The sequence below is a fragment of the Salvia hispanica genome, chromosome 3 (assembly GCF_029641045.1).
Source record: "Salvia hispanica isolate PSC_SH4W2 chromosome 3, Shi_PSC_v1, whole genome shotgun sequence".
Classification (NCBI taxonomy): domain Eukaryota; kingdom Viridiplantae; phylum Streptophyta; class Magnoliopsida; order Lamiales; family Lamiaceae; genus Salvia; species Salvia hispanica.
Genome location: NC_142694.1, coordinates 25,886,667 through 25,957,002, shown reverse-complemented (window position 1 = coordinate 25,957,002; position 70,336 = coordinate 25,886,667). Strand labels below are relative to the sequence as shown.

Below are 70,336 nucleotides of genomic sequence, written 5' to 3'. Positions count from 1 at the left end.
TTGGTGTGCTCCAGTCTCGATGGGCGGCAATTAAGGGTCCAACGCGTTTGTGGGATGTCGGATGCGTTTCCCAAATAATGTACGCCTGCATTATCATGCACAACACGATCGTCGAAGACGAAGGCGTACAACTGACTAGTTGGGCCAATGACGATGAAGTCGGTCCAAGCCACGGAACTGCCACCCCTAGCGTACGACGTGGGGTACCTCTCGATGAAGCCGGCCGCCTCAAGGAATATGCCGACATGCGCCAAGTGGAAGCTCATATTCAACTCCAAAAGGATATAATTGAAGAGTTGTGGGCACGGAGGACTGCACGCCGATAGTTTTTTTTCTTTATTATGTAATTTTTTTTTATCTATGTACTGTTTTTTTAATGCAATTAATGAATTTTCCCGTATATGTCTCGTAAATTTAATTCCGTAATTTAATCGTAATTTTAATTCCGCAAATGTAGTATATTTTGAATTATTTTTATTGCGGCTGGCCTATGGATGGCCTAAATCTGATGTGGCAGGTGGATATTTAGTGCTGCTGACGTGGCAGGGAGAGAGAGTGGCTGGCCTATTTGCATTGGAGATCTCCTAGAAAATTGAGAGTTTATGGGATAAGTGTTATGAGACGATGGTAATGCAAAATAATATTAGAGGTGGTAATTTGGAAAGGTTTGTTACCTTATTGTTGGTAGTTTTGCTAAATGAATTAGCAGTAATTACAGTGCTAATTTAATTATTAACTCCATTCACCAAACCAGATACATGCAACACCTTTTTAGGAACGTCAGATTGTTTCCAAATTGTTTAATGGATGCACATGTTTGGATATTGTGAACTCAATGCAATGATACCAATTTGTTTGAGAGTGGTTTTGTATAACTACTTTGTTATGCAACTTTTCACAAAACTGTGAAAGCATTACAAATTTAAAAAAACAAAGATGATTGCAAAACTACCCTTGAAGCCTACCAAACCTTAAACATCCCTATTTGTAAGGTTTATGACTTGAGCCTTAACGGCAGTTTTGCCATCACATTTATAAAACTATAAAAGAGTTATAATTCCTCAGATAGCAAATCATCATCGCTCATGGAATAGATACCTCCAATATTGTGCTCTTCCCAGTCGATGATTTCCCGGGCGTACCTGAACGCCTCGTCCACAGACTGTTGCTCGCGTCCCTTCACTTGCCGTACGTACAGCTTCCTGCCCGTGATGGAGGCGTAGAGCTCCTTGAATCTCGCAGCGATGTAGTGAAACGCCTGGTGTCCCAGCGACGTATTCTTGCCGTGAGTCTTCAAAGGATTGAAGTCCTTGAACCACTCGCAGACAGTTAGAGGAACCTGCTCGATTTCATCCTTGAACACGTCGTATTTGGTCAGGAGCAGGAGGAAGGGTGTGTACTCAAAACAAGAACGCTTAGCTACACTCTCGAAGAAATCCCGGCTCGCCACCATTTTGTTCTGTTGTATGACAGTCCATTGCCGGTTATAGTCAGTCAAGGAAACGCACAAGAGGCCGGTGCTCATGCCTTCGAACATGTCCAACCACTTCGGAGAGCTCAGCAGAATCAGTTCATACCTGCAAATGGAATAGAAAGAAGCTGGTTTAGCAGTGTCTTTAGATAGAGAAGATGACGAATAACTCAACAGCAAGAGTCTCTTACTTTGGCAGAGGTTGTTGATTCTTCGAGTCTTCATTGTATAACTCAGAAACTGCGCTGTGATCACCAAACGAGAACTCGATGTGTGCTATCCCGTTGGTGGGAGTAACCCCTTCAGCAAATATAATGTCATTCTCTGATGGTTCATACTCGCTGCTCGATATCTCCATCACCTGAGCAAATCAGCAACTGCATTAGATTGCATATGGAAAGAGATGCATGCTAAAGATGCAAGGATGTGACTTCGATTTTAGAATTAAAGTGACATTGCTTCCCTTCATACCCGGTCTAAGAAATATGCAGCAACATCGGGAAAATATGGCAGTTCCTCCCGTCTCTTGTACGTTTCCTGTATGGCAGGATCCTTCCAAATTTCATCAGCTACAGAAGCATGTTCGCGTGCAGCAGCAGGAAAGACAGTGTCGAAATCCCCGGAAGCCATTAGATCCAACAACCAGTCACAGAAATTACTAATTTTCTGGTTAACCGAATAGATACATTGCCTGCTTCCATCACATTCCGTTTCTCCTGACAATATCAACACCAGAAAACCATCAGCAACATGATGCTTCAACTGAGTTACTCTAGTCTACAAAATCAAGAGATTTATCTCATCCTATAGACAAGCACAATGAGCTAATTATAGTTTCTCGGGGAAAATGGAGACGAGCCTAGTTAAGTAATCAGTGGAATCTGGGCAACTACCTGGTACAGACCTGTCAGCAGCCAGACCAGAACAAGCGTCTTTCATCAAGGTCTCCTCTTGAAAATGCTCCCTCCCCTCCAGTAAAATACCGAGATATCTGTACATCTTACTTTGAATTATAAGCTTAATGTTCAGCAATTCTTCAGGGGTATATTTGTTTGCATATAAAAACTTGGCCTGTTACAATAAAGATATAAGCAAGGGAATGAGTTCATGAAATGGTGCTAAATCACAGTACATCGTCCAGCAGTCTGAGTTCAACCCAAATTACGAGTTTTGTAATTGACTCTTAATACGAAAACATAAAAACATCAGAAAGCCAGGATTACCTGCTTGAAGATGGTACTTGTCCCAGATCCATCCAATCCAAGAAGAAGAAGTTTCTGGACCTTATGCTCCTCCAGATTCTTGGAGAACGATCTAGCTGACAACAAAGCGGGTTCTTCCTTCGTTCTTTGAGCACGTTCAGAAGGTATGGCCAGTGAAAACAACGAACAAATGAAACGAACAGAAGCCTGCCTAACAAAAGTTCCAACTCAAACTCTTCAATAGGACATAACATTAGACACCAAAGCAAAATTCAAAACTGAAATGATACGGATTCTCTTTATATTATCAAACAACCTTTTCCCATATATTTCCTTTGATGTTATTCTGGCCTTCCTCCTCATATGATCCATCGTCATATAGCCAAAAGTGTGTATCCGGAAGGCACTGGACCTTGGCCAGCTAAACAGAAAGGAAAGACAAGAATTTTGTCACCTGGTTAGTTACAACTAATGATGATCAAGGTTTTAGCCCTAGTATGAAGCAAACAAAGAGATACTACGCATTGTAGAGAAGAAAGTTATGTAAATGAAATAGGTGATACAAAACAACATATTATAAACTAAACAATGGCTTCCACAAGAAGGAAATACTATTCTTCAGAGTATAGATTGTTAACATGCTAGTTCTTTTGGAGCATGTTTCAAGTGCGATCTAAGTGGCTCGAGCAAGCTCCTTGAATACCATCCATTTTCTTTCTTTTCAGTCAGGTACATCCATAAGTGTTACAGTTATACAGAATTCAAATACGAATAAGCTATATTGCTGAAACTAGCTAGAAACTTTGGAAATCTTTCAGGTACAACAAGAGTATCGCCACGAATTTCCTGATCTACGACAAAATTTTGTATTACCTTCAAGACGCGGAGCTCGACTCTAGTGATCTCACGGCCGTTCATGTAAACCCTCGTATCACCATTGCTCGCTCCAATCTGCAACTTGCCTCCCACATTCAGTTTCGAACTAATGATCCTCTCCGGCTTTGCTCCCTCCTTCAGATAACATCCAAACAAGAGATTAAGAACCTTAACAAAAACCAGTATAAAAAAAACCAAGATTTCAACAAAAAATAATCCAAACCTTCCCCCAGAGCCCAGAATCCTTATCATACCAATATCTCCCCGGCCTCAAGTCCCGGGGAGGCACGAGACAGCCCAACAACTCATCCAATTCCTCCTCCCTCAGCTGCTCCCCATTCACAACAACCTGCTCCGGCCTCGCCTGATTAGCCCTGCACTCCCTCTCCACCTGCATTATCGCCCGAACCTCCACACGACCGCAGAGCTTCACCAACACCTTCGAAACCTTCCCCAGCCGCCTCCTGTTCGCCTCATTAATCGGCCTCCCAATGCACCCCACGCACTTCCTCCCCTCCGGCATCGCCCCCATCGCCCTCAACACACATTTCTTGCAATACTCTGCCCCACACACAATGCACCTCTCCCGCCCTCGCCACACCTCCTTCCCCCCCTTCTTCCCACACCTCCCACACCCCATAACCCTAACCCCACCCCCACCCTCACCAATAACGGTCGAATTAGAATTAGAATTAGAATTGGCAAATTCATGATGATCACTGGTATTTCCAGATTCGGATTCCAATTCGGATTCAATTCCATCGTCGAAAGTGAGGCTGAGTGGTCGGTTTTCGGAGCTGGTGGTGTCGGAGCTAGACCGTGACTTGATCCAGGAAGGATTCGTCGGGGTGAGAGAAGGGGCGCGTTTGGGGAAAGCGGTGAATCTGGATTTGGGAATGACGGGATTTGCGTCGGGGGGCTTGAAGAAGGGAGAAGGGCCGACGTAGTCGACGGAGATGGAGTAATCGAGCTGGTCCTCGTCGGGCAACGGGGCGCCCTCCGGCAGCATCTTGCGCAGCAGCTCCTCCCACGAATTGGGCGCCGCCATTGTTGCGTGACAAGGAAGAGTGAATCACATGGAGAGCGAACAGAACACTGACTGCGTCGTTGTCTCTCTGATTTTAACGTCCATCGATAAAGCTTCGATCTTTTTTATAAAGATTGCATTTTTCAGTGATGTGAAATGTGGGATCCTCAATTCTGCATTAAATAATCGTACTTATTGAAAATGGTGGCACCTTCACATTAGGCGTTACGATGTTGTATTTCAATGCTAACAAAGTCTAGAAAATATAGGTAATTACTAATTACCAAATTTACTTCTTCATTTATCATATCTAAACTTCTCTGTTTTGTTGCTTTACCAAAGATAAATGCTAGTAAATTTTATTTTGCTTGCAACTCCGTGAAAAAAGTTTTACATTTAATTAAAAATTAGTAAAAAAAAGATTAGTGAAAAGTAGACTCATTTCATTAGAAAAAAAACTTATAAATATGGATAGTGATTAATTTTAGTAGATATCCCAAAATGAATAGAACTATTTTTTGTGGTCAGAGTTAGTAGGAATTCTTTATGAGATTTCCGTTTTTGAGCAAATTTTCAGAAGTTTATTGAATGCAATACATTTCATGATTGAATCACAGATTCACATTCGGAATATAACTTAATTGGTGCCTAAATAAATCACGTTTGAGGCAATTAGCTCTTTTGCTAACAAGTCGCTTCAGTAATTACTAGTAATTTCCATGAAACTACACAATAATGAATAATGAAAGGATTGAAGCAACAGTTTAGTGATAATATGGAATAATATTATAAATTCAAACGAAGGATAACATATATATTTCAGTTTCTTAAAAGGGCTAATAGTGAATTAAGAGGCGTGAACGTGTTCTCATTATGTATTTAATCTATATTCGACCGTTGAGCTTTTTGTTTGCCAAATAATTTAAAACGTCAAGGCTCATAAAGTTTAATAAAACTAAATGGCAATTATAAGCACTAGAAGATTAATTATCCCAAAAAGATAGAAATTAAAAACTCTACTGATCTGTAATTGCTTTGTTTGGTTATTTCTTTTTTTCCCCCTCTTTAGTAAAAATGAGCGAAAAATAACATCTTTTATTATTATAGTGAACCTAAACGCACTCATATTTGTTCATTCACATGCACACCTCAAGAAATGGACAAAACATATTGTTAGATAGAACTTACAAATACAAATATATTAATTAGACTCCAATTTTATAATCTACTTGGTTCATCGCCATTGGAAATATTTTTCTTCATGTTTCTTTTTATTTTTTTTAATTTGTTAAAATGCCATAAATGTGGTGTAAACTAAAATATGTAGTAGATCTTTCACCCAAAGTCTTTGAGAAATTGATACATTACCAAACACTCAACAGAAAGTGACTAGTTCTCTCCCTCTCTGTCTCTCTTTTCCTGATTTTTGAATTGCATGCCTATTTTTATTTTTTTATTTTTAATTATACAGTCACATGCATTACAAATCCATAATTTAGTGTATACTATTATATCTTATCTTGGTGACTAATTTCCATAGTTAACTAATTTGATAAGAGGTTATACCAAACTCATTGATTAAGCAACACAATTTAACCGGAACAAATATGTCAAAACATTTGGGAAGATGACAAGAGGTAAGCATCAAGAATCCATTAATGATTTAAATGTCTTATCCTTCCATACATTACATTTGGCCATCATACCACAAAAACACGTCACTAACATAACAAATAAACATAACAATTGTGTTAATAATTTCCCTTTCTAATTAACTTTAACAAATACCTTGAAGAAGACATGACACTACGACATTCTCAATGGGAAATATTCGTAAATGCTAATTCAGGTTCCCCTTAAATCGAACACGGTATATACCAAGTTAGTAAATTCAATGGTAATTGATTTTCTAACAGTACATGATTATATATTGATTGGTCGATTTTTTTGAATGTATTTTCTTGATGGACAAATATAGGGGAAGTACTCCTTCCGTTCGCCATTAGGAGTTCCATTTGAGTTCGATACGGGTTTTATGAATTATAAAGAAAAGTGTGTGAGAAAAGATAGTATATGTATGACCCATTTTTATATATTAATTTTATAATAGAATGTGAGTAGAATGAGTTAGTGGAAAGTGAAGTGTACCTACTATTTATAGTAAAGTGAACCAGGGCTCCTAATGGCTGACGGATTAAAATGATAAACCGGGACTCCTAATTATGGACGGAAGGAGTATCATTTTGTTGTCCTATAAATTGTATTTTGTGTTGTATTTATGTCTCATGCGCATTTAATGTTGTGTATATAGTGTAATAAATTAGTAATTATATGCATGAATGATGGTGAAATATACTCACTACGTCCCTTTGTAGTAGATCTAGATGTTTCTTTTCGGCACGAGATTTAAGAAATTGTGTTAGAAGTGAGTTAAGTAAAGAGAGAATAAAGTAGGAAAAGAAAAAGGTGGAGAGAGGAAGAAATAATAAAGTAAGAGAGAGAGTAAAGTAAGAGATAAGAAAAGTTAATTGGTGTTTTTTGTCAAAATAGGAAATGACTCAACTACAATAGGACTAGGCCTGTAAATTCGGGTACCCGTGGGTATCCAAACCCGAAAATTCAGGTACCCTAATAACCGATGAGTACCCGAACCCAACTAATCGGGTACCCATAAACCCGAAGTTATTATATTTCTAATTTACTCTTCTATATAAATTATATTTTAACGCAAGTAGAAATTATTAAAAATAACACAATACTACTATTTATTGACTATTATTAAAAGTCTAAACTTTAATTATAAATTTCTAATATTTTTGCTTTCTCTAAATTATGATTCTATATATATAAAATAGACATTAGACAAATAGGCACTGCTTAATCTTAAAATAAAAATTATTTTGGCATAAAATTGCAACATAAAAGAGATTAAAATAATATTTTAAGACATTAAATGAGCATGTAAATAAAATGGAGAAAGCATAACAATATATTTTCAAAAGATAACAACTAAAAACATAAATATTTATCACAAATACCTAATTAATTGAGTTTAATCGGGTATTAGTCGGGTACCATAATACGGATTTCGGGTACCCTAAACCCGAAAAATCCTAACATTAACTATCCAAATCCGTACCCGAACCCATAATTTTGGACTTCGGGTACCCAAAACCCATCGGGTATTGAGTCGGGGTCGGGTATACCCTAAACCTACGGATTGAATTTCCAGACCTAAATAGGACACCAAAAGAGGAATATGACTTAGCTACATCTAACATATACATATTTAATAAAAAAATCCAACAAAAGAAATCGACCACTAAATTAATATGGCTTCCCCTAAATTAGGTGGAGTATTCAACTAACAAAACAATGACAATTTAAACTAATTCAGTCCCAAAAAATAATTTCGAAAAGTGCACAATTTGGCAAACCAACTATGCTTCTAGAAGGATAATTCTTTCGCTAGCAGAGATAATAGCACGGGTTCACATTTAACTTAATAAATTATTGTTTAATGTTGATATCAACCTGACAACCTTTACCCAATCCGTTGAATTGAGAACTGCCATTTTATTACCTATATATTTTATTTAAAATCTGCAATTTTATTCGTGCACTCCCAAATTCAATTTCTATCAGTTAATTAACAACATTATTTATCACAATAATCCCAAAATTTGAATTCAAAAAGCGTTTCAACAAATAATGTTCTTTAATTGCTCTTTCTTTATCTCTGCAAAATATAATTCAATTTCTATCAGTTAATTAACAACATTATTTATCACAATAATCCCAAAATTTGAATTCAAAAAGCGTTTCAACAAATAATGTTCTTTAATTGCTCTTTCTTTATCTCTGCAAAATATAATAAGTGAAGACTGAAGAGTGAAGACGGTGTGTGTGAGCATATCAATGCGAGATTTGACTTGTAAAAATACAAGTGTACGTAGGATGATATATAAAAATAAACAGTTATATATTGTGTGGACTGTGAACACATAAAATAGAAATTACTCTATATTTTGGTTAAAAGAGGAAGTAATATATTTATAAATACTATGATAGGGTTGTTTTATATATTAAACGTTAAACACCAAATACATCATTATAAAGAGGTAGTAATATATTTATAAATACTATGATAGGGTTGTTTTATATATTAAACGTTAAACACCAAATATATCATTATAAAATAACGCAGAGTTCATTACAACTTTATTTGTAGTTCATTATAGAAAATTACGAGATTTAAAAACAATGACATCATCATGCATAATTTAGAAATCTGAAGTTCATTATAAGTTTATTATTAGTTCATTATAATGAACTCCAGGTTATCATATAATGATGTTGTTCGGCGTTTAAGCTTTTAAAGTGGTTTGGTATTGATCACAGTCCTACTATGGCATATGGGGCTTGATTTATGTTTAGATAATACTCCATTCGTCCGTGATTAAATGTCTCATATTTGACCGGTACGATATTAAAAAATTGTTTGACTTTACGTAGGAAAGTGGATAGAAAAGTTAGTTGAATGTGGGTCATACTTTTATATATTGGTTTTATAATAAAATGTGAATGGAATGGGTTAGTAGAAAGTAGATACTCCATCCGTCTCATGCTACTTGCATATTTCATTTTCGGGCTGTCTCAAACTATTTGCACTATTTCTATTGTAGATAAAAATTATGTTATTTAATTAAGATATTAGATTTAGTTCATATTTTCTTTATCAAATGTTGCTTTATTGCACTTAAAATTTTAATTTAAGTATACTAATTACTCATGTTCAAATTTACATTGTTAAAGTGGAAAGTACGAGTAATATGGAACAAAGAGAATATTTAATAATGAATTAAAGAAAAAAATATTCAATTGCGTACGGAGGAAGTACAGTAAGTACTGTTAGTATTGTCACTGATGAATAGTCGTAGATTGTGGTACAGAAGAAAGTAGGTCATACATAAGTTATCCGTACAGTGGGTTGTTTTCGTGATTTGGGCTTCCAGATCTGAGGATACATAGCCCACTAAAAAAAGATTTTATAAATATAGTGATTGTTTTGTTACATAAAATAATCATGATATATAATTAAATTGAATTGGTAATTATAATTAATTATCATATAATTAGTAACTTCAACTCTTCAAGCCTCGATGTTAAATAGCTAAAGAACAATTTATCATTTCATTTTTTGGTTACTTATTTGTCAAATTCGTTTCTGTATTTTTTTCCCATATGTTTTAAAACTGAAGGTGCATTATTGATTCAGATGCATACTACTCCATCCGTCTATAAAAAATAATTTTTTTTTTTTCTATTTTGTACTATCTAAACACAAATAATCTCATAACTAAAAATAGCAAATTTCTCATCTAATGCTTTTCACTTTTTCCTCATTTTCGTACATTACTTAATTTTTCTCTCCTTTACCAACTTTTTTTACTCATCTCTCTTACTTTCCCAATTTCTTGTTAAAACTCGTACCGTTCACAAATAAAAATAGTATTTTTTATAGACATAGTGTTACTATTATATATATAAATTTTGTAGTCCTATGTAAAGTGGCAATACAAAATAGAATTTTTCTTTTATGAAAACCTCTATACGTGTCTGAGATTTAGAAAAGCGATTGGATCGAACATATATATTTATTTTTTACTATATTTCTTAAAATTTATGTCCAATCAAATTTGGACTTGTATTAGTGGACGGATGGAGTAAAAAAGTATGATCCATATAAATGCAGATATAAAACATACAACTTATATTCCAAGATGTCAATTGGGTTTCAATAGTCTCTATTGGGGGAAAGAAAAAAAAATTGAACGCCTTGCATAATTTTTGTTCGAGTTCAATTTCAATCATAGAGAAGTTCTTATTCATTCGAGCGTGATTCGAAATTCAATATTATTCGACGTTTATAAATTAATCATGATAGCTGGAAAAGGTTTTCTTCCAAAATTCAATGATATACAACCATAAAAAATTAATTATGTTAGCTGAAAAGGGTTGGCTCTTGATTTCATGATGCTAGGTTGGAACAGTTATTTTTCTAGTTGAAATGTTCGAATTTTGAAAGATTATGCTGTGTTTTAGTCGAAATGAAATTCATTTCCCACCCTTTAAAAACTGTTAAAATATTGCACTTCATTATAAAGTAGTCTCACATATGTTATTTTAATGATTCTTTCTTATTTATAATTTTCACTTAAATTGAATAATCACTAAAATTTCAGTAAAACAACAAAAGTTATAAAAAAAAATTAAATAAATACATATAATAAATAAAATAATTGAAAAATAACTAGAATGTCATATAGGAGTATGGAGAATGAAGTGAGGATTGCAACGAGCTTTAATTGGACAAAGCTGAGCATCAGTGTGTTCAACGTAAATGTAAGAGCACGGCGTGTTCAACATAAATGTAAAAGCACAACGTGCTCAACGGCCAGACACCACTAACATAATCATGATCGCAGATGCCTTTATAGATTTGGAATATAGTAAAGGTCAATTTTGTGATGGGGTTTGAATCCCCTTGCACGACGAAAGACTTGTACAAAACAAATAAATTAAACATAGGATCTATTTGACAGATTATAAGATTAATCAATTCACATATTAACACAGAATTGCATGCTAGAACACAATAATAGTACATAATGCTATGTGGATGTTTCAAATCCAGTTTCAGAACCTTAATATGCATTTCAACATTGTTGGAATTCAAGGACTTACATTCAAGATTCAAAATTCAAAAATCTAAATTCAAAATCGAAATTCAATTGCATCGTCGGAATCGGCAACCGAGGTTGACGGTGACGGCTTCGTCTCGTCAATGGGCCGCCGTTGCACCGGAACTCCTACAACACCGCGACCTCTTCACATCCGACGAGTTCGACGGGTTTTGGACCAAGTTGCAGAGAAAGAAAATTAGGTTCTTGGTGCTGTGGAGAAGAAGAAAATGGAAGAGAAGGAGAATAAAAAATTTTGATTTTAATTCATGTTCTATTTCAAAAAAAATTTAAAAATAAATAATTAGCTACAGTAATAAATGACTAATCCGGTCAACAAAACACTAATTAACGGTTGATCATCGAAAATTGATGGAACCGTAAAAGAAGACCAGATTGACACGAATTTCATTTATTATGGACCCGTTTTTCAAAAAATGTATTTTAGGCCAAATTTATATATGGGTCATATGTTTAGTCATTGAAATGGATAGGGGTGGGAATATGGATATCGGATATTGGGTTTATCTGTACCCGACCCGATATCCACCGGATATTGGATACCCAATATCCAATTTTATGGGATTGGATATTGAAATTTAAGATAAATTGGGTAACCCGAATGAGTATCGGATATTACCCGAATATCCAATTTATTATTTAAAACAATTTTTAAATTAAGTTTAGCCATTTTAGGCTTCAAGAGCTGAGCCAATTTATTTACTAATTACAATTTACTAGGTTAACTTTCTCTAAACTTATATAAATAAGTCGATCTTTCGTACTCTAGGTCACGGCTTCTCCAAACTCTCAAGTTTTACGTATTGCATAATCAACTCATGTGGTTTTTATATTTTACTAGTTAATTATTTTGACGTATTGGTTGCTTATAGTTTAATTAAATGCATAACCAATCCCCATAAATATAATCATATACTTTAAAATAAAAACAACCAATTTTTTTATAGTTTTATACTACAAAATAAATGCAACATTAAAGATATTAGTCAATTTAAATATTTCTATATTTATAATAAAATTTGAATTTTTTTTATTAGTTATTAACATATGTAAAGAATCGGGTATTTGGATACCCAGGTATGGATACCCGGGGCGGGTATTGAAGTACCCGAAAATATATCGGGTCGGGTTTTGAATAGATATTTAGATGATTTTTGGGTTTGGGTACCCGATTTTTTCGGGTTGGATATCCACGGATACCCGTATTCCCACCGCTAGAAATGCAGTACTATATTTCCGCGTCCGCAATCATAGAAACTCACTTAATATTTCGAATTTCATTTCAATAGCCTTTTATCATGATGATCGATCGACGCCCACATTTTTTTCATTTCATCAACTCCAGGCTCCAGCCCTCTTTATCGCAGCTGCATTCATACTCTGAAAATTAGTTTTTGGTATTCTGAGAAGATCATCGAGTACGAGAAATTAATTTTCGGTTTGTGTGAATAATGAATCAAAACTCTGCAATTTGGGAGAAAATGAGAAACCGTTGCTTCAAATCCTGTGTATTGACGCCTTCTTCAGGTATTGTTGCTTGTTTCCGAGACCCAATTCGTTTTTCTAATTCGAAGTTTACTTGTTGATCTAATTCGGGGATGGTTTGATTACAATTATTTCGATGCAATGTTGACTTAGGTAAACTTGAGCAGTATGCTTCTGTGGTAGTAACATATTTGCTGAAGTATGTGCGATACCGACTTAAGTGAACCTGAAAAAGGTTGTTATAGGTAAATAAGAATCATGATATTATCATAAGATCAAACATGAGAGAGATTTTGAGATTAGAAGGTGATCTACTTGAATCATTCATCCGTGTAAGCCTTTTGGTTTATGAATTTGACAAGCCAAATGCTCTGTTTGAGTGTCTTTATGGTTAGACTTCGTGGGTATTCTGGTTAGGGTGATTACAAAAATAATTTGACATATAACTGAAATATAAGACTATGTAAGCAAGAAATGTACATACTGGCTAAGATAGCAATCTGTTTGGGTTTTGTTCAATGCTTTACACAGGCAAAATTACCAAGCATTTTCCTTTCCAATGGTGGTAACTCTATCATGTACTATTTGAGAATATCTTTGCAATGGCATTGTCGCTTTATTAGTCAGGTTTGTGATTCGTTGTTTTTCCTTGCCTTCGAGTAATATTGTTGAATTATCCATTGTGCAATTTCCATATATATGCATCTTTTTTATATTATAGAACCGGAATATGCTGAGTTGCTATTTGATAATAATTCATTGTTGGTACAAAAAACTAAATTCCTAAAACAAATGGAAAATGAATTTGAAACTATGAGCAGAGCATCTATGATGGATTTCACTCTGTCTTAGATTTCAACTTGACTATGTTTTCATATAAAATGGAATGCCTCTCCTTGCATAGTATCTTCTGATGTGAGCTGTTTCATTTATGAATGTTTTTCCTACTTTGGAAAATCATGTTATGCAATCATCCAACTAAGTGGATCAGAATTCAGCATCACTAGGCAATCTTTGGCATGTTATATGCATCGGACCTGACCAAGAGTTCTGAGTGAAAGTGGTGAATGTATTAGATTAAATAGAGTAAATGAAACTAATTTTTGCTGGACTATAGTTGACCTTTGGTGTAACAAAATGTAAGCGAAAATAGAGGCTTTTATTGGAATTATAATGATATTTATCTGAGTGGTTCTTTGCTGCTGTCCATGAAATTTTAAAAATTCAAGTCAAAGTAAGGGATTGAGACGATCCTTGAAGATATAAAGTAATATGCTCTACATTTATTGCTTAAAATAATTTCTCCAGAGAGCTAATTATTAGTATTTCTCTGAGTAACAATCTGTGCTCAGTAAAGGATCAGCTATTACATAACAAGCATGATGGTAGTCTTTAGAGGCGTGGTAAGTTCGGAAGAAAAACAATTATTTTGATCTTGAAAGCAGATACAGTATGATGTGGGTAACAACGGTGGTGGAGAAAGGGAAGGGGAATGCCACCAAGATTTACTAAAACAGCTATGACCACATCCATTTGTAATTTTGTACAATTAAGGCCACAATCTTAGGGAAAAATTGTAAAACTTGTGTTAATATAGTGTCAATTGTACAATTAAGGCCACAATCTTCATTGACAATCGTATGTGTTAGTGTCAATTGTACAATTAAGGACACAGTCTTCAGTGATTACTGTAGGTGTTACTCGTGAAATCATTTAAGAGACACTTAGGATCATATGAATATGGTGTCAAAACATCTCGTTGCATTTATTACTTGTTGCCATTGTTTTCTCTTTCTTCAGGATTTTACTTACTGGTCTCTGAGAAACTCCAAAATAATAATCAGCAGAAAAAGTTACTTGTAACGCCAGTTTACTTTACGGAAAGGAATCTGAACTTTCATTCTAAATAACTCCGCCGCAGAACATATAGATTCAGAATTCATTTTAAAGTTCATACACTCAGAGTCTCTCTCTCAGGGTAAGTACCCATTCCCTCCCTCCATCTCACTTAAGGCTAGTTATATAAAAAATGAATAGAGATCAAATCATGCAAAATCTATTTGGCTATCCATCCGAAGAGGAGTCTGCATCAAGCCATGAAATGAACCACCAGCCTGAATTTAACTCTGTAAGATTTGTTCGTCTTATTTTCCTTTTTAGCTAATAGCATGTCTTTAATGAGTCTGTACGGCCCAATTCAGAAGATCTAACAAAAATTTTCCGATTAGAATGCATTTATTTAGTTTTCTGCTTGGGACTTGTCAAAATGGCAACAAAAAAATTAAAGAATTTTTGGGGGGATAAATTTACTCAACACATGCATAAAAAATTCTGAATGTACGATTATACAGAATATCTGAGTAAACCTTTTATTTTATATCATTCATATATGTTCTAGACAGCTTTTTGCCTGCAATCCAACATCAGGAAGGTGATTGGCATGCGGGCACAACTTAAATGTAATGATGGCTTCCTTATGGTCTATCATTCTTGCCAATATTGTTTTGCTCTGGGTTGTAATCTCTAATGTTTTTGTGCACGTGGAATTAAAAAAATATCTGAAAACTGAATGTCCTATGTTTGAAATCATAATCATTACTTTGTGTATGCGTAGATGGTGACTGTCATCCACAGATAGTTTTTCCTTTTTGGATTGACATTGAAATAGGAACCTAGGGTTTAGTTATTTTCCTTGTGCTATTTTAATTTAAATATTTTGGAGAATGGTTCTCTGGTTTTATGAGTAGCTCTTAAATGAAAATTCAGTGGCCTCAGGCCCTCAATGAAACGTGTTGAATATTTTTATGTCTAAAATTACTCATTTAGTAGTATGAATATCTCTTTGTGATTGCTGAACTAAGTACTAGTTGGATTGAGTTCCTTCCTCATCAAGGTCCAACTCTTGCATGATCTGGTCCAGTTGGGAAACGTAATAGATGATGCATATGGATTTCATAATTTATAGGAAGAGTACAGGTAATGAAGGAAATGAGCCATAATTATTTTATGCTTAATGCTTCTTGGTTAACGTAAAAACCTGTTGGAAGATTGATTGACATCAGAACAAACTAGGGAAGCAAATGAAGTATAGATGATTCTCCTGGTTTTTCATATGTTTGTTGCTTCTACACCTTGTTAAATTTTCAGATACTTTTTCAAACACTTTTATCACCATATTGTGCACTTGTGCTTTATTTATAAACTTTCCTTATTGTCCTTTTTCTCCTGTAATAGTTTTATAGTTTCTCCTTCATTTGTTTAATTTACGTGTTTGACATTTCACTTCAGGATGAAAGGGACGGAGGAACTGAACATGCTAATGATGCCACATCCAGTCAACTGGTTGAAATTGATGGTGGTTTTCAGTTAAATGAGGATGCCGTATGCTCAAGGTCTAGCGATGGAGGGTTTGAGCACCATACGCAAACAGCACCAAAAGAAGAGATCAAAATTGGACGTGGTGCAGAGTTACATCATGAGGGCGGAAGCACATGTAACTGTGATGAAGGAGGGCCTATGTGTGATAATAAAAGCACATTCAGGCATAGGGTCAAAACTGAAGTTGGAGCTGAGTTTAATGATGAGGCTGGAGGGATCGATAAAGAGAGTAGTAGCTCAATGTATTTTGCTCAAACCCTCCACTTTTGAATAGTTTGTCTTTCTTGTGACTGTTTCTATTATTTGGTGTGACTTTATTAGTTTGAACTTGAATATATAGTTATTCGATTAATTATCTTTTAGTACCATGAAGTATTTTGTATCCTCCCAGTTTCCTTGAATTTCAGTTTGTTTCTGATGCTTTTGAATTTTGGCGAAGATCCTGCTAATGTTATTGTTTTTTACCTACAATTGGTCAATATAGTTATCAATCCCTAAATTAGTGTATCTAGGAAAGTAAACACCCATTAATTCTTGGCTGGATATATTGTAAGCCCAGTTCAGCTGGCTAGCCCACCTAAGACATGATGACTCTCAATTAGTTTGTCATAGTTCTGAACCCAAGTTTTCCAAATTAGTGGAGATGTGCTTTACATATTGAAGTATTTGTTTGATAGGCTGGCAAACAATAAGTATTCTGAGACCCTTTCTGAGAGCACTTATGCCTTCTATTTGAGTTGTTGATGTATCACCGACTTGATAATTTTACAGGGTTGTAGATTGCAATTTATCATTGTAACATTTTCTCTTATTCACATTTTAGTGTTTTCTTCTGCATTTTTTTTGCTTAACCATCTCTGAGAATTTATGTTATGACAGGCTATTAAAGACTGAGAATGGAAAGGATCGAGCTCGAATTGCAGATGTAATGCGTGCTCTTTTTGGGGATTCAGATGAGGAACCAGGACAATATGAAGCTGAGTATGGCACTGATCAAGGGAAAAACAATTCCGTGAGAACTGAGACATTATAATGATTATTTAGTTTTCTGGTTGTTGGCCACCCAGTGATTCAGAATGTACTTATAATGTTTCTTGTGCCAACATAGATATCTCCAGAACACAAGTTAAGTTATGGGGAAGATCTGGAGTCTAAAGGTACTGAATCAAGTGAATACACACAATTTGGACCCGAAGAAGTAGAAGAAAAGGCCGGGGATAAACTAGAGGGGGAGTCAAAGGATAAACTGGAGGAGCAGTCAATCGGTAGGTTGCTGGTGGTGGAGTTTCCAAACCGCACTCCACGTGCTGACCCATCTCAGGTTACCTCCCTTGTTGCTTTTGCCAGACCATATGCATTTTTTTTTAATATTTTAGCTGTTGATACATATATTCTTTATTCAATTATTAGCTAGATGCCACTAATAAATAGAAGGTTTTTTGGACACACTTAAGAAATTAGCATTTTTGAGCTTCATTTGTTGATGAAAACAAAGATGAAATATATCTTTACAATGTGACGATTGATTGATGTCTTGTTGCATTTTAGTGTAAACATGATTACTTGCAAAGTCATTTTATATGCTTGTTCTCAAATTTTAGTAGTTTCCTTGATTTGTAAAGCTGGTTATTTAGAGTATGATGGTTTTGGTTTCGGTCATAATGCAAATAATGCTTGTGATGGTGTCCTGAATACAATCTTCAGGAGCTGAATTGAGATGCACACTGATGTTGCCTTTCATGATTTTTTCTATGGACTACTTTATCGCCTAATCATTATTTTCTTATTTTGTTGAGACCTGTTTGTTATCCTGCATCTGTTTCTTCGAATTCTTCAAAATATACTCAGGTGCTTGATTCAGATTAGTTTCTTATATTGGTTTCACGTGGTTTTGGATGTAGATTAATCGCCTCTAATTCCTCGTGATGTTCACACTTCTTTCTAAAGGTTCCCCATTGAATTATACGAATTGATTTTAGCGTGTCTTTTATTTGATCATATAAACCTTATCCTTATAGCTTTATGAATCTAGAAACATATGACTCTTTCTTCCACTAGTAAGTCTCATCGAAGCCTAATGTTTGAATTCAAAGAAATTATGCAGTGTGTGTATGTGTGTGTCTGCAGGTGTGTACATGTGTGTGTGTGTGTGCATGTGTGTGTATCTGTCTGTGTGTGCAAATTTGTGTATATGTGTGTGCGTGTGTGTAGGTGTGTGTATGTGTATGTCTGTGCAAGTGTATGTATGTTGTGGATTTATTGGAAGAGTGTGGCTTAATGCTGGGCAGAACTTCTTCATAGTTTTATTTACAATCGTTCATATTGGTTTCTCTTTGTGTGTGTTCCTTCTACTCTATCTGTCATGTATACTTCATGCATGTGGATTACCTTTTATGTGCAGCTCAAATCTGCGTATATATAACATGAAACTGTATTTGCAGATGGCAACAACTGAACTCTCAAACATAGTAGCATTTGATAGTAAGCCATTTGACCCAACAACATACTCAGGGGAAGATATTTATATAACAGACGCTTCCGGATCTGAAATGATTATCCCATCAACCAATATCGTTCGATGGAGAAATGTCGTAAACAATGATGGAACAATCTCTGTAAGTGTGATTCTATCCTTCAAATTGGCCAAGAAATCATGTTTTCTCGAATCTGAACCTAATCTTGTGCAGGCTGAAAGCAATGCACGCATTGTGAATTGGTCGGATGGGAGCTTCCAGTTGTTAATTGGGAAAAAGGCATTTGACGTCACGGAGGAAGATGCAAACAAGATCCTATCATATTCTTTCTTCTGGCATCAGGTGTCATAAATCATTCATTTTTGCATTCAATCGTCCATTTATAATCGCAAGCATGTTTACCACAATCCATGTCCTTATTATTTTGGGTCAACTATACAGGGCATCTACCGGTCTCTGGTGAGCTTCTCTAAATCGGAAAAGATTGCTTCATCTTCCGTAGTTTCTGATCCCGATGGTTTGACTGTTCATGGTGATCGGGAGACCACACCTATGCCTGAACCAGAGCAATTTCAGCAGGTAGAGTGCTTACACGAATCCCACATTTTTACGACGTTATTTTCCAGTTGTTGAATCAGTTTTACAAAATCCACTAGGATGATCAAAAAGCAACTGAAGACAATCTCTCACTTAACCAGAAGAGCAATGACACCCAATCACAACAACCTTGAGGACGATACTGATGAGCACATGTTGCCCAGTGAAGCAGACGACGTAAATCTTGAGGTATGCTTTCAGATATCTTTGATTGATTGTATGCGTAGAAACTTATCGTGAACTTATCGTGCTATTATCACTCAAGATTTATATGTTTATACTCTTAGAGGCAGAAAGATCGTCAAACTAAGAAGCGTAGGCCAAGACGCGGATAAAGGTGAGGGGAGTTGGAACTTGAATATGAAAGGGGTTTGATAAGTTGAAATTACTTGGCTTCAGTTGCTTCTGAAACTTTAGTTTGGATGATTTTTCTGTTGCATACGTCTGACAAATTGATGACTCATGTTTTAGCAAACCTATTTATACATTTCTATGGTGATTATATCTTTATCAAAGATAATCCTTTGTCTCATTATCGTTGCAATGATTTTATGCATTCAATGAAATGTTTTTAGGGTCCGTTCGATACACAATGAAAATGTTATAGTAATTGATATGTGTGTGCGTGCGTGTGCGCATTTTGTGTGTGCAATAGGTGGAGGTGCCCATTTTTATAATTATTTGAAAATTCTAATTATTTACTTTTAATATCAAATTATGGAAATGGGAGATATTAAAATTGAATTCAATTTTATATCCAAATATTTTATGGTACCAAATATTAAATTTAAAATTGAAGACTCAAATTCTAATTTTATAGGAAATTATTTTTTCATGATATTATGATCCCAAATAATAAATAGACATTTGATAAAGGCTAAAAATGAGCTTGCATTCAAAATATGCCAAGTCAAAATTTTATTAAAACTCATGCCGAGTCAAAGTGGGTTTTTAAATGATAGATGGGTGGAGTAATACGTACATAGAAGAAGATATTTTTTCTGAATATAAAAATGTAATAAAATTGATATTTATTTGTTTAGGTTTACAAAATTATCTACTCCTTCTGTCCCATAAATATTGTCCATGTTTGACTTGACATGAGTTTTAAGAAATGTGAAAAAAAGTGGATGGAAAAAGTTAGTGGAATGTAGGTCCCACATTTATATATTAGTTTTATAATAGAATGCGAGTGTAATGAGTTAGTGGAAAGTAGGGTCAATTTACCAAAAATGGAAAAAACAATGTGGACAACATTTAGTGGACGGACCGAAATGGCAAAACTGAACAACTTTTCATGGACGGAGGGAGCATATTTTAGTAAATAATTTTTCTTTTAATATGACAGGAGTATTCAAAAAAAAATAGAAAATGACATTCCTATAAAGCATCCACAATAGCGGACTAGCCCGAGGGACGAAAAACCAACGCCCTAGAGCTAGGGCGCGCACTAACCGGCTAGCTGAATTTTTTTAAATTTTTTTTATTTATACTCTATATTTACAATTCATTGCACTTTATTTATTTTTTAATATTTGATAAACACCAATAATTAAAATGAATTAATCGTATTTGTCAATTTATTTGTTAGGCTAGGACGTTGACTAGGCTATTGCTAGCTTATTGCTAGGCTGTTGTTTAGTTAGACTATTGCTAGGCAGGTGGGAAGGACATGATTATGTAGCAGAAGAAGTTTTTGGTTAGGCTATTACTAGGTCAATTGTGTATACTTATAGGATAATATATAGAGGAGAGATGAAGACATATCACATGAAGTGATGAAGTGACACACTTGGAAACTTAATCAACTCCCTCCCAACTCTCCCACTCTATCTTCTCGTCATCTACACACAATCCACAAAAACCCTAAGTCTGGTTCCAACCGAGGACACTGCCGATGCCGCCGATTACTAGGCTATTACTAGGTCAATTGTGTATACTTATAGGATAATATATAGAGGAGAGATGAAGACATATCACATGAAGTGATGAAGTGACACACTTGGAAACTTAATCAACTCCCTCCCAACTCTCCCACTCTATCTTCTCGTCATCTACACACAATCCACAAAAACCCTAAGTCTGGTTCCAACCGAGGACACTGCCGATGCCGCCGATTATCTCTAGTTGGCTTTTGCGGATCTCAATGATCCAAAATGGGAAGTAAGGATGCGGTTTAACACAAAGGAAGAATTAACTTGTTTTTGAATGGTGAGAACTGAGAACTAGTCTTTGGATGGTGGGTACCTTTTTTTATGGTGGATACTTGTTTGCCATAGGGTTTTTTGACATCAATCGGCACTGGCAATGCTTAGAATTACAAATGTTCAAAATGTATTTGATATTGATAATGAATATGTTGGACTAGTTTGACGGTATTTTGTTTTATTTTTCTGCTTCATCTTCAACGAAATAGTAGTCCATTTCAAATCCAATTTCAGAACCTTAATATGCATTTCAACATTGTCGGAATTCAAAGACATAAATTCACAGACTTATATTCAAGATTCAAAAATCTATATTCAAAATCGAAATTCAATTGCTTCGTCAGAATCGGCAACTGAGGTTGACGGTGACGGCATCGTCTCGTCGATGGGCCGCTGTCGTCACCGGAACTCCTACAACACCGCGACCGCTCCACATTCGATGTTGAGTTCGAAGGGTTTTGGACCAAGTTGCAGAGAAAGAAAATTAGATTGTGGGTAAGAAGAAATAGAAAAGAGGGAGAATAAAAAAATTAATTTTAATTCATGTTTTTCATGCTTATATTTAAGGGTTTTCTATTTTATAAATATTTCAGAATTTTTTAAAAAAATAAAAAATAGCTACAGTAATAAATGACTAATCCTGTCAACAAAACACTAATTAACGTTGACCGTGGAAAATTGATGGAACCGTAAAAAAAAGACCAGATCGACACAAATTTCATTTGTTATGGACCCATTTTTCAAAAAATATTTATATATTTAGGATCAAAATTGAACTATAGTCTTTGAAATAATAGTATTCCCTCCGTCCCAAGATATTAGACTCTTATTCTTTTTTGGGTGTCCCAACATATTTGAGTCATTTCTATTTATAGTAAAATTTACTTTACTACCAACTCCACTTACACCACTAACTCCTAAATTCCTGTGCCCAAAAGAAATGACTCTAATATCTTGGGACGGAGGGAGTACCCCAAAATGATGTAATTTATGTTTACAGTCAAAGAAACTCACTTAATATTTCGAACTTCCGCATTTCAATAGCCTTTATCATGATGATCGACGCCCACATTTTTTTTTTCATTTCATTTACTCCAGGCTCCAGCCCTCTTAATCGCAGCTGCATTCATACTCTGAAAATTAATTTTTGGTATTCTGAGAATATCATCGAGTACGTGAGATTAATTTTCGGTTTGTGTGAATAATGAATCAAAACTCTGCAATTTGGGAGAAAATGAGAAACCGTTGCTTCAAATCTCGTGTATTGACGCCTTCTTCAGGTATTGTTGCTTGTTTCCGAGACCCAATTCGTTTTTCTAATTTGATATTTATGTGCTGATCAAATTTGGGGATGATCTGATTACAATTATTTCCTCCTAATGCTGACTTAGGTAAACTTGAGTAGTATGCTTCTGTGGTTACATATTTGCTGTAGTATAAAGGGTTTTGAGTTGTCTAGAATGCTTCGATGATAATGATTATATATTTCGTCGCAATGAGCCTTGCAAATATGAAGTTTGGATTATGAGCGATGGGTCGTGGACGAGAGAGTCTGTTTTCCATACTCGTGGTGTTAAGAAGCCGGTATGGTTTTCAGGCTATTGTATTTTGCAAGTGTGACTGATGAGCTAGTGGTGTTTGATCGTGCTGTTGGGAAGTTGAAGTATGTTGGTGTCGATTGGTCTCCGAATAAATATCGAAGTACTGATCTAATGATGATTCCGGTTTTTGAGAGCTTTGTTCAACTCAATTGAATTTAACATTTTGTGGAGGTAAGATTCCGGTTACTCATTCTCAATTCCTTATGCTTATCAATGTTTAATGTATGGATTAGTAATGTGTTCTATGTTAAATAATTCAACTTGATCAGAGACAGGAGCCTGGGAAAGAAGATAAAGATGTGACTGAAGCGAGACCAGACCAATATTTCTAGCGCAACTTGTTATCTTTTAGTACTCCTATTTGTTTTGGATATACATTAAGATCATGATAGCAAAACATTGACTTTACTATGTTATGGATGATATTCGCAGGTTTTTCATCACGGTTTTAAAGCATCAAACTGACTCCCAAATGAATGAAAATCTCATGGTTCAAGGCCATGAACATGTTAAATACTCCCTTTCTTCCTCACCGACTGAGACATTTCTTTTTGGCATGACATTTATAAAAAAGTGATTAAATTTTGTTAGTTAAGTGGAAGAGAATAAATTAAAAGAGAGAATACATTAAAGGAAGGAAATGACTCATTTATCTTGGGACATTGCAGAAAGGAATATGAATCACTCAGCAATGGATCGATGAAGTACCAACCAATGATGAAAAGGAAGTTTTAAATGAAAATGCATAGAAATAATTTTTGCATTCCCATCGCCATTCCATTCGTACTTCTATTCCATATATACATACCAAGAAGGACCTTAGTTTTATGGACAAAATCTGGGTTGAGTTGCCTATTTTAGGTCCTCACTATGGCTAGATCGGTTCGATACAGGGCTCCAGGTCAATTAATAATTGTTCACAAAGTTCATGAATACAAGAGAGTGTGTTTATGGCCTCGACCTCAAGCCAAGGTCGGCCAGAAACGTGCCCCGAGTCCTGTAAAGAGGTTGTCACCCATCCTTGGTGCATGCCTAAAAAGTGTGTGATTAATAATAGAAGGGATAAGTATTTAAATTATGAAGTTTGGTTAAATTATCGTATGTCATTTGATTTTTAAAATTTGAATATTAAATCATGAAGTTTCAATTTTTTGCATTTATTCCATTAATGAACAAAATGTCATCTTTTAATGATGATCAAAACAACATGATTCCCTATAATAAGTATTTTTTTTCTTTTTAATTCTTTAATTTATTTTTTATTTTTGTATTTTATTAAATTATTGTCGTTTCTGATATCATCATTTTGGGCATAGAAGAGGCAATTGGAAAAATCTAAAACTTCATAAACTAATATTCCAATTCTAAAGACCATAAAACTAATTATAAAGACCATATCACAAAATAGAATCTAATACTCCTACTAGATTAGAATTGGTAGTATAGTTAGGAAATGATTTAGTAAGTATGTATCCTAAATTAAATGCTTAAATAAGTCAATAACCACGCATACTCCGAGACGGGCCTAGATAGTTATGTCAAGTAATACAATAAAAATACCGGATTGGATCTCCTAATCCATTTTTTCTACTTCATTCTTAATCCACATCTCACAACTTAATAAAATAATCTTATAACATTTAAGTGATGGTTATAAGATTATTTTATTAAGTTGTGAGTGTGATTAGGAAGAGAGTAGGAAAGGTATCCGCATCGAATAAATACGGCCCAAATGATTTAACAGACCCATAAATATTTAAACCTAAATTTGCAATTCTTACCGCTGGCGTCTTCTTCACAGAATTAATTCACCCGATCGTTTTCGTTTTCTTCTTCTTCAAACCATGATGATCACCACATAAACAACCAAGGTATGTTTCTTCTACACCAAATTAAATAATACTCCAGTGATGGACTGATTTTGCCCTTTTGTACCAAACTAAAACTTTTCTAAAAATAGTATACTCTTTTAAAAGTTGATTCCTTTTATTATTTGGTTATCAACTGAATCCTAATTTATCTTGATGGAAAGCATGGTTGTCTGCTTGAGTCGCATGCCTACCTCCGCCAGTGTTCGATCTATCAATTACATTTCAGCTCAAGTCTTCTCAAGGTTCTATTTTTTTTAATCCGAATTATGTATTCTGACTTGTTTGTATTTGTTCTAACTGTCAATTATTTGGGAAATTTTGGTTAGGAAGGCTAAAGCTGCCAAGAAAAACACAAGAATCGACGGTGCCCCGCCTACGAGGAAGAAGCTAATCAAACCCTATAAAGCTCTTTCTTTATGTGAAACATTAGGTATTCTCAAATTTTCTGAACAATAAACTAATTTCTATGTTTACTATGATGCAGTTTGATTGTTCAATTCTATACTTAGCTTCATAAATAGTACACAACTTGTATAAGTTAATAAAAAACCATTACAACAAGTTTTCTCTCTTCAAAACTAAAAAAATCATGCTCCTCCCACTAAATAGGCACTATATATTTTCTTAGCCCTTATCCATATATTTAACTTATCCACAATCCACTAACAATATTTCAGTTATCTTTTCTCCGTTGCACTTATCCACTAGTATTAGGTGATCTTTTCCGCACTAACACTATTTCAGTTATCTTTTCCCCCAAAGTGCCTATTTCTATAATGCTTTCCATTTTTATTGTGTAGGTAGCCATGGGATTCCTGATCCCTACATATCCGAGACAAATTGTGCACCATGCTTACAACATTGGGAGGCAGACATCTGCCCTAATCCTAATCCTAAGCCTCATATTTTTGTCAATTATCATGATAATGAACAATATTTTGCTGCACATTCCCTTGCTGAGGATGGCACCATCTCACCAAATATCACATATATCCTCCATCTTTTCTAGCTAAAAAATATTACTCCTTCAGTGGAGCTAGTTGTAATGGTCTACTTCATTTGTGTGGTATTGAGTCAAGTGATCATGCTCTTTGGAACCCAACAACTGGTGACTATAAGATCCTCCCTAAGCCCTTTGTGGATCACTCTCCTAACAATACATATTCTTCTCGCTTCGTTGGAATGTGGTCTGGCCATAGATTTGAAGATTACAAAGTGCTGAATCTTGTTGAAATTAGTTTTACACATGAAAATGTTTATAGTTACCACATTTACTTGTATTCACTCAAAACTAATTCTTGGAAGAGAATACCATGCACTGGGTTTTATTGTGGAAATAGTTTTGATTGCGTGTCTCGGGTTTTTTATTGTAAAAGAAAAATAGAACAAACCCACGTTATCCTTTCATTCGACTTTTCTTCTGAAACTTTATCCATTTTACACCAGCCTAAAAATAGCTGCGACGGTTATTGTTTAGAGTATAAGGCCCTACTTGGTATGGTGGAATGGAATGGAGGAATGGAATAACATTCCTACCTCCATTCCATTCCTTTGCTTGATATATTTTGCTCTTAGGAATAACCATTCCCTTTGGAATCACCATTCCATTCCATATGGGAATAGCCATTCCATCCATTTAGTTAAGGAATGACCATTCCATTCCATTTCATATTCCTTTCTTCTTATTTTAAATTTTAACAAAATTATGTAAATATTATTTTATATATATATATATATTTAATATCATCACAATTTTATAATAAAATTAAAATTTTAAAATTTTTAATAATTGAAAAACCCACACACACACACTACACACACTGCACACACTTCACATATTTCACACACTACACACACTACACACATTTCAACACTACACGCACTACACACATTTCAACACTAAACCCACTACACACATTACACGCACTTCACATACTACACACATTTCACGCACTACACACATTTCACACACTACATGCACTTCATACACTACATGCATTTCACACACTACACACATTTCACACACTACACGCATCACACACATTTCACACACTACACACATTTCACACACTACACGCACTACACACACTTCACACACTTCACACACTTCACACTATACATTGTGCAGTGTGTCAAATGTGTGAAGTGTGTGTAGTGTTTGTACTGTGTGTAGTGCGTGTAGTGTGTGAAATGTGTGTAGTGTGTGTAGTGCGTGTAGTGTGTGAAATGTGTGTAGTGTGTGGAGTGCGTGTAGTGCTTATTTTGGTAGAATCAACATATTAATTATTCATATTTCATTTCATTCCATTTCCATATTAATTTGTAGTTATCAAACATAGGAATAGAATCAATCAAGGAATAACAATTCCATTCCTTTTGCATTCCTTGCGCTTACCAAGCACAAGAATAGAATGGAATTGTCATTCTATTCCCACCTTCATTCCATTCTCATCTCCATTCCATTCCCTCCTCATTCCATTCCACCATACCAAGTATGGCCTAAAGGATTGTTATCATGTCTTCTTGGATATAGTCACTTTGTTGGTTTATATGGCACTAGAACTTGCGAATATGAACTTTGGATTATGAGCGATGGATTGTGGACAAGGGAATCTGTTATCCATACTCATGCTGTTAAGAAGCCGTTATGGTTTTCACCGGACGGTAAGCTATTGTATTTTGCAAGCTGTACTGATGAGCTAGTGGTGTTTGATCGTGCCGTTGGAAAATTGAAGTATGTTGATTGGTCTACGAATATTGGAAGTGATGATCCAATGATGATTCCGTTTTTTAGATCTTTGTTCAAATCAATTGAATTTAAAATGTTGAGGAGGTAAAATTTCGCAACTCATTCTCGCTTATCAAATTTTAATAGTATATATGGATTAGTAATGTGTTTGTTTAATTATTTAACTTGATCAGAGGCATGAGCATGAGAAGAAAAAAGAAGACGATGTGACTGAAGCAAAAAGACCATTATTTCTAGCGCAACTGTAATTTTTTATTAGCAACAGCCAAAACATATGATATATAGGATTTAAAAGGTGGACGGAGGGAGTATATAAAAATATATTTGTAATAATTGGGATTTATAATCCTCAACTAGCCTTTTAGCAGTATGATTTTAGTCACTGCAACCATCATACGTTCTAATAATATTTCTTAACATGCTAAGCGTAAAATGCTAAAAAAAATAAATAAATCAAAATTACACTTGCAGTCCACCAATAATTATCTTATTTTGCCATTTTCATCTATCCACTAATAAATATTTCAATTTTTTTAAATACTTTTAATAATTCACCTTCCACTAACTTTATCCCTACTCACCGTCCACCAGACAGGGAGAGTATTTAAAAAAAAATACTAACATATCTTGTTGCGGTCAATGCAGTTGTGGGGCCAGCCAGAAACCTGAGCGATCAGCCAATGCAGGGTGGAACTATGGCAGCCTTGAAAATTTGAGATGTTAAATAGTACCGTTAGGGATAGGTGCATTACGGATGCTCTAGTAAGTCATTTTTAAAAAAAAATTAAAAAAAAAATTGAAAAAATCATTTTATTTTATTTTATTTTGTTTATTTGCACTCCAATTTACTTACTCCCTGTGTCCAAATTAAGATGACATTTCTCTCTTTATGCACTTTTTTGAAAAAAATAACAATAAATAGTTAAGGTAGAGAGGAATTAAAATACGATAGAGAATCTTCTCTATATTAATTTCTCTTCAATTTAACTATTTATTATCACTGTTTCAAAACACGTGCGAAAAAGAAAGGTGTCGTCGACCGAGGGAGTATTTGATTACATTATTCCTAATTTAGTAGTAGTATTATAAACTTTTGAATAGACATACATTTTAATATACAAATAGTGAAACAAGAGATAGAAAGAAAAATATTGTTAGTAGATAACAAATATCATCTTATTAAAAAAAAAAGTTTTCAAAATCCATTTGTTTATAATTTTAAATAATTAACTAAAAAAATAATTTCTATTTTCTATAGACGAATAAATTAACAAACTAATAGTCCAAATTATATGCTCTCTGAAAGTAAATAATCTAATACTGAGTAATACTCACTGATTTAAAACCAGAAAGACGGCTTCTTCTTCTTCATTCTTCTTCTTCTTCTTCTCTTCGAAAAAAAAAGTATGGCTACTTCCTACAATCGCTGCCTTCCTATCTGCTGCAGCAGCGGTGTTCGAACCAATTGCTTTTCACAGCAGAGTATCAAACCCCGAGCTCAATTCCTCCCAAGGTTCTATTTCTATATATGTTTTCAATTTTTTATATAAGTAGTACTCCATATTCTGAACTTTTGCGTTTATTTAAATGTGTGAAAATTTTTAATTTTGGTTAGAATGTCTAAGCCTATGATCGATAATATCAGAATAGAGGGTGCCCCCCCTATTACTACCAATATTTCAGGTATTTGCAACGTTTCTCAATAATAAAGTCCAATTTTATGTTTATATATAGTTAGATTTGCATACATCTTTAAAAACTTTTGAAAGATTAATCTGATTAAAAGAAGAAGGCTAAAAATTCACACAATGTTTTCATTTTTTATTGTATAGGTGATTATGGGGTATATGCATTTGAAAGAAATTATGATTCATTGTCTTCATGCTTACAACAATGGAAGGCAGATATCTGTCCTGAGCCTAGGCCTAAGCCTGACATTTTTATCAATTATGATGATGATAATTAAGAATATTTTGTTGCATATTCCCTTAAAGAGGATGGCACCATCTCACCCAAATATCACATTTATCCTCCCTCTTTTCTAGAGAAAGATTATTCCTTTACTGGGGCTAGTTGTAATGGCCTCTTTCATTTTCATGATAAAAAGTCGGGTCATGTTCTTTGGAGCCCTATGTGGAACCTCACCTTACATGTGTTAGCCAATCATTTGGAATATGGTCTGACCATTCATTTGAAGATTACAAAATGTTGAATCTTGTACATGCTCGTATGGAAGACGAACAAGGCTATTTTTTAGGTAGTAGTTATCACATTGACTTGTATTCGCTCAAAACGAATTCCTGGAAGAGAATACCATGCCCTGGGATTTGTGGTGTTGAGGAATATAGTTGTGCTTGCGTATCTGGTGTTTTTTATTGTAAAGCGTATAGAAAAGAGGCTCATGCTATCCTTTCGTTCAACTTTTCTACTGAAACTTTTTTCTATTTTGCCACCACCGAACAATAGCTGGCACTCTTATTATTTTCTAGAGTATAAAGGGTTGTTAAGTGTGCTCTTGAATGCTTCTACATATATAGTTTCCATGCCCCTAATGAGATACCTATGAAATATGAACTTTGGATTATGAGTGATGGATCGTGGACAAGAGAATCTGAATTCCATATTTATGGTCTTCGTGAGCCATTATGGTTTTCACTCGACTGTAAGCTATTGTATTTTTCAAGCATGAATTATGAGCTGGTGGTGTTTGGTTGTGCTACTATAAAGATGAAGCATCTTGGCATCGATCGCTCTACAACTAATCGGATCGTTCCGTTTTTTGAGAGCTTCGTCCAACTCAATTGAGTTTCACATGTTGAGGAGGTAAAATTCTGTCTATCTCATTCTCAATTCTTTATGCTTATCAACATGGATTAGTAATGTGTGTATGCTAAATTTATTCAACTTGATCAGAATCATGATGAACACGAGAAAGAAGAAAAAGAAGAGGACATTACTAAAGCAAGAGGATTGTTATTTGTAGCGTAGTTTGTTATCTTTTACAAGTACTTGTTTTGGTATTAAGGATTCTAACATCTTTTACATCATTTGAACATAACGTTTTTCAATTAATCAGATGAATATCTAGAATATTCACAACCAAACATTCCTCATTTCGGAAATCAAATATATATATAAACTAGTTAATTCTATTTTATCTTATATACATACATAGGGGCCGTTTGGTACCTATATTAGAGCAAATTACAAGCTTTAATCATGCCTTTGATGCTCATATTTGTCTTAGACTCTTGTTGGCCAGTGTTATTTCTATATACTTATGTACTGGAGAAGCCTACCTTGAAGCCTATATTTCAATCTAGATAATTAACCATAACTTTGGTGGGTTACGCTAACAGCTTTGGAAATTGAACCCAGATAGTATATAACTAAGTTGTCCTCCATAATTCATAGTCTCAATTTGTGCAAACATATTATTGAGGGTTATTTTGGTGAACATAAAATTTAACATTGTATTCTATCTTTACATGAAACATAAATTAAAGATAGCTTAATTTTTTTTATTAAACTATCAAACACACTCCATAGAAATATAAATAACACAAACCGTGATATATATCATGATCATTATACTAACTACCCGTAATATGGATAGTCTACCAAACGAGGCTTTATTGCAAACTGATTTTCATTTTTAACTAGGGGTGGGTAGGTAAGGTATACCTTACCGAAACCACCATACCGTATACCTTACCGTAAATACGGTATGCGAAAAAGTCATACCTTTACCTTACTAAAGTTTTCGGTATACCGAACTTCGGTATACCTTATATTCGGTATGACAAATTTCATACCGATACCGTACCTCATTTTCGGTATACCGTACCAAAGTTCGGTATACCTTATTTTTGCGGTATACCTGACTTTCAACATCAATTAAAATAGAAAATTAGAGTTTTTAAAATATTATTTATAATTTATAATTTTAAAAATAAATTAAATATAATTTATTCATAATTATATTTATATTTCACAATAGATTTATAATTTAAAAATATATAAAATATATTTTATATACAATTGTGTTTATATTATTGTGGTATATACCTTAATTTACGGTATATACCGTAAACTAAGGTATATACCGAATTTCGGTATGCAGCGGTATACCGCGGTATTTGAAAATTCATATCGTTACCTTACCGCAATCTTTCGGTAAGGTATCATACCATACCGAAAGTCACGGTATACCAAAAAAACGGTATTTTCGATATTTTTTCGGTACGATAAGACCGGTTTTTCGGTATTTCGGTATTTTTCCCCAGCCCTATTTTTAACTAATTTGATAAGAAGTTATACCAAATTCATTGATTAAGGAACATAAGTTAACCGGAACAGATATGCCAAAACATTTAGGAAGATGGCAAGGGAAGACATCAAGGTCCCATAATGGTTTAAATGTCTCTGTCCTTCCATACATTACATTTGGCCATCATACCACAAAAAAGGTAACTAACATAACACATGTGAGGGAAAGCCATGCACACCCAATCTCTACAGTAATATGATATTGTCTTCTTTTGGATTAATCCTTACGATTTTGTTGATGAGACATTTTCTGAAAGGTTCCGTCCTAATGGGTTTAGGGTTGCCCTTATATAGGGCATATAGCTTTGCTTATATAGGGCTTATAGCTTTGCTTATTCTGCTTAGTACCAGTGGAACTATTAGATCGATTTTGCAACTTTATGATGTCAAAGTGTGTCCGTCATTTAAAGACACACTTTGACTCGTCACAGATTCCATGTATAAGGAAACTAGGATTTATGAAAGGTTGGGATTTTGCACGCGTGTCGTAGGCGCGTGTCCCTTCGTATTCAACAAGATTTATAAGTTTCCACTTTCCAAATACTATATTAATTAGCATATGGTAAGTTAGAGTGTCGAACCCAAAGGAACGATAGCATCCGTTATGTATTTCCACACTTAAAAAAGGTTTTGGCGATGCCGCCACGCTCTAAATTGAGGGTTGGAACTAAACTACGAAATATAATTAACACTTAAGCTAAGATTGGGAACTAAAAGTGCAATTAAACTGAAATGGAGACTGCAACAAGTTGATAAACTGGACAATTTAGCAGGAAAATAAAACCAGTAGCCAAACATGAACTTTCGGTAATAAAAAGAACATAAGGAAAGAGACTAGCTATGTCATGACATTTACTAAGTAAAAGAAGCAAGAAGAACTAAGAGGAAAGCTAGGGAAGTTAATTTACTAGGAAAGTGACATCTAAAAGGTGGGATCTAAAAATCCTAAACTAATGTGATTAAAAGCTGAAAATGAAAATGAGGAAAGAGAGTTATATCTAATAGACATATTTGATGGGAAAGCTAAAAGGTGAAAGGTGATGGTGCTTGTGTTCCCTTAATGTTATTGTCCAATGGTTAAAACTAGTGGGTAAAAATTTCTAACTATTGGATCTTTAACTTAATTCCTAAAAACTGATTTCTCTTCTACTCCTACACTAAAAGGCACGAAATATATGAGGAAAGAGAGATTAAAAGACTGCTACACACTTAACTATGCTAGAGAAACACAAGATCAACAAGTTTACTGCCTTGCCTTGAAAACACCAAATAAAATGCTGAAAATTAACAACTTGGAGAAGATAAACAAAGCTTAAGAACATTCAACAATGGAGGATAAAAATAACTAAAGAAATTACAGCAACTAACACACACTAGCTAGCATACAAGAACAAAGCTACTAAGCAAAGGAAAATCACCAATAAATTGCAACTTAAAATACACGAAACATTTTCTCTTTTTTTTTTACTAATTTTCAAAATTAAAAGGATGGAAAAGAAGATTAACTAGCCGACCTAAAACTTAGGAAAGATCAAAGAAATAAGATGAAAAAAGAAAAATCCAAACAAGCTAAGCAAGTAAAACTAAACTAGCAATAACCACAATTTTTTGTTACTTCTTTTCTTCCCTCACAAGCTTTAAGTAGAATCAGCCCTTGCAAAGACCTTTCAAAAGCATAGCAAACTTCAAATAAACAAGCAAATTCACAAAAGACAAAGGCTAGCTAAGGAACGAAAATAGTAAAGTCAAAGCAAGAAATTTTAACTAAATGCTCAAGAAGACCAACAACTAAACATAAACCTAGAGATTTAAATACACCAAAAGCTCTTTAAGATCAGCCAACAACCTTAACTAGAGAGTTAAGATGTTGGAAAATGAGTACAAACAAGGAACTAGTTCATTAAAAGCATTAAATCACTACATAACTACAAGCTTCACCCCATGATGGCAAAAGTGGCAATGGCTGCCTATGATTCGAAATTTACTTTAAGGACGAGAGAAAACTAAGCTTAGAGAGAGAAAATAAAACAAACTAAAGCTAGCTAAAAAGTGGTGTATCAAAAGTTAGGCCAAAAGATAAGTTTTGTTGTTTTAGTTGCACTTCTTCCAACCAATCTGATGTGGAAGTCTTCTCCACTCCCAATGATGGTAGTTGGCTTCTTTTGCCTTCAAAAGTGTCGCTTGCGGGTAGGGATGGCAATCTAGTCCAAAACTCACGGGTCGATCCAAATTACCCGGTAAAATCATAGGGTTAGGGCTGGAAAATCGCAACCATATTCAGAAGCGGGCTACACGGGCTAACCCGTTCGGGTCGGCGGGTTATGCGGGCTGACCCGAGTGGGTTGCAGGTTAGCCCACGGGTTGAGAATTTAATATAGAAATATAATTAAAATTTTGGATTATATACTTATATGAAGTATTTTGATAATATCAATATTAAATACAACATTGATATGAAGAATATATGGTAATTATGTCTTCTCTCTCAAATTGAAAATTAGTGTTATATGAAATGCATGATTTCCATTTAATTGTAATCAGATTCACGTGTGCTATTAACTAAACAATATGTTTATCTATTTTGTTTCAAGCTTTAATTGTTATTATTTTATTTCTCTTGATGACTTTAATAATACTTTACTATTTGCGTCAATCTGCTTTTAAATAATTTAGAATGTTGGATTGGATAGAAAGTAACATACTCCCTCCATCCCTCATAATTTATCACCATTTAATCCGCCACGAGTTTTAAGAAATGTAATAGAAAGTGGGTTGAAAAAGTTAGTGCCATGTGAGTCCTACTTTTATATATTAGTTTTATAATAAAATGTAAGTGTGAATGAGTTAGTGGAATATGGGGTGGTGACAAATTTTTAGGGATGGACAGAAATGGAAATAAGCGACAAATTTTCAGGGACGGATGGAGTATAAGATTACTATTGACCCGAATAGCCCGTGGGTTAGCTCGAAACCCGAAGATTTAGGGTTAGGGCCGAAAATCTATAACCCGAAAAATTCACAGCCCTTATAAGCCGCACCCAAATAGCCCGACAACCCGAATGGATCGGCTCGAACCCCAGCGGGTTAGCCCAATTGACATCCCTACTTGTGGGCGTTGGTAGCACAAAAACTCGTCAATTTAGCTTTGAAATGCGACTTTGAAGAGCTGTCAACATTGCTCGGAAACAGGCCAATCCATCAAACTGGGCAGTTTGTGCCTCGTGGATTCCTTCCTTCTCAATCTATCGAATTTGTGTCCAATTTGCCTCTTCTTTTGCATGTAATGCAGAATCAATTCCATTAACATGCTAGTCGGACCACTCCATCCATTCCCTGCCAAAACATGCAACTTCTCATGCAGATATTCGATTAATGAGTGAGAAAAGTGATCAAATTCAAATAAAGAAAACTAGCCTATCAATTTACCATAACACATTCTTGGAATAACAAATTCTATATGAATATATTGTTACATTCCCTAATACTACAAAATAAACACTAGTACTACTAATTAATGGTCCTTATGCTTCACTCATCTTGTGTTCCTTCTTAGTCACATCTTCATTTTCATCTTCATCTTCATCTTTCTCCTGTTTCTGATCAAGTTAAAATATAGAAAAACACATTACTCATAACGATTTATATAATTAAGTAATTGACGATAATCAAAATGAATTTTACCTCTTCAATACATGAAATTCCGTCAAGCTGAACAAAACTCTTAAAAAACGAAATCATCTTTGGATAACAAGACTGGTGGCACTTGATACCAAGAGGCTTCAACTTTCCAGTGGCATGATTAAACTCCAGTAGCCGACCATGATATCGTGTAAAATACAATAGCTTTCCATCATGCGAAAATAGCAGCGGATGATGAATACCACGAGCATAGATAACAGATTCTCTTGTCCACGTTCCATCACTCCAGACCCAAAGTTCATAGTTTCGAATATAAGTCTCTCTCTCATCTCCATGATAGAAGCATTTAAGAACACTTAGCAACCCTTTATAGTCTCGGAAACTATAATCTATATGGTAATTATCAGAATGGTTCTGGCTATAGTCAGGCAAGGGTAAACTTGATAAAGTTTCAGTAGAAAAGTCGAATGCAAGGATAACAGGAGCCCTTTGTATAGATGTCATACAATAAAAAACTCCATTCACGCAAACATGACTACCTTCCCAGAAAGGATCAAACTCAGGGGCCGGTATTTGCTTCCATGAATTAGTTTTGAGTGAGTACAAATGAATTTGGCAATGCCCGCGAGACGAAACAAGTGTTTCATCATCGAAATAATCATATACAAGTTTCATCAATTTGTAATTTTCAAATCTATGGTCAGACCACATTGCAAAAAATTCAAAGCCAATTCCGAGGTGAGGTTCAACAAAGGGGTCAGGGAGGATCTTATACTCACACGTTGTCGGGTTCCAAATAACATGATGATTGTCATCTCCAAAACGAAAATGAAGTAGACCATTATAGCTACACCCAATATGGAAATAATCTTTAGCTAGAAAAGAGGGAGGATATATGGAATATTTAGGTGAGATGGTGCATCCTCTTCAGGGAAACATGCAAAAAAATATCTCTTGTCATTTTCATCACGAAAATTGACAAAATAGCCGGGCTTAAGATTAGACAAGATGTTGTCTGTCTTCCAAACTGGTAAGCATGACAACGATGTCTCAGATACGTAGGTATAAGGCAGACAATCGTCTTGTAAATCATCATCGTATCCTATATATTAAAAATGGAAACATATGGAGTATTAAATAAAACTTTCCGGGCTAATTCATTTGGTCATATATACATCTCCTATTACACAACTATGAAAACAGAAACTTATAGTGAGGTCCACTTGTGTTGCTTAGTAGGAGATGTATAATTAAGGTGATCCTATTATCCATTTTTTAATCTACTTATTTAATCTAGGGATATGATTAGTTGATAACTTTTTAAAATTGATAACTGACAACTATGTCAATACTACTATGTATCAAGATTGTGAAGAATGTAATTATAATAATAATAAAAAAATTGAGTTTATTATTCAGAAATTATACTAGGTAGTGATTACCCAATTCACTTCCATTGTTGTTCATCGCCTTCATTCTGATACTCTTCATCATCATCATAGTCATAGAAAGGGCCTTTGTTCTGATACTAAGCTTAATAGGTTCCGCCTCTCTAACCAAATTACAAATAATTGACATTTAAACAAACACAAGTTGGAATTAATATTTAATGAAAAATAAACCTGCAGATGAATTGAGCTTTGGGGCCTGAATTGGTAGATGGAAGACGGCTCAAGGGAGGAAGGCAAAGTGGGAAGCCATGCTTTCTGCCAACCTAAATTAGGATTTGTGAAATTAAAAAAGAAAAAGAAAAGTCGCTAGGGTTTCCTTTAATATTTGATGAGGTATAGTTGGGCTTATATGTTTAATTTGGTCTATTAGCCGATTTATAAACATTAGTTTAAATGGTTTTATCATCATCAATTATCACACTTATAAGTTTAGGGTTACACGTTAATTTGTCTATGTTTTATTTTTAAAAATGAAGAAGTGGATAAATATGAGAGAGAAAATTTCCATTTAAAAAATGGTACAGAAATCCCAAAATGACAAAATATGACTATTTTTTAGAGCTTTGTCCAACTCAATTGAGGAGGTAAAATTGTTTCATCTCATTCTCAATTCTTTATGCTTTTCAAAGTTTAGTATATATGGATTAGTAATGTGTTTATGCTAAATAGTTCAACTTGATCAGAACGAAGACGACGTGAATGAAGCAGGACTATAACGTATTATGTTATCTTTTAGTCGTATTTGTTTTGATACTAAGGATTCTAAGTTCTAACAAAATCTTTTACACATTTGAAAATGTCGATTTATTCCTTTGAGCATTACGTTTTTCTGTTTAACACCTACTAATCCTTGAAACCAAACCCTTACAGAATATCTAAAATATTCACAACCAAACATCAACTCATTTCGCAAATTCCATTAAAAATGGAACATTATTTTCCTTTTTGGATTGTCTCGTACGTTAAAAATTAAACGTTTCTAAAATGAAAACAACACTATCTTTATTTTTCTCTCTCTCTTACTTTACTTTCTCTTTATTAACTCACAAATTTTAAAAAAGTGATCTGGGTTGTATTTTACTTAAGAACCAAAAATGAGATTGGTTTTATAGTATCATTAGAGTTAATTGTCTACTTCATTTAGACAATTGTGTCTAACTCAAAAAGGAAAAAAAACGTTTCTTTTTTTACTAAGACGGGGGAGCATATTACAACATAAAATGACTGGATCTATAAAACAGACAAATATAAATCTACACAAGATCTAAAGAATAATAGTAGAAAAGAAGAAGCATTAAAGAGTAACATAAGAAACACCAGCTTTTATGGAAGAAATGAAATAACAAATAGGTCTCCCTCGTTACCCCAATAAGCAATATCATTAGTAAAAAGATTCAGTCATCCTTCTCAGTCATGTCTTCATAATTTTCTTTTTTCTCCTGCTTCTGTCAATGTTGAATCATACAGTATAATATACACATCACTCATCCATACACTAACAATTTATTTATATACACACATAAGGAATTGAGAATGAGTTGACGATAATCAAAAGCAATTTTACCTCCTCACTACATGAAATTCCATTGAGTTGAACAAAGCTCTTAAAAAACGGAATCATTGTTGGACAACTTCTAAGTCTCTCGACACCAAGACGCTTCAACTTTCCAGTGGCACGATTAAACACCACTAGCGTTTCCTCGGAGCATGTAAAATACAATAGCTTACCATCATGCGAAAACATTAACGGACTATCAATTTCATGAGCATGGAAAATTGATTCTCTTGTCCACGATCCATCGCTCATGATCCAAAGCTCATAGTTACAAGTATCCGGATCTCCTTCAACTTCATGATAGAAGCATTTAAGAACACTTAGCAACCCTCTATACTCTACAAAACTATACTCTATAGCATAGCTTTCATGAATCTTGCTATTTTCAGGTAAGGGTAAACTGGATAAAGTTTCAGTAGAAATGTCGAACGCAAGGATTACATGATCACAAGTCCCCTTTAGAGATGCCATACAATAGAAAACCCCATTTGCGCAGGCACAATTATCTCGGTTGAATAACCAAACTCAGTGGCCGGTATTCGCTTCCAGGAATTAGTTCTGAGTGAGTACAAGTCAATTTCACAACTCTCGCGAGCCGAAACAATTGCTTCCTTTTTGAAATAATTTTTTACAAGACGCAACAATTTGTAATTTTCAAATCTATGGTCGGACCACATTGCGAATGATTCAACACAAGATTTAAGGTGAGGTTCGACAAAGGGGTCGGGGAGGATCTTGTACTCACACGTTGTCGGGTTCCAAAGAGCATGATGACTCAACTTCTTATCATGAAAATGAAGTAGACCATTAGAGCTACACCCTTTAAATGAATAACTTTTAGCTAGAAAAGAGGGAGGATATGTTGAATATTTGGGTGAGAAGTTGCCATCCACTTCAGGGAAATATGCAACAAAATATTCCTTGTCATTTTTATCACGAAAATTGACAAAATAGGCAGGCTTAAGATTAGACCAAATTATGTTTTCTGTCTTCCAAACTGGTAAGCATGACAATGATGTCTCGGATACGCAGATACCATAGTATTGTAGTTCATCGTATTCGTCTCCTATATATTAAAAATGGAAACATTAAATAAATTTTTAAGATGTGCTTTTATATGCAATCAGTCATCTAAATTCAAAAGATAGTGAACAAAGAATTAAGTTTATTATTCACAAATTAGTGATTACCTTCGTTGTTGTTCATCGCCTTCCTTGGCCGGACACGACGGAGGAGGCTGTTTGGTTTCGGAATTGGGGTTTAGTTTATGGATTTTAATTAGGGTTTAGTTTTTGGATCTAAATCTTAATCAAATCTTAAATAAAAGAGAATGCGTAGTTAAATTAAATTACACAAAACACAGACAAAATAATATTTAGGCGTGATTTGATGATATTAGGACTGATTTTATGATACTTATTTCCTAAATCTTAATCAAACCATGAATACGAGATTTAGGCGTGATATTAGACGTCTCTAATTAAATCTCAATCTTTTTGGTATAATATTCTGCGTATCGTGATTGAGGCGTGATTTTTATTTTCTAAATCTTAATCAAATCTTAATAAAATCTTCTAACTATTTTCTATATAATTATATCAATAATTCGCTCTATATCTTAATCAAATTACGGTTATAATGGTTTGATCGATAAATCTCTTAAATCATTTTTATATAATCTATTATTTGATTCATTAAATATTTTCTAAATATTTTTCACGCTCCAAATGTAATTAAGAGAACTGAAAGCCATGACTTATGAAGTTATGAGGACTTTACATCTTCAGAATCGTTGTCTAGTAAGTTCTCTACCTATAATAAAATTCTAGGGCCCAAATAGAATTAATAGACTCTCTCATAGTGCTAACTTGATTTTAACTTAATTTTGTCATTTCTTCCCACCACAATCATTTCTTCTTCAAACCAAACCAAGACGATGGCCAGTACGGTTCTTCCACAGCCAGCAATTAAAGAACCAAGGTATGTTTCTCCCATATCAAATTTATGAATAATAGTAGACTGATTTTGCTACTTTTCATTTATTATTACAGCAGTAACTCATCTCCAATGAAACTCTAACATCTAAAATAAAATAGATAAATAACATAGTATTTCAAAAGCAAATCTATTTTGAGTTTAGGTATAAAATATACCCATTTTAGGTTTGTGCTATAAGCATATTCAGTCCGTTTTTAAAATTTATGTATTCTGACTTGTTTGTATAAGTATTTGTTTCAATCTGTAAATTTTTCTGGGAAATTTTGAATTTTGGTTAGAGAGGCCAAGGAAAACACGAGAATCGACGGCCCCCCACCTACGAGGAAGAAGAAGCTATCCAAACCCATTGAAAAGCTTTCGTTATGTGAAAGCTTAGGTATTTACAAATTTTCTGAGCAATAAACTGAATTCTATACATACAAGTTATAAAAGTTAATTTGAGCATTACAAGAAGTTTTCTTTCTCTTCAAATCTGAAAATGTTTTCCATTTTTATTTTGTAGGATCCTATGGGATGCCTGATCCCTGCATATCCGAGACAGATTGTACACAACATTGGAAGCCACACATCTCCCCTAATCCTAATCCTAATCCTAACATTTTGGTCAATTATATTGATAATCATCAACTATATTTTGTTGCACATTCCCTTGAAGAGGTTGGCATCATGTCACCCAAATATTACATATATCCTCCATCTTTTCTAAAAAAAGATTATTACTACTTCAGTGGGGCTAATTGTAATGGTGTACTTCATTTTCTTAATTTTGAGTTGTGTCATGCTCTTTGGAACCCAACAACTAGTGACTAATAAGATCCTCCCTAAGCTCTTGTGGATGAATCTCCTAACGTTACATATTCATCTCGCTCAGTTAGAATGTGGTATGACCATAGATTTGAAGATTACAAAGTGCTGAATCTTGTCAAAGCTAGTTTTAAAGATGAAAATGGTTTTTCTTGTGGTAGTAGTTACCACATCGACCTGTATTCACTCAAAACTAATTCTTGGAAGAGAATACCGTGCACTGGGTTTCATAGTATTTGTTGGGATGGTTATGCTTGCGTGTCCGGGGTTTTTTATTGTGAAGCAGAACTAAATCAAACTCATGTTATGCTTTTGTTTGACTTTTCTTCTGAAACTTTGTCCAGTTTACCCCGGCCTAACCATCGTCGGGGCTGTTATTATTTAGAGTATAAAGGGTTGTTAAGTGCTTTTGAATACTTCTACGATGATGGTCATTTTTATCGTCACATTATACCTTGCAAATATGAACTTTGGATTATGAGCGATGAATCGTGGAGAAGAGAATCTGTGTTCCATACTCGTGGTGTTAAGAAACCATTATGGTTTTCGCCGGATGGTAGGCTATTGTATTTTGCAAGCTTGACTGATGAGCTAGTGGTGTTTGATCGTGCTGTTGGAAAGTTGAAGTATCTTGGTGTCGATTGGTCACCGAATAAACATCATGCTAATCCAATGATGATTCCGTTTTTTGAGAGCTTTGTTCAACTCAATTGAATTTAACATGTCGAGGAGGTAAAATTTGGCAACTCATTCTCAATTCCTTATGCTTATCAAAGTTATGGATTAGTAATCTGTTTGTTTAATTATTTAACTTGATCAGATGCATGAGCATGAGAAAGAAGAAAAAGAAGGGGATGTGACTGACGCAAAAACACTGTTATTTCTAGCGCAGCTGTAATCTTTTAATAGCAAAACAGTTAGTTACCAAAATTAAGAATTTATAAAAATTAAAATTTTGAAAAGTAAAATTATTCAAATGAAAATTATGAAATTATCAAAATTAAAATAGTAAACTCAACAAATATTTATTTATCATATAGTATTATATATTTTAATTTGTTTCTTAATATAGTGAGTCGGTTAAGAACTTTTAATAAAGGGGATGCACACTATACTGTGTCTCCAACGAGCTCCCCTGCAGTGAGCAACATGAAATCTCTACCACCATTACCAAGCTCAACAAAGGTGTCTGTTTTTCTTGCTCAAACAGGAAAAAAAAGAGAGTACTTGTTATTGATCTTGTAGGATGTGTATCTGTCACGTGCACAACGTGTGCCTTGTTTGGCCTATTCAAGTGAGGCTCCAATTCAGCTTCTCCCTGTATGCATTTTTCCCAATGGTGTCCGAGCTTGGTGAGCAAATCGCTGAGGCTGTCGCGTTAAATCATTCCCAAGTTCATATAATCGGAGCAGATCATGCTCATCAATTTAGTACCTCTATCCGAGGCATTCACATCTGCTTCTCGATTTACAAAAAGAGCTCTTCATCAACACTCCCACTTTTGGTGCTTATGATGTGCTGCTATATGTTCACTATCCAGGTACCATTAATGGTTCAAACACTGATCATTTTTTCTGTTTTGAGGCTAATTAAGAAATAAGGTCTAATGTTATTTTCTGGACGATTTTTTATTTTGTTTGTATAATTCTGATCCATATTATTGATCATTTTTAGTATATGTACTATGACCCGATTATATTATCAAAACAGAATTGTAAATATATTTATATAAAAAACATTTACATGATTTACGGTAGCAAATAAAACAAAAATATCTATAATAATATTCCAATGTAAGAGAAAACTGAAATTTCTATATAAGTTTAATGGGTTATTCCTCATCCAACCAGTTGGTTTTAGAATGGAAATATATAGATTTCTATCATGGTATCAGAGAGTGTCGCCAACTGTGAACCAAATTTAATTGCACCACCGGTATACATACTGAAACTGAAAAATAAATGGCTGAACCAACAATATATCTAAACTTTAAACTAAGGCCAATTTCATAGATGGTTGGTCCAACCTGTCAGGATTGTTGGTGTCGGCAACATTAATTTGATATTGTCCGATTTGGGTCAAGCCCGCACGAATTTATTTTTGGGTCACTTCCAAAAGGACACAAACTAATTGGGGTTGGACATGAATTATATACACCTTCCAACTTCCCTCAGATTTTCGATGTGGGATAGGTTTGTACTCAACACAACCAATCTATAAAAACAAGTCCAATCCCTTCAAGGCGAATGATTCAGAACAAGATTGAAGGTGAGGTTCGACAATGGGGTCGGGTAGGATCTTATACTCACACGTTGTCGGGTTCCAAAGAGCATGATGACTTAACTTGTCATCTCCAAAATGAAAATGAAGTAGACCATCAGAGCTACCCCTATGAATAATAATCTTTAGCTAGATTGAAATAAGAAATAGGTCTCCCTCGTTACCCCAATAAGCAATATCACTAGTAAAGATGCTTCAGTCATCCTTCTCAGTCATGTCTTCATAATTTTCTACTTTCTCCTGCTTCTTTTAATGTTGAATCATACAGTATAATATACACACCACTCATCCATACATGATAAACTTTAACAATTTATTTATATAAATGATACACATAAGGAATTGAGAATGAGTTGACGATAATCAAATAGTGTAACAGTGTGTGATACATGTCTTAATAAAAGAGAATAGTGTAATAAGTAGTATTAAATGTTGGAATAAAAATAATTAAACTTGATTTTTTAGTAGAATTATCTAGATATGATAAATATCTACATATTATCAAGAATTATCTAGATATTTGTAGGCATTAAAATATCTAGATATTTTTAGGAGAATTCTCTAGATTATAGATATTATGTAGAATTCTTTAGAATTAGTATGTATTAAAATATTTAGATATTTTAGTAGAATTTACTAGAGTGTTAGGAAAATATCTAGATTTTTATGGAGAAAAAATCTAGATATAAAATATTATAGAGAATTCTAGAATATGAAGTGAATCCCTATAAATAGGGGAGAGTTGTAACATTTTGTATAAGTTGGAGAAGTTGAGAAGTTGAGAAGTTGTGAAGTTAGAAAGTTTGAGAAATTGAGTGTTCTTTCCTTCCCCACATCAAAACATCTCCTAAACCATTTTCCATACATTCCATCCATTCTTCTCTCAAATATGTCCTCCAAACTAAATTTCTCCTCCAACATGTATCTTATATTTTCCAACAAAGTGGTATCAGAGCCATAAGTTCCTACCTGTAGTATGGCTAACTTGCCGTCGTTCCAAGTCCCCATGCTCAATAAGAGCAGTTTCAATAATTGGAGTATCAAGATGAAAGCGTTATTGGGAGACCACGATGTTTGGGAGATCGTGGAGAATGGCTACGAGGAGCCGCAAGACGAGACCGATCTATCCCAACAACAAAGGGATAGATTGCGAGATGCGAGAAAGAGAGACATGAAGGCTCTGTATCTCATCTACCAATCTCTAGGGGACAACGATATCGAGAAGATCTCGAGTGCAAGCACCGCCAAAGAAGCGTGGAAGAAGCTCCAAATCTCATGTGTTGGTGCGGAGCGAGTAAAGAAGGTACGCCTCCAAACTTTAAGAGGGGAATTTAAATCTTTACACATGAAAGAGTCCGAATTAATTTCGGAATATTTTTCAAGAGTCTTGGCGGTGTCAAATCAAATGAAAAGAAATGGTGAAAAATTGGAGGATGTTAGAATCATGGAGAAAATACTGCGCCCTCTAACCCCTAATTTTGAGCACATAGTAGTTACAATAGAAGAAACAAAAGATTTGGAGGAAATGACCATCGATCACTTATTGGGTTCGCTACAAGCATATGAGGAGAAACAAAAGAAGAAACAAGAAATTGTGGAGCAACTTTTGAAGTTGCAAGCAAGCCCAAAGGAGAAAGAAGAAAGCTCGAGCAATGGTGGTGGCCCACAAGGAAGAGGTCGCGGACAAAGACAAGATCGTGGTCGTGGTCGTGGTCGTGGTCGAGGATATGCTCGTGGACGTGGACGTAGTCGAGGATATTTCTCAAACAATGAAGAAAGAAAGGAGTTCCCAAATATGGGACGAGGAAGGAGAAATCCACAGTCGAGGTACGATAAATCTTCAATAGAGTGTTATAATTGTTATAGATATGGGCACTATGCTTCCGAGTGCAGAGAGACAAAATCAAAAGTTGAAGAGAAGACCAATTACGTGGAGAATACGAATGAAGAAAATGGATGTGTCCTTCTAGCTTACAAAGGAGAAGCTGGAAGAAAAGATGATATGTGGTACCTCGACACGGGATCGAGTAATCATATGTGCGGGAACAGGAGCATGTTCGTGGAGCTTGATGAATCAGTAAGTGGCAACATCTCCTTTGGCGATGAATCTAAAATTCCAGTTAAATGAAAATGCAAGATTCTAATTCGTTTGAAGAATAGAGCTCATGATTTTATTTCAACGTATATTATATGCCCAATATGAGAAATAATATATTGAGTCTTGGACAACTCTTAGAGAAAGGTTATAACATTCACATGAAAGATTATAGCCTTTCAATAAGAGATGGCAAAAATGATTTAATTGCCAAAGTGTCAATGTCCAAGAATAGGATGTTTCAATTAAATGTTCAAAATGATGTGGTGAAGTGTCTTCAAGCATGTTATAAAGATAAGTCTTGGCTATGACATCTTCGATTTGGGCACCTGAATTTTGGTAGCTTGAAATTGCTATCAAATAAAGAAATGGTACGAGGATTACCACCCATCGAGCACCCCGATCAACTCTGTGAAGGATGCTTAATTGGGAAGCACTTCAGGAAGCCGTTCCCAAAGGAATCAAGTTCGAGAGCTCAGAAGCCATTGGAGTTAATCCATGCAGACGCGTGTGGACCAATCAAGCCAACCTCCCTCGGTAAAAATAACTATTTCATGCTTTTCATTGATGATTTTTCAAGAAAAACGTGGGTATACTTCTTGAAGCAGAAATCAGAAGCATTTGACGCATTCAAGAAGTTCAAGGCTGCCATCGAGAAAGAAAACGGTCTACAAATCAAAGCAATGAGGACCGACCGAGGTGGAGAATTCACATCCAGGGAGTTTCTGGAATTTTGCAAAGAAAACGGAATTCGACGGCTGCTAACAGTTCCGAGATCCCCCCCAGCAGAATGGAGTGGCTGAACGAAAGAACAGGACCATCGTTGAGATGACTCGAAGCATATTAAAGACGAAAAATTTGCCGAAAGAGCTTTGGGAAGAAGCAGTGGCGTGCGCGGTGTACCTGTCTAACAGGTCTCCAACAAAAAGTGTGTGGGGAATGACTCCTCAAGAAGCTTGGAGCGGGCCCACTTAAGAGTGTTTGGGAGCAAAGCCTATGCACATGTACCAGATCAGACGAGGAACAAACTCGATGACAAAAGCAAGTCATTCATCTTCATCGGGTACGACTCTAATACTAAAGGCTATAAGTTATATGATCCAACTTCGCAGAAAACCATGATTAGCCGAGATGTGGAGTTCGATGAAGAAAGTGTATGGGATTTCGGCTCAGAAAATGACTTCACCTTCATACCTTCGTTTTGGGGATCAAAGAACAGGCGAGCAGATGGCAGAGGAACAACAAGAACAAACAACTCCACCTGCATCTCCTACATCAGCCGTCAGAAGCTCACCACCATCTTTCTTGAATGAAAGAGCCACAGAACGCACACAAAGTTTGGATGAAGTGTATGACGACACCCCAAGGTTAGAAGATCTCACCTTATTTTGCTTATCTGCTGATTGTGAACCAGTTAACTTTGAAGAAGCGAAAACAAGTAAAAATTGGCGAGTCGCGATGGATGAAGAGATCAAAGCCATAGAGAAGAATGACACGTCGGAGCTCGATTGGCCACAAAAGGAGCCAACAACTATTTGTGTGGATAACAAGTTGGCGATTGCGCTATCCAAAAAATCCAATGTTCCACAACCGAAGCAAGCACATCGACACCCGCTACTACTACATCAGAGAATGCATTTACCAGGAGATTCAAGTCGAGTATGTCAAATCGCAAGATCAAGATGCCGATATTTTCACAAATTCCCTCAAGTACGAAGACCTTATCAAAATCAGGACGCTGCTCGGAATGACAAATCAAGTTTAGGAGGGGGTGTTGAAATAAAAATAATTAAACTTGATTTTTGTAATAGAATTATCTAGATATGATAAATATCTAGATATTATGAAGAATTATCTAGATATTTGTAGGCATTAAAATATCTAGATATTTTTAGGAGAATTCTCTAGATTATAGATATTATGTAGAATTCTCTAGAATTAGTATGTATTAAAATATTTAGATATTTTAGTAGAATTTACTAGAATGTTAGGAAAATATCTAGATTTTTATGGAGAAAAAATTTAGATATAAAATATTATAGAGAATTCTAGAATATGAAGTGAATCCCTATAAATAGGGGAGAGTTGTAACATTTTGTATAAGTTGGAGAAGTTGAGAAGTTGTGAAGTTAGAAAGTTTGAGAAATTGAGTGTTCTTTCCTTCCCCACATCAAAACATCTCCTAAACCATTTTCCATATATTCCATCCATTCTCCTCTCAAATATTTCCTCCAAACTAAATTTCTCCTCCAACATATATCTTATGTTTTCCAACATTAAATATAGTGTGATTAATGATAATGACTTAAAACGAATTGCCAGTGGAAAAAATGGTAGACTATTTTTAAAAATTAATAAATTAATTAATATATTATGTGAAATATGTTGTAGGATAATATCAATAAAATATAAAAAGACTAATTTTTATAAACATACAAAATGATAAAAAGAAATATTAGTGAAACAGTCTTTTATGCACAATATTTAAGGAAATAATACTTTGGTAAGCTGGAGAAATAATAAAGTACGTAAAAGTAAAATAGTGACTTTTTGTTGATAAAAGCAAATCAGTTATATTAGGACAATCACGACTTCTTACTTGCAGTGGTACGGAAGAAGTACTTTAAAATAAGTTACGAGGGAATACTTTTTTTGACCAAACTTAAATATGCTTTCAAGTATTTCAAATTATTGGACCTCAAAATAGGCTACTTTTATACATTGAGGCCCAATTATGGGCTAATTAAGAAATAAGGTCCAATGTTACTGTTTGGGCGATTTTTTATTTTGTTTGTATAATTCTCCATATTATTGATCATTTTTAGTATTTGCATAATTCGATTATTATCACAATAGTATTGTAAATATATTTTCATAACAAAAACATTTACTAGAAATATGATTTATGTTAGCAAATGAAACAAAAATATGTACAATAATGTTCTATTGTAAGAGAGAACGTGAAATTCCTATATAAGTTTAATGGGTTATTCCTCTTACAACCAGTTGGTTTTAGAATGGAAATCTATGTATTTCTATCGTGGTATCAGAGAGTGTCGCCGACGGTCAACCAAATTTAACTGAACAGACAGTATATCCATACTAAACTGAAAAAAATGACTAAATCAACAATATATCTGAACTTTAAACTAAAACCAATTTCATAGATGGTTGTTCCAACCAATCTAGAAAAACAAGTCCAATCCCTTCGAGGTTTAACTTGGAGGTTCAAGAATAACTATACCTATATCCTTATCAAAGAGAACTAAAATCCTTGTATAAGTCTAATGAGTCACTCTTTTTATCATCAATTGATTTTAGAATGGTCCACTATAGATTTCTATCAATTTATGCATCTCTCTCTCTAACTTCTTGTCTATATCTATACTAGATTGGCCTACACCTTAATTTTTTGGCGAAAGTTTCATAACAATATCAAATAGAACACTTTATTACCTTCCCTCCGCAGATGTTAACTCAACATCGAAATAGTGGTGGCGCCAAGTGTGCATCCCCCTCTTGCAATCATCTCTTTAAATACAAGAATCGCATCGTCCATCTTATTCCATTGGATAAGACTTTGAACGAAAACACTGTACGTCACACTATTGGAAATTTTTAGATGCACAAGTTTATCAATATTCAAAATTACAATTTAATTATATTTCTTCTATATATTTTAAATCTAATTATTTACATGTTATTAAAATCGATAAAAAATTTTTAATATTTCATACAACTAATTATTTTTATTAAATTATTTAAACCAAAATTTGTGAAATCTAGTTTGACATGTCATTATTTTATTCAGTAGAAAAAATGCACGCTAAATATTTAAAAAGCATGATATTACAATATTTGAAAATTGTAAAGGCATGTACTTAAATAAATGCATAAAAAAGAAGAGTGATAAAAAATAAAAATAAAAAGATTGTCCATGTGTGGATCCCACGTTACCAAATAAATTATGGAATAGTAATATACCATGATTATATATTATTCCCTTAAATAAAGTGTAATTAATAACCAATTAATGTAAAAGGTAATAAGATATGTATACAAAATATAAATTTAATTAAAAAAATAAAATGTAATGTTCATTTTTTATTTATATCCTATTATGATATTTCCATAATGTCAAAAATCATTCACATATTGAATTTACATAATGATGCCACGAATTGAGGCCCAAATGAAATTAATACTCACCCATATCGCGTCAAATAAATGTAATCAATCCATAAAGAAATCACTAAAATACATTTAAAATCAAAAAGAAAACCTCAAACTCAAAAGCGAAGGCGGCGCTGCTCAATTCCAACACAGGTTCTATACATGTTTTCTCAATTTTGATAAATTATATATTCTGACTTACTTGCTTTTGTTTAAAATTAAATGTGTGCAAATTTTGAATTTTGGTTAGAATGGTGAAACCTAATAATACCAGAATAGAGGGTGCCCCGATGCCTATGAGGACCAATATTTCAGGTATTTGCTGATAATAAACTCCAATTCTGTGTTTATTATTTCAGTATTTATGTTGCACTCTTCATTATCTTGATACATACACCTTTGACAAGTTAAAAAAATGAAAAACAAATTTGGAAAAGAAAGGCTAAAAATATAGTTGACCTCATTTGTTCATTGTACAATTAAATACAATGTTCCATTTTCATTGTGTAGGAGACTATGGAGTCTATGCATTCGAGGAAAAATATGCACCATTGTCTTCATGCTTACAACATTGTAAGGCAGATATCTGCCCTGATCAGCCTAAGCCTAAGCTTGACATTTTTATCAAATATCATTATAATAAAGAGTGTTTTGTTGCATATTCCCTTAAAGAGGATAGCACCATCTCACCCAAATATCACATATATCCTCCCTCTTTTCTAGACAAAGATTATTCCTCTACCGGGGCTAGTTGTAATGGCCTCTTTCATTTTTATGATAAAAAGTCGGGTCATGTTCTTTGGAACCCAACGACGAGTGAGTATAAGATCCTCCCTAAGCCCTCTGTGGAACCTCACCTTAAATATGTTAGTCAATCATTTGGAATGTGGTCTGACCATAAATTTGAAGATTACAAATTGCTGAATCTTGTACATGCTTGTATGGAAGACGAACAAGGTTATTTTCTCGGCAGTAGTTATCACATTGACTTGTATTCGCTCAAAACTAATTCCTGAAAGAGAATACAATGCACCGAGATTTGTGGTATTGAGGAAACTAGTTGTGCTTGCGTATCTGGTGTTTTTTATTGTAAAGCATATCTAAAACAGGCTCATGCTATCCTTTCGTTCGACTTTTCTACTGAAACTTTTTCTATTTTGCCATCACCGAACAATAGCTGGCACCGTTTTTATCTTCTAGAGTATAAAGGGTTGTTAAGTGCTCTTGAATGCGTCTACATAGATAATTACTGTCAAGAACCTGATATACCTATAAGATTTAAACTTTGGATTATGAGTGACGGGTCGTGGACAAAAGAATCTAAATTCCATATTTTTGGTGTCCGTGAGCCTTTATACTTTTCGCGGGACTGCAAGCTATTGTATTTTTTGAGTTTGAATGATGAGCTGGTGGTGTTTGTCGTACTACTGTAAAGATGAAGCATCTTGGCCTCGATTGCTCCACAGCTAATCGAATGGTGGTTCCGTTTTTTGAGAGCTTTGTCCAACTCAATTGAGGAGGTAAAATTCTGTCTTCTCACTCTCAATTCTGTATGCTTGTCAAAGTTTAGTATACATGGATTAGCATTGTGTTTATGCTAAATAATTTTTTAACTTGATCAGAAATGAGAGAGAAGAAAAAGAAGAAGACATTACTGAAGCAGGAGGACTGTTATTTGTAGCGTCATAAGGATTCTAGCAACATCTTATACACATTTGAAAATGTCTAATTTGCCTTTGTACATCACATTTTCCTTTTAATACATAGTACTTACTAAAACTCCTGCATAACATGTAATCTTATTTTAATCTAGTATTGACCATTACAAACTTTGATACACCCTTAAGGACGCTCACAACCCACTTGTGGCTGGCGAAGCTGCCAGGCAAGAGGGGGTTGAGGTGGTTTTCAGGGGTGGGTAGGGTTTTCTATTTTTTGTTTGTTTTTTAAAAAAATTCAAATTCTTTAAAATTAATTAGGCGCTGGATCGATGAAAATGTTCTCAATCGGGCCTGATGTGGTTTGTAGATGCATTGCTCGAAATCGCTCAAGAAGTTGGTCGCACGTCTGTAATTACTTAAGAGTTTGAGAACATGTCATTGTCTAGCATTGTGCACAGAGCCAACCACGCAATGTAGCTCTGGAGAGCATTTCTTGGTCTCTTCATAACATCGACGTGAATATGACCATCGAATAATACAACCAACCGCAACGCAAGGATACATCGAAGATGAACGAGGACGAGCTTTGAGTGCACAACCTCCTTTTTTGCACATTCCGGAAGAAGCTTGAAAATTTTACTTTATAGAACATATTTTCTATTAAGCCGTAATTTTAGATTAGCTTAAACTCCCTCCGTCCCATTAAATATGAAACATTTGTGAATCGGCACGGAATTTTATATAGTTTTGTTTTGTGAGTTAATGAAGAGAGTAAAGTAAAAGAGGTAAAAAAATAGAGACAAAGTTGTTTCCATTTTAGAAAACGTTTCATTTTTAATGGGATAACCAAAAGAAAATATTTCATTTTTAATGGGATAGAGGGAGTATTATTTATCCTGATCTAATCTAATCCTCAAAACTAAACACCCCTAATAGAATATCTAAAATATTCACAACCAAAAATTACCTCATTTCAAATAAACGATGGAGTAAAACTTATTCTACTTGGTGTTCATTTTAAAGATATGAATACTAGTATTAATTAGATTAGTGAGCATATCCAACTAATCACAATGGCAGAATAATAAATTAGGAGTAAAAAGTGCATATCGGCCGTCAAATGCACATCGTACAGCACGAAAATAAGACGAAAATGTGCGTCGATAGAACATTCACAAAGCAAATCTCTCAACGTGTACGCGTTTTAGCTTATCTTATGTAACGCTCTATACTTTTATATATTCACATAATTTGTCATTTATGTACAATTGTGCCAATTTAGTTGGCACGAGGCCTGCAAATATATGTTCACAATGTCCCAAGACAAAAACAAAACATCGAAAAGTCCGATGTAAAATTGGTCTTATAAAAAGGGTCCCAATAAATAACCATGTCATTAAACTTCAAACTAGATTTAGAAGAATTTGAGAGAAATAATATGGCGAGTTTAGGTGCATTAAGAGCAATTCTGGCGTTGAGGATACTGAGTCTGCTAACGCTAGCTGCCTCAGCTCTGCTTATGGGTCTCAACAATATCAGTGTTGATGGTGTAAAGATTAAGTTCACTGATCTCATTGCATACAGGTCATACATTTGGAGTATCATCTTTCATTTTTTAAATTTCTATACACTTCATCTATAAACTGCAATTTTGTTTTTTTGGTTGGGCTACACTTCAATAGCGTAATTAGGATATATATCTCATAGGGTTAATTGCTTATAAAATCACAAAGTTTGGTCAGATTTTGGTTTATCATACACCTTTCAAATTTTGAATGATAAATCACGAAGTTTCAAAATTTTCTCACAATAACTTTTTTGGATGGAAATTCGAGGTTGAATTGGTGCACACGTGTAAAATTTTGGTGTTGTTAATTATTAGTGACGTAAAAGTATAATAATATAACGATGTAGACAACTACACGATACAATTTTGAGAGATTAAGAAACTTAAAACAATGCTTCATAATTTGATAATTGCTAGTAATTTTTTAAATTTCATGATTTGTCTTTCAAATTTTGAAAGATGTGGGACAAACCAGAATTTGATCAAACTTTGTGATTTTATAGGTAATTAACCCTATCCCATATTATAGGTTGATGAGCTCTAGTAGATATAAATAAACCCTAATGATGATTAATTTTTGAGATATTAACATGATGAAAAAAACAAATTAAATACTTAGTGAGTCACTACTCTTACATAATCAATTGATTTTATGATGAAATCTCACTAGACTTTGATTTATCTCCAGAGACCATGCATCGTATTATATGTTTCGATGTATGCACACAAATTATTATCATGAATTTAGTACATATTTTTGTATGTATTGGCAGGTATGTGTTTGCTGTTGGCGCAATAGGATTTTTGTACAACCTAATCCAACTCCCATTTGCAATGTACAATGTGGTGCAAAAGAAGAGGCTGATACGCAACGGCTGTCTCCCCGAATTCGACTACTTCGGAGATAAGGTTCAAATAAAATGACACATTTCTTGTCACGTTGTTACACAATTATGGGAAATAATTAAATAAAATTTGAAAATGCACCAGGTGATTGCGTTGTTATTGGCAAGTGGAGTAGGCGTCGGATTCGGAGTCACATTCGAGCTTAAACGAACCTTCGACGACGCATTTAGCAGTGAGGTGAAGAAATATCTAGACCGGGGCAATATTTCGACCGGGATCCTGCTGGCCGGAACCGTTTTCATGGCTCTCCTTCTGGCTTACTCCTCCACCCGTCGTTCAGCCACAACGGGGCTCTTCAAATAATTAATTTAATGGAGCAGTAATACATTTGCCACTACTTGTTTATTGTTCTTAATTCTTTACCTGTGTTTTTTCTAAGACTGGAAAATTGGAGTTTCCATTTATTGAATAAATTAATCATTGATGATGTATCAATTTCTTGTATCATCAAATAATAACTGTCGTGACATTTAATTAAAATGAATTGATTAAATTCATTTTTTTCTTAGTCGGTGTGTTACTATCTTTTGTAGGAGGTCCAGAAACCGACTAAGTAGGTTGCTTGTTAAATTAGACTTAATTTACATGAAAAATGGTAGCATAAGTATTATTTTCTCAAAACTATGTAAGTCAATACTATTTCTCTGGATTGGAGGGAAAAAAGTAAAATTTAAGTTAATGTATTAGAAATAGGCTATACACCCTTTAATTAAAATATTAATTATTATTGACACTATTTAACATAATCTGAAATGTTCATTAACTTAACATATTCAATAAACTCAATTTATTTTATCAAAAGTAATAACCGCGAGTGTATGGGACTAGTGCAGCAATTAGTAAACAAGAGTATTGTATCCAACAGATACCAACTTAAGTACCACAAATAAAAATTAACTACTATCTAGAGAATCCAAAAGGATTTGGTTTGTTCTAACAACTAATAGAAATATATAACAATGAACAAATAATAATAAGTGAACAAGATATAAAAAGTTAATATGGAGAAAACGTAGAACTCAAGCATCCCTATAACATTTTGGCATAAAAATCAGACCCGCCGAGTTTGACCCGTCCGGGTCAACAATGGGGTCGGAAATGACCCGCCCAGGTAAAAGTTGCTATTTTTCTCACTCTTTGTGCAAGTCACCCGTCCGGGTGGAAGTTACGGGACCAAAATGATCAGCTTCATATAACGGCCATAACTTCTTCTACTGGACTCCGATGGAGGCGTGCGAGATACCCACGCGAAGCTCTTTGAAAGAAGAAGAGAATGATATGTATTAGGAGCTTATTGGACTTCAGAAACGCCAGCAGAATTGTCTCGAACTAAAGCTGTTGTACATCTACATAATTTGTACCGTTTTCTAATATTTTTTTCTATCATATTTCAACAAACATGTCAAAGTACGAAAATATAGAAAGGTAGCCATAATCACGTCAAATGACTTAACCGACACAATGTGAAATGTTCATTACCATAATAGAGGTATCTTAACCAACACAGATTCATCATTAAGACATTGTCTGATGTTCATCTCTAAAGAAACAATCAAATACAACATCACTTAACTATTCACTTAAAATACCACAAAAAGACTATTTACTGAGCACCAATACCAAGCACAGTTAAATGTGCTCGGAAAATAGCGAGACACAATTGAAGGTGCTCGACAATATCAGAAACGGGAGTGCTAATTGCGAGCAATTTCAAGCAGGTCAACATGCTCGGCCTGGCAATCTATCAACAATGGCAAGCACCATTTATGTGCTCGGAGAATGGCGAGCACCAAAGACGTGCTAGGATATATTAAAATAAAGACTTATGAAATTATTCATGGAATATATATGTTTTTCACTGATATAACCAAGCACTATGTATATGCTCGGGACAAAAAATAGTATTAAATAAATTAATTTCCAATAATCTACCATATAGCTAGGCTAGCGAATTAGTAAACCTCCAAATTATTATTACATAAAACTATCTAGAATGTGTTTTTGTGTTCGAAAATGACAAGAATAATTACACTATTTTTTTCTCGATACATATCAATATGTGTTGGGGCAGGGTTCTCTTATAATGCTTGTAACATCATAATCCAAAATTAAAACTAAATCTAGACCCTTAGATTTTGAAATGAGCGGATGAGATTAAAGCTCACAAATTTCAATAAATAGTAAACAAAATATCAACAAAAGGGTAATATCGTGATTATGTATCATATGATAATTTTAGTGGGTTTTTTTTATATCAACATAGTGTATACAAATATCAACAATATGATATGAGGATATCAACACAAGTACAAGAAAATATCGACACAGTTTTATTGAGATTTTACATACACTATATTGAGATTTTTTTTTTCCATTTGTTGATAAAAATCTGCTTATCAACATGTACGAAAATTGAAATACTCCCTCCGTCCCACGTTACTTGAGTCGTATTCTATTTTGGATTGTCCCAAGTTACTTGAGTCATTTCTCTTTTTAGCTAAACAAAACATCTAATCACACCTACTTTATTATTTCTTTTACTTTATTCTCTCCCCTCTCTTTTACTTTATTCACTCCTCTACTTTATTTAACTACTTAAACACAACTTTTTTAAATCTCGTGCCGAAAAGAAACGCCTCAAGTAACGTGGATGGAGTATAAGTTATCAAATATCATCACCCGAACATCGTCAAAACATATGCTGCAATTGAGATCTCGTTAGAATCCTTATATAATTAATTATCTTTAATTGATATATTTTTGCGAAAAATTAATTTAAATTGAAAGAGTTACATAAATTTAAAGTTTTGAGATGATTTTGATGAGAGAGAATTGACATTAATACCCTTTAAAAAATTATTTACTAATTATTTAAATTTAAAATATAATACATTTGTCATTATTTTAACCATTAGATCAATTAATCTAATGGCTAAGAATTGGTCTTATTTTTAGATTGTTAATTAGTTAGCAATTGATCATAACCTCTAGGGTATATATTTAAAATATTTAATTATTCAACAATAACAAGAATTTAAGAAATGTCAATAGGGGTGCGTTAAAATGATAACACTCTTAAAATGACACTGTGACACCACGTTAGAATGCAATATTATATATGCTAGTCTAGAGTATTGGATGTTGCAGTCCACGTAAATCTTGCGAATTTTTTATGATTGCCACATGGTAGCTGATTATTCGTCCACGTGTACAAATGATTGGCTATGAATGGTGGTATGGTGTTATTTAAGATGGGTTGTCATTTTAACACATCCCCATGTCAATATTTTTTTCTTTATACATGTCAATATTTTAAAGCAATAGTTGCGAACACCACATATGTGCTTGGAAAATGCCGAGCACCATATATGTGCTCGGTAAATATAAAAAATGATTATTGTTATTCAACAACAAGAATTTAAAACATGTCAATATTTTGAAGCAATTTCTCAGAAAATTTGCATAAATAAAAATTTGCAGATCATTCACCATTTTAAGCACCATACATGTGTTCGCAAATATTAAAATTTATTTTGAATATATACTATCAATATTTTTAAGGAATGCCGAGCACCATACCACGTTACTTAAGTCACTTCTTTTTCGCACTCGTTTTGAAAAAATAATAATAAATAGTTAAAGTGGAGATAAAGTAAAGTAAGAAAGAGAATAATATACTCCCTCCGTCCCACAAAGATTGTCCCATTTTTTCATTTCAGTCCGTCCCATAAAGTTTGTCCCATTTCACTTTTTACTATTTTTGGTAGTAGACCTCATATTCCACTAACTCATTCTTACTCACATTTTATTATAAAACTAATATATAAAAGTAGGACTCACATTCCACTGACTTTTTCAACTAATTTTCCATTACATTTCTTAAAACCCGTGCCCGTCAAAATGGGACAATCTTTGTGGGACGGAGGGAGTAGTTAAGTGCGAAAATGAAGTGACTCAAGTAACGTGAGACGGAGGGAGTATGTGCTTGGAAAATGCCGAGCACCATATATGTGCTCGAAAAATATAAAAAAATAATTAATAATTATTCAACAACAACAATAAATTATTACATTATATTTGTTATCAGTAAATATAACGCTAGTGAAATTTTGATTATTGTATTTTATAGTGTTATGTGTGATTGTTTTATTCACTACATATGGTTGATAATTCTCTTTAGAAGTATTTTTGGCTGGCTGTAGGCCTATTCGTGTTGATTCTAATTGCTCTGTAAACAGGTCAACTTGGAAAGTCTAGGCAATTGGGAAGTGAAGCAGCTCTTTGAGTAATTTCTTGTACTTGGTTGTATCTTTACTTTGTTGAAATATTACATCTAAAAATTAGTTTGACATTCAATCTCACGATGACTTGATCATTCTTTTTCGGTGAGTCCTCTTTACTTCAAGAACATCGTGAAGAAAGCAAATTGAATGAAAAATCGTACAAATGAAAAATGTGTATTTAGTTTAATTTTGAAAGAATCTTATATTATATATTTGTAAAACAATCTTTGCTTTTTAATGTTATTTGAACTTTGTTTACTTTTGTATTCATGTAATAATTTTTAACTTTTTAAAATAATTAAAAATATAGAATTTATATATTTTAAAAATAAGTCCAGAATTGCAAAAATAACCAATCTGCCGAGCACGTGCTCGTATTTCCTTGCTTTGCTAGCCACTACCGAGCACATGGAGGTGCTCGCTACACCCAAAGGCAGTGATGATGCTCTCAATATTTCCTAAAACCTCTCAAAAATATAGAGCACATAGCTGTGCTTGCCACTTCCGAGCACATGCAAATGCTTGCTACATCCGAAGGGATGGTTGACCAATTTGTCGAGCACCTTCAAGTGCTCGGAAAACAAAAGAAAAATGTCGACGAATCAAATAACGACCACCTAAAGTGGTCGGAAAGTGCTCGGTATATCCCTATTTTCTGAGCAATATCGCCCTTTTTTCCGAGCACTTTGGTGCTCGGTAAATAGCTTTTTGTTTTGTAGTGTACATATCAGAGATTAATATTTAGATACAAACAAGAATTGAGAAAGATCACGAATTGAGGCAGATCGCCATTGAATATTCATGGAGATTATATTGAAGGAGATTGGGAGAAGATTGCAAGGAAAATTGTGAGATTGAAAAAAAATGAAAAATCACGTATTGTGTATGGAAATAATTTGATTTTCCAATATACCTTTCAACAAAAAATTTTAAAATAAATATTGAATTATGGTAAATTAATTATAGCCACGAGATTATAAAATGATAGGACAAGATTTGGTCATTAGTTGGGTGTTCGATATTGATCACAACTCTATATATATATATATATATATATGCAGGGATGTATTAAGATGACAACCCTCTTTATTGTAACACCATACCACCATTTTAGACCATTGGATCTGAAAATCGTGTGCTTGTCATGCTGCCACATGTAAAAACACGGAGGGAAAAAAATAGGAAATTTCTAATTTTACGTTACTAGATTGCAGTGTTGTTCATTGAATATTGCAGTCTTACCACAACAATTTTACAGTTTACCACGACTACAATATCCAATACAGTAGACTGCAAACCCGTAAACCCGTATTTTTTCACGAAACTTAATCCTAGGCGTCCATAAATGAGATCTAACGGACTATATTGGTGGTATGATGTTGGTGGCATCATAGTGCACCCCTATATATGCATTTTTCATATATTCTAGAATTCTGTATTCTATTCTTTCATATTTTATATAACTAGAATTTTCTCTATAAAAATCTAAATATTTAATAAATTAATAATATCTATATTTAGAAAATTCTACTCCGCATATAAATAATTTTACTATAATTATATATATTGATTACATAATTCTAGAAAAATCTACTATATAAAATCTGGATTTGCATAATAGATATTTTTATTTTATAAATTCGATTTCAATACAAACACTGCCTCCATTTGGACCATAACTCAACATTATATTCGTCTTCTCTTGGGCTACTTTGATTGAAACATGGATCGAACAGTTGATACTAACGTGAAGGTAAATTATTTACGTTTCAAGACGTAAAACAGTTGAGGTGAGTCGCGCAGGGACGCCTCCAACAGGTCGGAAACCTCATCAGCTTTGTCTAAAGCCCTTCCAAACACTTTCTCCATCACACTCTCTCCAAAGTGTTCCTTAAAGCTTCCTTCCATCCCAGCTCTCAGGTGGCCTACAATGGCACGTGCACTAATATTCGACCTCGGATTCACCATCTCCGCTCTCTCGACGCTGAAACACCCGTCCTCCTCTATCACCTCCCTCACCTCCCCCATACATGGGAAGTAAAACGCCAAGTTGAACCCATCGACTTCACCTTTCCCGATCACTCCCTGCAATATACACACATGTTTCGTAAAATATGCAAATCCAATTCATTTTTTTCTTACTTAGATTCATTATGATCACGATCACCTCATTAGCTAGCTCCAGTACGCTAGATTCAAGAAGACGAAAGATTACAGCGTAAGAACTCTGCGAGTGAGTGAGGCCTTCTGCTAATCCAGCTATGATCAGAAACATTAACCCTCCTTTCACTATCTCCTCTCCTCTCGCACTAAGGAAAGCCCTCAAATCCCTCTTGAACTGCTCCAAATATCCGTTCGCCACATGTGGGGACGCGTCTGCAGATAAAAATAATTACTCGTATTTTTCTTCGTTCATTGTGGAAGAATTATTACTCCTTTCGTCCCAAGGAAGATGACTCCTTCCTTGGGCAGCACGGGATTTTATGAAACTTTATTTTGTATGTTAAGTGGAGACGAATAAAGTAGATACAAATGTGTTTGTATTGTTTTAGTAATGGGTTGGGACAAATAAAAGAGAAAAGTGGGTCATCTTCGGTGGGACCTGGGCTAGTGTAGTGGATTCTGCCCTCGTTCCATGCGGGTGATTTGGTGTTGATGATTTCGTCCGGCACCTTGGAGAGATAGTGAAGAGTGAAGGAAGAATAGGCCAAAGTGATGCGGCCGCGGGAGAAGAGGCGGCTGTGGAATGATCCTGGCACAGCGGCCGCGTGGTATTTGCTCTGCGGGAGGGAGGCGAAGAGCTTGTTGAAATCGTTGGCGGCGTGATCGTTGAAGAAAACCTCGAACTCGAGCTGCTGCGAAGCACTTGTTTTTGTTTGGAGTGCTTCTATCATATTCTGTACGGCGAGGAATGTGTTTGGACCCACGGAGCATCCTAAATCTACGAGGCTGACTGAGCTCGACATGTCTGCGTCCAGTTTTTCGATGATGGCTTCATGGATCATCTCCTTCACCAAATTTGCACTGTCTTTCTGCATCATGAGCACCATCAGTTATGCATTTATCATCACTATTGCAATCATCCTATTTTTATATATTAATTTTATAATAATTGTTACTGGAATAATATAATGAAATATGAGATCTATTTAATAAAATAGTAAGAATGAAATGAAACATTTATTAAGTATCAGACGAAATTGAAAGTAAGATGCTTTTTGGCCTTTTTATTTGACTGTCTCAAATAAATATGTGAAGTTCCTTTTTTTTCTTCAATTTCAGCCTCTTTTAATCCGCATGTCTCTGACAAATGGTTTTCATCTGCGCCAGCCCCTTTGGCTTTTTCAATTCCAAAAAAAAAGTGTTAAAAAAGAAAGACCTAAAGATGATTTCGAACAATTTTAATAAAATTTAAAATTTAAAAACATATACTTAATTTGGTAGTTGCTAAACCCCCTTACTCCTCTCACTTGTAACTAAACGTCTAGTAAAAGAGACTTTACGTGTGAAATCAAGATTTGAGAAGACAGATATCTTTATACATAGCTTAGATTTGTGCAGTGTTTCATATCTAAGAATCCTGTTAAATAGTACAACGGAAGGGCAAACTGTTAAACTAAGGAAGGAAAGCGATTATTTAAAAACAAATGTGACCTGAAAATCTGAGTTTTTTGCGTAACTAAAAGGTCCATCGCCACTGGTCGTGGTCGGAACAGACTCGGCCATCCCCTCTCGATTCTTCAACAGTAAAACAACTAATAGCTTCAGCCTTTGTGTGTAATATGCTAGCTAGGAGTGATCGACGGTATTTAAAGACAGTAGATTTCAATGTGTCTTAAGAAATGAAGTCATTTTAACGGCATTAACTTGACTTTCTGCAACGATTAGGACATGGGGATTCTCTAAACCACAGTTAATTTAAGATTGGTTACATATTTTATTGTATACAGTACTATATTGTGATTGATAAATTGATAGAGATATGAATCTATATGTTCAAACTTCAAACACTAATGTGATTTAAGCTGTGACTATAATTATCAAGAGGTTTAAAAAATTGGTGGGTTTGTAGACTTGTTGAAGTAGCCATTTTTGCTCACCTAATTAGAAAATGAAAGCCATAATATTTTAACAAAAGTCAAAAGAGGCTCTAAACTATTGTTAGCTAGTTCAGCAAGAAGTATAGCCAAGCAGTGAATAAAAATGATGACATATATGATTTGGTCTGGTGTAATGGGTGTTTGATTTATTTAGTTCTTTATTTGGAGTTGGTAGGCTGATTGAAACATTATAGTAATTATAAGAATTAGTTTCACATAATCAGAAAATCAAAGCTACATAATAACACCTAAAGATGGCCTTTCAACTTATATTTAAATCACCTAGGAATGAATAATAAGTAATAACAACTGCTGAATACTTATGACTTATGAGTAGTGCACAATTGTTGAACCCAACGTTTATTCAACAATTAAAGAGGTATCATTATTAGTAGTCATAAATTAGTCCATCACAAATAAGTGTTGGTCCCAACTGTAACTAATTAAAAAAAGAATACTTATTATTATTGTTATTATTATTATCCTTGGAGAGTTTGGGTTGTATTGTGCTAGCTTTATAGAGGCCATCACAATTAAATTAATTAAACACACTATAACTCCAATTTGGCTGCACATTAAATTCAGTTAGAGCTACTTATATTTTCTCGTCGCAAATTAGGCATGAGTACTTGACTTTGATATGAGGGCAAAATGAAAACATCAATTCTGAAATAAGAAAGACTAATTATATTTAGCTTATACACGTTCACATTTTGTACAAAAATAAATATATATAGATTGGCTAAAGTCGGTCAATAATCAATATGGTCTTCTCTTTGATATCACACACTTTCAGTTGGATATCCCCTCAAGTCGATTGTGTTACAGCATTTCCAAGGAGAGGGATTTCCGAAGAGGGGTAAACTAATATAACTATCATATTTATCTTTTTTCCATGAAAAATTATTCTCTAAAAGGAGATGATACAAATATGTGATATGATTTAGCATTTCATCGGTTATTTAATCATGTTTCCATCATAGTTAATGGATAGTCGATTATTTAGTTTCATAGTTAATGAATTAGTGGATTGGTTAGTTGGTTAGTCATTCGTCTATACTCTTTCAAGCATGGCATGAAAAACAAGTAATAGAATGTTTCCTTTTGTTTAGTTTTCATACGTATGGTTTATATTTTGGAGTTAGAATCCACTCTAAGGATTCAAGTTCATAACAGGAGAGGTATTTGAGAAGGTATTATACTTTTCTCATTTTGAAGAGGTATCTTTACCTCATCATCAATGGAGAGGTAAAATTTTATAACTACCATATTTGTCTTCTTTTCATGAAAAATTATTCTCCAAGGGAGAAGGTATTTGAGAAAGTATTACATTTTATGTTTTTTTAATGCGTTTTGTATTATTATTTTATGTTTAAAAGATCATTTACCTTTCTAGTGTTTATATACCTTTTTCTTTTGGAATATGTTTCTTTTTAATAGAGTATATTTCACTTTTTGAGGAGGTATATAGATGATATTTTTTTTTTTAATGTACCTTCGGCCTTGGAGATAGCTCTTATTGTGTGTCACACTAAAAGTAAAAGTTTGAGTTTGGATCGCATTAATGAATAGGAGTTGTGAATACCTATTCATTGTCTTTAACAGCATTTTCAATTTGAATATGAAAGAATATTATGTCAATTTCTTGTACATAAATGTATGTGTGGTGTGGATTCATGTAAAACATGCCAATTGTAAGATATTTAATGATATGTGTAGCAATACACAGACCACGATGACTGGAAATGGTATCCAAGTTTAACACCTCCACCGCAATTTCCACAGACGTTCCGTTCCACTCCAACCACCAAAAATGTGCTCAAACTATAATTTCTTAAAATTGAACCATGAGAAGTGGGCCCAATTTTTGTTATCCAGAAATTTCCACGACTTGCTAGATCCAATCACAAAAGATCCTTCATATATCAAATTACAATAGTAGCCCTGTGAGCCGTTTACGTATACTTAATTTTGAGCGATGGGTTGGTACAATATATCTTACCAACGCTGCCATAGACATAATTTGATAGGAGTAAAAATCATACTTCGTCGCATAAAAATAGATATTTTTAATTTTAAAATGTCATATAAAAATATTTTATTCTATTTTTAGTAACTTCCTTCTCTCTAATAAGGTGTGCTTATTATCTACTAACAATATTATAATTCTTTTTTTTCTATCTCTGTATTACTTTACCAAATCTATATTAATTCTCGTGTCATCCCAACTATCCAAATATTTATGAGACGAAGGGAGTATATTCATTTTATTCAAATTTTCGGTATATTAGAGTTTCTATATTGTCAATTTCTATACTGATACTATACCACATTTTTGGTATACTGAATTTTACGACCTATTGGATTTTAGTATGATATGCTGCGATTCTATTGTACGTTGTATTATAAATATATTTAATATCGAAGTACTTCATCTCCTACTGTTAAAAGTCTCATTTTAGTTTTGTACGAGTTTTAAGAATTACTAGTATGAAAGAAAGAAAGTGCAAAATACATTGAAATATAAAACCTATTTTTATATATTATTTTTACAATAAAATATAAGTGAAATGAGTAAATGGAATGTAAAGTCTGTAATTTATGTTATCTATAAAAATTTTGGTATGTGCCATTTTGAAAATCAGATTATATCAAAAATTGATATTTTTGATCTGATAAAGTAAGTACTACTACTCCCTCCGTCTCACTTAAAATGACATGCTTTTGTTTTTTTTAGTTTGTCCCAACTAAGATGACATATTTTTCTTTTTCGGAAACTTTCTCTCTCCAATTAATACACTCAACCACTTTTTCTCACTTCTATTAAAATATTCTATCTTTCTTCCTTTTCTATTTTAATAGTACTTACATTTACCTTTTCTCTCTCTAATTAAACACTTTAACTAATAACTCATAAAATCTCATGCCGGCTAAGATATGTGTTATTTTAGCCGGGACGGAGGGACTAGTATATTTTGATATTTTTCTGCCACTCTAATTTTGATCCATGATTGTCTTGTTCTTGTTACATACTCTTACAGGGTATTCTCGTAATTAAACATAGTTGAACAACTCCGAGACGAAGATAGGATTATAAAAACACGGGATTCCCACTGAAAGATAGGACAATAGGAAGGACACTGTTTTGAAACGAGCGACGATTAAATATTCATCATTCCAGTCAACATTTAAGACGAACGCATCAAGGTATTTATATCTCTACTGAAATTATCTGCCGATCAACTTGATTTTGGGGTTTCTGAGGATCATTTGCTTCTCTGGTAGTATCCACACAACTGATTCAGGATGGAAACAGTAGCTACTTTTCGGGCTTCTATTTGCAGCATCTCACCCAATTGGGCTTCCCGGCCCGGCCCGGACAGATCCGATGCCAGGCCCGTGCTCTCCAACGCTTGGATTCAGGTATTGATCGGTTGCTTCATTTGCGCTGTGATTTTTGGTTTTTTGAGGCGAGAATTCTTGATTAATTTAGGCTGAGCTAATTAGAATGATTTCCGTTTTCCTTGGATGAATTGTTTTAGAATTCCGTTGAAAATGTTTCAATTATTTTGTTCGTGATAAGGTAATTGCTGATTCAGCTTAAATTTGTTCTTTTGAACAGTGTAATTAAGTTGAAGAGGGTGAATCTGCTCCTTTTGGTTTGGGGAAATTTATGTTGTATCTATATGGTAGACCTATTTGTAAGATAAAAAACGAGTCTTGAGAAGAAAATGGAGGATTCTTTTAAAAAGTGAGAAATTATTGGGCCGAGCTGAAGAGATTTACAAGTTGTGATTTTATCTGGCCTTTTGTATTGAATAATTATCTGGAGGAGTTTATCAATCTACCTTTTTTGATCTGGCTCTGTGTTAGAACTTGTAAATTAGGTGCTTAATCCATTGTGTTTAATTCAACTTAATGTAAATGTGATAAAGCTTTGGTGTGCGGATTTATTATTGTTTTCACTTGGTTGATGAACTAGTGTACTCTTGTGACAAAATAACTTATTTGAATTGGGATTGTAAACTGCAGAAAACACCACTGGTTTCTAAATTCAAGGTAGGAAACAAAAATGCGAGATATTTGAGCAGCAGGCGTACTGCCACCAGAGCTTCTATGCAGCCTTCTGACTCTGGCAGTTCGGAATATCCCATTGCTCCTCTACAGATGGAGTCTCCGATAGGGCAATTTCTCTCTCAAATATTAGCAAGTCACCCGCATCTTGTTCCTGCTGCTGTAGAACAGCAACTTGAACAGCTGCAAACTGACTGTGAGGCAGAGAAAGAGAAGGAAGAGCCATCTGCATCTGGAACTGATCTTGTTTTATACAGGTAACAAGATTAACTCTTACGACTTAAGTTGCTATCAGCTTAATAATAGAACCACATCTCTGTCGAGGTGATTCCATATGTACACGATGCATAAACCGTATTGATCATAATCTAATGGATTTCTAAGCTGCCAAATATTTTTCATGTGAGGCATTATTTGATTATGATATTATCTTTTTGCTGAAGACTGAAGTGGAATATCAATTACTATGATTTAATTTGACATTACTTCCTTTCAATTATAGGAGAATTGCGGAGGTTAAAGCTAATGAAAGAAAAAAGGCACTGGAAGAGATCTTGTACGCATTAGTGGTACAGAAATTCATGGATGCCAGTGTATCCCTGGTTCCGACAATCACTCCATCAACACCCGATGGTCCTGTTCGTGTTGATAATTGGCCTGGCCAAGATGATAAATTGGAGCGCCTCCACTCTCCTGAAGCTTACGAGATGATCCAGAACCACCTGTCTCTCATTCTTGGCAACCGACTTGGCGACTCTACCTCTGTACTTCAAATAAGCAAACTAAGGGTTGGGCAGGTTTATGCTGCTTCAGTAATGTATGGATATTTCCTCAAACGTGTAGACCAAAGGTTTCAGTTGGAGAAGAGTATGAAAGTCCTTCCCGAGGGAACTGATAATGGAGATGAACAAGTTGCATGGGAGGAAACAAGACCAAGTGATGATGACATTAATCAGTTTCGCAGGAATGCTCAGCCTCACCCAGAAATGTCATCTTTTCCCGGAGGCGCTGGTATTGGGGTTGGTGTTGATGGGGTAAAGCCATCCAGATTGCGATCTTATGTTATGTCATTTGATGGAGAGACGCTTCAAAAATATGCAACCATCAGATCTAAGGAAGCTATTAGCATCGTTGAGAAACACACGGAAGCATTATTTGGTAGGCCTGAGATCGTAGTCAAGCCTGAAGGAACCATTAATCCCCAAAACGATGAAATCAAAATTAGCTTTGGCAGCCTGAGGAGACTTGTTTTGGAAGCTGTGACTTTTGGTTCTTTCCTTTGGGATGTTGAGAGTTACGTCGATTCAAGGTACCATTTTGTTGCAAACTAAGCCCTGTGATGGTGGTTCAACTGAGGATCTCGATAATGGTTTTACTTAAAGGACGAGATGCTGCTGTCTTGCACTACTTGACTTGTACATAGTAACCTTATTTTAAATCAGTCCAATGTTTGTTATGTTATCTATAATCTATGGGAAACCATATCACTTGCCAGATTTTTGTACATTCGAAATCCTAAGTAAAGTTTACTTCTCCCGTTTAAATTTTTATGTTCTTCATTGCCTTGTCTTTATCAAATTTGTGATTATGGAACTGGACTTCTCCAGTTTATTTACTAATTTGAATCATTACTGAATGTCACATGCCATCCATGATCCACCCCATTATTTTACAGCAGCTGAAATATCTTTCATCACTTAGGGTAAACAGCTTCTTCTTGTTTCACTTCAGAAGTTTGAGACGATGAAGAGGTCTCCCAGAAACGTCGTAAAATGCTATCTTTGCCTTATCATAAGCAATCTCAAGAGACAAGAAGCCTTGGCCATCATGATAGAAGTGCATCATACTCTCATTGTGCATTCCATGATAAATTATATTCTTCCATGCCTTTGAACCACCCCCACTTGTTAGGAACTGCATTGACCTGCTTCACAACAACCATGTCAAAGAAAACAGGGCATAACCCCTTATATTAACCAAAATAGAAGTTTCTAGAAACATACCTGCAGTCACCCGCACTCGTTGCTAAGATGCTGCAAGCAGTGGTCATGTCCATTGATGTACATATCCACCTTGTGACTCTATACAACAAGTTTCAAAATATATTCAATCTATTGAATTCCCACCTCTGAGCATATTGTGTGTTTGTGTTAAAGAAAGTGCCTCAAGAATTGGGAGAATGTGATCTAGCATTTCTTGCGTGTCACCATGGTATCCAATGCTTTTTATTGTGTGGTGTCCAACAACAATATTCCAAGGTGCCTTGGATTTCTCCAATGAAAAATTAAGATTCTGAAGTGAGCATAGTTAAATTTAAGTTTATCATCTGTCATTGTCAAGATAAAAACATCAAGAATCTGTGATGTTGCACTCACTTTTAAGGTGGAAGAGAGATATCCCTCTCTTGGAAACACATTTCTCCAATCAAAATTCTGCTTCTTAGGATTGTCAAAGTACTTCTGCACAAACGGAGTCGTAGATATCCGCATATCCTAGCCAGAGAAAGAGACGAACAAGTTATTAGTGATTTGTGAGGGCAAGAGATTGAACCAGAGAGAAACAGCAGCACTACCTGCTTGAACCATGAAGTTTCTCTTACAAATTCATCTCTTGTCAAGTTTCTTAAGTGCTGGACTTAACTGAGCCTCGACATTCCCCAGAAAATCGTGGTTCCCCAACACTGTTCTTCATCATAATATTAGCAATATGACTTTATATAGCAGATCAAGATATGAGATTTTTTACCTGTATACCATGGCTTTCTAAGGCTCTTGGCAGTGTAGATATTACTAAATGATGTTTTAAAAGCTCGATCGTCCACACCCTTCAATCCGTTATCGTAGAAGTTATCACCGGTGGAGATCACAAAATCAATTCCCAGTTTCTTCCCAACATATCCCATCTGCATAAATGTATACCAGTTTTCACATCAACCAAAATCTTGCTGAATCAACATGTTTCTACCACTTTTCATATCATCAACTAGTTGAAGCTCAGATTGTGAGTAAATACAAAAGTAAATATAAGCAGGAAACAAATAGACCTGAGTAGCAACTCTAGATTGGTTGAAATCCCCATCTCTTCCCCAATCTCCCACCACCAAAAACGCAATCAAATCGTCGTGTCTCTTGCTAAGATGCTGGATTTTGGGAAGTTCCATTACATTGCTTGGAAGTTTCAGAGAGAAGCAAGTCATTAGCAGTAGTGGCCATATAAATAAGGAGCTATAAAACAAATGAGCCATTATGGGATGATTACTCATTCATAAATATGTACTTAACAATTAAGAGTATGTATATATATAGGCACCAATGTAACAAAAAGGAATAAAGATTCAACTTTCACAATGCAACAAAATTCAATGAAATACTCGTGAAGCAGCTATGGCATGCATTAATTCTTTTTGTAATTAGCAAAATGAAGAAAAAGCATTTTTAAGTGCAGTAATCACTAATCAATTATGTTTGTCATCAAGTTAAAGATGGGATGTGATAAATCATAAATGGATGGTTAAAAGACAGATCTTTTACTTCATTTTGTATACTACTGAATAAGAACAGATTGAGGATTAATTAGTAGATTCGATTTTCCTCATTTGGAATTATTTGCAGATTAACTAAAAGATGCCAAATAGTATTAAAAAAATATCATTCATCTAAATCTTTTTATGTAGTCCCTAACTAATCATTAAATAAACATGTTAGAGCACTCCCAATGGC

At 34.4% G+C, this 70,336-nt stretch overlaps 8 protein-coding genes and 1 long non-coding RNA gene across 11 annotated transcripts; 4 read left to right on the top strand and 5 right to left on the bottom strand.

Annotated features, from left to right (window-relative positions):
* Positions 1 to 865: 865 nt before the first annotated feature.
* LOC125212123 (extra-large guanine nucleotide-binding protein 3-like) lies at positions 866 to 4,732 on the bottom strand. Its single transcript, XM_048112186.2, has 8 exons — positions 3,773 to 4,732; positions 3,547 to 3,684; positions 2,990 to 3,094; positions 2,695 to 2,880; positions 2,365 to 2,542; positions 1,943 to 2,187; positions 1,663 to 1,832; positions 866 to 1,577 (listed from the first exon to the last, which is right to left on the bottom strand). Exons 1-8 carry the CDS (start codon positions 4,595 to 4,597, stop codon positions 1,052 to 1,054), a joined length of 2,373 nt encoding a protein of 790 aa, XP_047968143.1. The 5' UTR covers positions 4,598 to 4,732; the 3' UTR covers positions 866 to 1,051.
* A 7,904-nt stretch (positions 4,733 to 12,636) lies between these two features.
* On the top strand, positions 12,637 to 19,805 carry LOC125216285 (uncharacterized). 3 transcript variants are annotated; one of them, XR_016137415.1, is made up of 9 exons: positions 12,637 to 12,867; positions 16,114 to 16,445; positions 17,083 to 17,215; positions 17,312 to 17,524; positions 18,645 to 18,818; positions 18,891 to 19,019; positions 19,119 to 19,256; positions 19,334 to 19,463; positions 19,562 to 19,805. XR_016137415.1 is itself a non-coding variant. In XM_089069421.1 (8 exons), the coding sequence occupies exons 2-8, from the start codon at positions 16,342 to 16,344 to the stop codon at positions 19,406 to 19,408; spliced, it is 966 nt and encodes a 321-aa protein (XP_088925547.1). In that variant the 5' UTR covers positions 12,637 to 12,867; positions 16,114 to 16,341; the 3' UTR covers positions 19,409 to 19,805. The 3 variants fall into 3 exon arrangements, 1 of the variants encoding a protein (XP_088925547.1); XR_016137414.1 differs by having other exon boundaries at positions 19,540 to 19,805; XM_089069421.1 differs by having other exon boundaries at positions 19,334 to 19,805.
* An 8,220-nt stretch (positions 19,806 to 28,025) lies between these two features.
* Positions 28,026 to 29,245, bottom strand: LOC148930451 (uncharacterized). Its single transcript, XR_016136319.1, has 2 exons — positions 29,038 to 29,245; positions 28,026 to 28,405 (listed from the first exon to the last, which is right to left on the bottom strand). It is a non-coding gene; the product is annotated as an uncharacterized LOC148930451 (long non-coding RNA).
* Positions 29,246 to 35,552: 6,307 nt separating this feature from the next.
* Positions 35,553 to 39,147, bottom strand: LOC148930450 (uncharacterized). The gene is made up of 2 exons (XM_089066476.1): positions 38,686 to 39,147; positions 35,553 to 35,627 (listed from the first exon to the last, which is right to left on the bottom strand). The coding sequence occupies exons 1-2, from the start codon at positions 39,145 to 39,147 to the stop codon at positions 35,553 to 35,555; spliced, it is 537 nt and encodes a 178-aa protein (XP_088922602.1).
* A 5,434-nt stretch (positions 39,148 to 44,581) lies between these two features.
* On the top strand, positions 44,582 to 45,935 carry LOC148930449 (uncharacterized). Its single transcript, XM_089067080.1, has one exon. The coding sequence runs from the start codon at positions 44,735 to 44,737 to the stop codon at positions 45,884 to 45,886; it is 1,152 nt and encodes a 383-aa protein (XP_088923206.1). The 5' UTR covers positions 44,582 to 44,734; the 3' UTR covers positions 45,887 to 45,935.
* Positions 45,936 to 53,125: 7,190 nt separating this feature from the next.
* Positions 53,126 to 54,463, top strand: LOC125212710 (CASP-like protein 4D1). Its single transcript, XM_048112946.1, has 3 exons — positions 53,126 to 53,271; positions 54,028 to 54,163; positions 54,245 to 54,463. The coding sequence occupies exons 1-3, from the start codon at positions 53,126 to 53,128 to the stop codon at positions 54,461 to 54,463; spliced, it is 501 nt and encodes a 166-aa protein (XP_047968903.1).
* A 5,589-nt stretch (positions 54,464 to 60,052) lies between these two features.
* Positions 60,053 to 62,243, bottom strand: LOC125216767 (loganic acid O-methyltransferase-like). Its single transcript, XM_048118531.1, has 4 exons — positions 62,098 to 62,243; positions 61,046 to 61,475; positions 60,611 to 60,819; positions 60,053 to 60,528 (listed from the first exon to the last, which is right to left on the bottom strand). Exons 1-4 carry the CDS (start codon positions 62,167 to 62,169, stop codon positions 60,202 to 60,204), a joined length of 1,038 nt encoding a protein of 345 aa, XP_047974488.1. The 5' UTR covers positions 62,170 to 62,243; the 3' UTR covers positions 60,053 to 60,201.
* Positions 62,244 to 65,602: 3,359 nt separating this feature from the next.
* On the top strand, positions 65,603 to 68,161 carry LOC125213751 (UV-B-induced protein At3g17800, chloroplastic-like). The gene is made up of 4 exons (XM_048114464.2): positions 65,603 to 65,750; positions 65,829 to 65,966; positions 66,576 to 66,874; positions 67,120 to 68,161. The coding sequence occupies exons 2-4, from the start codon at positions 65,850 to 65,852 to the stop codon at positions 67,946 to 67,948; spliced, it is 1,245 nt and encodes a 414-aa protein (XP_047970421.1). The 5' UTR covers positions 65,603 to 65,750; positions 65,829 to 65,849; the 3' UTR covers positions 67,949 to 68,161.
* Positions 68,162 to 68,992: 831 nt separating this feature from the next.
* On the bottom strand, positions 68,993 to 69,910 carry LOC125209680 (purple acid phosphatase 4-like). The gene is made up of 4 exons (XM_089068448.1): positions 69,661 to 69,910; positions 69,363 to 69,519; positions 69,190 to 69,297; positions 68,993 to 69,109 (listed from the first exon to the last, which is right to left on the bottom strand). Exons 1-3 carry the CDS (start codon positions 69,877 to 69,879, stop codon positions 69,221 to 69,223), a joined length of 453 nt encoding a protein of 150 aa, XP_088924574.1. The 5' UTR covers positions 69,880 to 69,910; the 3' UTR covers positions 68,993 to 69,109; positions 69,190 to 69,220.
* Between the last annotated feature and the right edge of the window lie 426 nt (positions 69,911 to 70,336).

Coding starts and splice junctions, on each gene's coding strand:
- LOC125213751 (XM_048114464.2), top strand. CDS start 65,850: ATGGAAACAGTAGCTACTTTTCGGGCTTCTATTTGCAGCATCTCACCC. Junction 65,967..66,575: donor TCTCCAACGCTTGGATTCAG/GTATTGATCGGT, acceptor TGTAAACTGCAG/AAAACACCACTGGTTTCTAA. Junction 66,875..67,119: donor ACTGATCTTGTTTTATACAG/GTAACAAGATTA, acceptor TTTCAATTATAG/GAGAATTGCGGAGGTTAAAG.
- LOC125209680 (XM_089068448.1), bottom strand. CDS start 69,879: ATGAGTAATCATCCCATAATGGCTCATTTGTTTTATAGCTCCTTATTT. Junction 69,520..69,660: donor AATCTAGAGTTGCTACTCAG/GTCTATTTGTTT, acceptor ACATTTATGCAG/ATGGGATATGTTGGGAAGAA. Junction 69,298..69,362: donor TAGAAAGCCATGGTATACAG/GTAAAAAATCTC, acceptor GATGAAGAACAG/TGTTGGGGAACCACGATTTT.
- LOC125212710 (XM_048112946.1), top strand. CDS start 53,126: ATGGCGAGTTTAGGTGCATTAAGAGCAATTCTGGCGTTGAGGATACTG. Junction 53,272..54,027: donor ACTGATCTCATTGCATACAG/GTCATACATTTG, acceptor ATGTATTGGCAG/GTATGTGTTTGCTGTTGGCG. Junction 54,164..54,244: donor TCGACTACTTCGGAGATAAG/GTTCAAATAAAA, acceptor AAAATGCACCAG/GTGATTGCGTTGTTATTGGC.
- LOC125216767 (XM_048118531.1), bottom strand. CDS start 62,169: ATGGCCGAGTCTGTTCCGACCACGACCAGTGGCGATGGACCTTTTAGT. Junction 61,476..62,097: donor CAAAAAACTCAGATTTTCAG/GTCACATTTGTT, acceptor CTCATGATGCAG/AAAGACAGTGCAAATTTGGT. Junction 60,820..61,045: donor AATCCACTACACTAGCCCAG/GTCCCACCGAAG, acceptor TTTTATCTGCAG/ACGCGTCCCCACATGTGGCG.
- LOC125212123 (XM_048112186.2), bottom strand. CDS start 4,597: ATGGCGGCGCCCAATTCGTGGGAGGAGCTGCTGCGCAAGATGCTGCCG. Junction 3,095..3,546: donor TCGAGCTCCGCGTCTTGAAG/GTAATACAAAAT, acceptor CTTTCTGTTTAG/CTGGCCAAGGTCCAGTGCCT. Junction 2,543..2,694: donor CAAGTACCATCTTCAAGCAG/GTAATCCTGGCT, acceptor TTATTGTAACAG/GCCAAGTTTTTATATGCAAA.
- LOC148930450 (XM_089066476.1), bottom strand. CDS start 39,147: ATGGCATCTCTAAAGGGGACTTGTGATCATGTAATCCTTGCGTTCGAC. Junction 35,628..38,685: donor GAATTTCATGTAGTGAGGAG/GTAAAATTGCTT, acceptor TAACTTGATCAG/AAACAGGAGAAAGATGAAGA.
- LOC125216285 (XM_089069421.1), top strand. CDS start 16,342: ATGTGTGATAATAAAAGCACATTCAGGCATAGGGTCAAAACTGAAGTT. Junction 16,446..17,082: donor AAAGAGAGTAGTAGCTCAAT/GTATTTTGCTCA, acceptor ATGTTATGACAG/GCTATTAAAGACTGAGAATG. Junction 18,819..18,890: donor ACAATGATGGAACAATCTCT/GTAAGTGTGATT, acceptor AATCTTGTGCAG/GCTGAAAGCAATGCACGCAT.
- LOC148930449 (XM_089067080.1), top strand. CDS start 44,735: ATGGCTAACTTGCCGTCGTTCCAAGTCCCCATGCTCAATAAGAGCAGT.